The sequence below is a fragment of the Cricetulus griseus genome, chromosome 2 (assembly GCF_003668045.3).
Source record: "Cricetulus griseus strain 17A/GY chromosome 2, alternate assembly CriGri-PICRH-1.0, whole genome shotgun sequence".
Taxonomy (NCBI): domain Eukaryota; kingdom Metazoa; phylum Chordata; class Mammalia; order Rodentia; family Cricetidae; genus Cricetulus; species Cricetulus griseus.
Window position 1 is genome coordinate 399,723,466 of NC_048595.1, and position 70,892 is coordinate 399,794,357.

Sequence of the window (70,892 nt, forward strand, 5' to 3'; positions counted from 1 at the left end):
GTAGACCAGGCCAGCCTCGGTTTCAGAGACCTGCCTGCCTCTGCCTCTTGAGGACGGGGATTTAAAGGTGTGCACCACTACTATCTGTCTCCTTTCTCCTTGTCTATTCTTTTTCTCCCTCGGGTCTCATGTAGTTCAGGAAGGCTTTAAACTTACTCTGTAGTGTGTAGCTGAGGATGACCTTGAACTGATCCTCCTGCCTCCATCTCCAGAATTCTGGGCTTATAGTCATGTGCTACTTACTGCACCTAGTTCCCTTCCACTGTCTTTTGATCATCTAAAAGTTTCTGGGGTGGGGAAATCACACTCCTGGCTCCTAGTGAAATTAGGCCCAAGGGAGATAGACATTTCCTTCTTGCCTGGCTTTCTGGGTCTAGGATGGGTCTGGAGAGTAGGGTTGGAAGGACAGACTGCAACTTTGGTCAGTGGGGACAGTGGGTGGGGTTTATTGCACTTGCAACAGAGTTTAAATAAGTTGGGGTGGGTTCTGGAGCAGAGGGGAGGGGTGGGTTAGGGGGGCAGCATCAGTGCAGCTGGTGGGCAGAACCCAGGTCTGGCAAGTCTGGGGCTCCCCATTCTCTGGGGAATGAGTGAGCCTGTGTTTGGCCAGGCTGAGGTTCCAGATCTGTTGCTACTGTGGCCTGGTTAGGGTCCTGGGCAATTCCTGACTCATCCTAAGTCAGGGATGAAAAGAGCCCTAGGCCCAGTCTGCAGCTGACCCAAATGCCATCCTGGGTCTGTGAGCATAGGTTCTTTGAATCTGAGACTGGGCTCCAGATCAACCCCAGGCCCCAGACTAGGTCTGGCTCCATTTTCATTCTGACTCCCCTCGACGTGGGTCTGTGCCAGCATCGGCCTTTGTTTGGGAACTGTCCTGAGCTGGGCCTGCAGCACCATCCATCATTAGTGTTCTTTATTGACCTTCCAGGATGGGGGCTATTGGAGCTGCCAGGGCTCACTCCCCAAGTCTTGGGCTCTTAGCTGCAGGCTTCCTTTCGATCTCTGGAAAGGCCAAAGATGCATCTTTGCAGGCTGGAACCAGACAGGAAGTCCTGGTGGCATGCACGGCTCAGAGAACCATGACTGTATTCCCTAATTACGGCTCCGAGTTGCTTTCATAAAAGTCTCCAAAATGCTGAAGGCTGAAGAAAGGCTGGGGCTTCTGTCCCTGGACCTGAGGCCCCCATCCGTGAGAGGGCATGTGTAAACGAGGGTCCTTCACAGTGCATGGGGGGCGGGAAGGACCCCAGCTTCTTGTCCCCCAGCTCTGGCCCTTCAAGTATGTCTCTGGGCTAGGGAGAACAGCTTCTCCCCAGCCCTCAGCACCTTCAGGAAGTGCCTGGTCCCTCCCTGTTGGCAGGTAGGGGACTGGCTCTTCAGGATCAGGAGTCTGGGATCAGGAGGACTCAGGCATCTGAGGTGGCTGGAGGCTTGAGCTGAGCTTTTTCCATGGCTGTGCCGTATGGGAGGGAGCGTTTGAAGAAGCCAAGCTGAGGAGAAAAGAGACACAATGAGAGATCATATTCGCTCTACTAGGGGTCTAGGGGGACAACGACCCTCCTGCCTCTGGCTTCCCCATCCTGCCAAAGGGGCTTCCTCAATACACATTCAGATACTTTCCCAAGGGGTTCAATGAATGTGGGAGGTCTCAAATCAGGGGTTTATTATGGGGCAATCTTTTATCTGAGTTTTAAAAATGCCCCCAGTTAAGAAAAGAAAGGGTAAACAAGTTCAATTCAAGAGCCACATCTGATTGCCTGGCAGTAGCTGCCACCTGTAGGATATGATCATTTGTTGTTAACTGCCACAGGGTTTTTGAGGAAATGACAGCAGAAATGCCATCATGTATTTGCCATCTGTGGTTTTGCAATGTTGGCAAACTTATCCTGCAACAGGAGGCTTCTTTCTAAACTGGGGGCTGCAGACTGAAGGGAGGGGTCCAATAATGAAAGACAGGATGGGGGTGTGAGTAGCCAGAGCAGAGATGGGGGCCTGTGCTGGAAAACAAATATTGGAGTGGATTCTACTGTGTAAAAGGCAGAGCCTGGTAGGAGGGTAGCCAAGCCAGGGACAGGGTGTGACTGACCTTGTAGAGGACGTAGATGAGCAGTCCTAGGAGTAAGAGGCCAAAAAGGATGGCTAGGATGATGATCCACAATGGGACACCATTGCTGCCTTCTGCCTTGGTCCACTGCACGGCTGTGGCCACCTGGGGACAAGCCAAATGACACTGAGAACACATAAATTCTTCCTACCTTATTCTTGGCTACTATTGGCTGTTGGGTCTAGACCTAACTCTCATTTTTAGCTAACAGCATCCCGAACTTAAAGATGGAAGAGTCTGAAGTACACCTAAGTGTCTTTTGTTTTTGTTTTCTGAGAGTCAGGGTTTCTCTGTGTAGCCTTGGGTGTCCTGGAACTCTCTCTGTAGACCAGGTTGGCCTCGAACTCACAGAGACCCTCCTGCCTCTGCCTCCCGAGTGCTGGGATCACACACATCCACCGTGTTTCTTGTTTTTGTGCTTTCACATCTGCTGTTTTCTACACCCAGAATCTTCCTTTCTGGAACATTTAGCCTAGTTAGTTTCTGCAGGCCTCAGCTTGCTTATCCGCCACTCCTTCCAGGAAGTCTGTTCTGAGTCTGTAAGACTGGGTTCAGGTATTTCTATGACATATCTCAATAGACTGTCTGACACAATGTCACACTGATGTCACTGCCCTCTAGGCTGTGAATTCCAAAGCAGAGACACATGTTAATCTGCCTGGTCACTTTATTTCTGGACCTACAAAGTCAGGAAATATTTGCACAAAGTAAGACCAGCCTCTACTCATGTCCTCATCTAGCTTTGGACATTTTGGAGCCTGCCTTCTTTGACCCAGACAGACCTCTGACCTTGAACTCACCTGAAGTTTCTTTTGTGGCAGCTGCCGAGGCAGGATTTGGTAGGGCATCTTCAGGGCTTCATATACAGCCTCACACTGCAGGCTAAATGGCTGGTGTTCCCGCTGTGGGTGGAGAAAGGTGGTCAGGGCAGCCCCTCTTGGGGTCTAGAGGACACAGGACTTGCCCACAGTTTGTCTCAGGATGTGATCTCTCTCCCTATTATGGGCTCACTCACTCTTATTCTCTTGATATTCCTTATGAAAAATAATAAATGTAAAATTGAGTATTTACAACTGAATAATGCCCAATCAGAGGACTGACTACATGTTCAACATCTTTTTAAACAACACAGTCCAGGACTATGGTTGGTCCATATAATGTGTACAGTAAATGATGGCTTTTTCCTCTCCCCGCTTCTGCTTGCCTGTTCATCTTGTCTCCCACTATACTAAAAGGTTTGTTTTTTTTTTTTAAATTATAGTTATTTGTGTACATGTGTGTTCTCTCTGTGTGTAAGTGCACATGTGTGTTCTATGTGTGTATGTATGCAGGTACACACGCCAGTGCATGTGTTCCATGATACACATGTGGAGGTCAGAGGATAACTTTTACAAGTTAGTTTTTGCCTTCCACCTAGTTGAGGCCAGATCGATCTTGTTTCTACCACTGTGCTACACACCCCAGACTAGATGACCCACTTAACTCAGCTTTTTCCTTGGGTTCCAGGAATTGAACCCAAGAGGTCAGGATTGAACAACTAGTTTGTTCACCCATGGAGCCATCTTCCCAATCCTCTTTCCTTTTTTCTTATTTATTTATTATTTTATTATTTTTAAAATATATTTATTTATTATGTATACAGGGTTCTGTCTTCATGTATCCCTTCCCACCAGAAGAGGGCATCTGATCTCACTATAGACGGTTGTGAGCCACCATGTGGTTGCTGGGAATTGAACTCAGGTCCTCTGGAAGAGCAGCCAGTACTTTTAACCTCTGAGCCATCTCTCCGGCCCCTTATTTATTTATTTATTTATTTATTTGTTTGTTTGTTTTTCGAGACAGGGTTTCTCTGTGTAGCTTTGGAGCCTATCCTGGCACTTGCTCTGGAGACCACACTGGCCTCGAACTCATAGAGATCCCCCTGCCTCTGCCTCCCAAGTGCTGGGATTAAAGGCATGAGCCACCAACGCCCGGCCTCCTTATTTATTTATTTTTAAACATTCATGTGTGCTTGGGCATGCACATGCTATGGGTTGCCTACTGAAGTCAGTGGGGGTCAATTCTCTCTTTCTGAAAAGTGGGTCCTGGAGCTCAAACTCAGGTTGTTAGGCTTGAAGGCAGGCACCCTTACACTTTCACTGAGTGATCTCACAGGCCGTCTTCTCTTCTTCCCTTCCTATGTTTGGTGTGTGTGAGTACATATGTTGGTGGGTCAGAGGCTGAAGTCCATACATTGAGACAGGCGCTCTCTCTCTCTCTCTCTCTCTCTCTCTCGTGTGTGTGTGGTGCATGTGTGGGTAGGTCAGAAACTGATGTCAGATATCTCATACATTGAGACAGATTCTCTCTCTTTCCCTCATTGAACCTAGAACCCAAAGATAACCATTTCTCCTCAACTGTCTGGTCTGCTGACTGTGGGGAATTCCCTGTTTTTGCCTCCTATGTGCTGGGATTATATAGAGGTGGCTGCCACACCAGCTAGACATTCATTTATGTGAACGCCGAGGATTTGAACCCTGTCATCGTGCTTGCACGTAAGTGCTTTACCCTCGGAGTTATTTCCCCAGCCCCACCCACTCTAGTGTTTACACTAGAGTGTAGTGGGTATGCACACTGCCACTGAACTACATTTCCATTCTTTCTACCGACTCACCTCTCTCTCTCTCTCTCTCTCTCTCTCTCTCTCTTTTACAAGACAGTTTTTCTGAGTAGCCCTGACTGTCCTGGAACTTGCTTTGCAGAGCAGGCTGACTGAACTCAGAGATCCCCCTGCCTCTATCTCTTGCCTCGCCTCCCTAGTGCTGGGATTAAAACCACGTGTTGCCACATCCAGCCTAATTTTCTTTTTGCGTGTGCAGTTATTTATTTATTGTTTATTGTTTCTTTTTTTCTTTTTTTGAGACAGGATCTCACTGTGCAGCCCTGGCTGGCCTGGAACTCACTATGTAGATCGTTGTTGACTCGATCTCACAGAGATCCACCTGCCTCTGCCTCCTGAGTGCTGAAACTAAAGGTGAGTGAGTGCCATCATGCTCACCATGCTGGTCCATATACTCTTTTTCTACCAGGGCCAGAAAGGGAAACAGTTGCTCCTATTGTGGCCACCAGGTGGCGCCAAGGACACACAACTGGTCTAAAGCAGGGTGAGGGAGGGGAGCTGTAGTTTGTGTGTATGTTTGTACAGTTGTCAAAGCAAAGGTGGAAGGTCAGACAGCAGGGAAAGAGCAGGGTCAGTACAGCTAGGCCCAAAGGTTGGGGTTCCAACTGCATAAAGCTCGCTCACCTGCAGAAAGGTCTTGGCCCAGACTCGGAAATGCAGCTGCAGACTCCGGCTCTCTTGGCGGTGCAGTGGCCCAAACTCACAACGCAACATGAAACACTTGGCTTCAGGGCATTTCTGGAAAGAAAGAAGACATTTGAGCCGAGAATTCTGCTCTGGTGATCCTGAGAGCTCAAACAGGTGTCCATTACTTGGGACAAACTTCATTCGCTGCAATGACTTACCAGAACCTGTGGCCCTGAGGCCGTAGAACTCCTGCCTGGAGCCTCTCGTTTCTGCAGGTGGTGTGGGAAACTCTCCGGATCCAACTATAAGAGAAGCTCTTTAGAGACAGGGTTTCTCTGTGTAGCAGCCCTACCTGTCCTGGAACTAGCTCTGTAGACCAGGCTGGCCGAAATCTCACAGAGATCCGACTGCCTCTGCATCCCGAGTGCTGGGATTAGAGGTATGTGCCACCACTGCCTGGCTTGGAAGAGACATTCTTTTTAAATTAAAAATTTTTTAATTTAAATTAGAAAGAAGCTTCTTTTACATGTCAATCTTAGTTCCCTCTCCCTCTCCTCCTCCCCTGCCCCCAACAGACACCCTATCCCATCCCCTTTCTGCTCCCCAGGGAGGGTGAGGCCGTCCATGGGGGATCTTCAAAGTCTGTCATATCATTTGGAGCAAGGCCTAGACCCTCCCCAGTGTGTTCTTAGCTATCCCTCCTGCTAAGGAAAGGATAAGTCAGCACCTAAGTCAGCCTGAACCTGAGTTCCCGAGCAGGAGCTCTGCTTCTGTCTCTGTCCCTGTGTTCAGCCAATCTATCTGTTCTGAACTAAAATAGGAGATGTATAAAGAAATCATTAAGTCCTTCCTGCCTCAAGGCCTTTGTACTGGCTGTTTCCTTCATTGAGCACGTCCTCAGCCTTGTCCTAAAGCTTCAGTTGAATCGTTGCTTAATTTGTTCATTTAGCAGTGCTGGGATTGAACCTGGAGTCTTGGGCATGCTTGGCAAGTGTCCCACCTGGCTAATGGCTACCTCTTCTAGAGGTTTCCCATCATTAAGTCAACGCCATATCCCACACCATATGAGGGTCACTTGTCTGTTTCCCTTCTTTCCTTGAAGAGCTCTTACTATGAGGCCTCGGCTGTCCTAGAACTCACTACATAAACTGGCCTGGCCTTAAATTTGTGGTTATCCTCCTGCTCCAGCCTCCTCTAAGTGCTGGTGATTAAGATTAAAAGTGTGCTAGGATTACAGGCGTGACAGCCATGCCTGGGTAGCTTTGTACTTTCATTACTTTCTCTCTATCTTCTTTTTTCTCTCGGGGTCTTATGTACATAGCTGAGGGTGATCTTGAACTTCTGATCCTCCTGCCTCCCCTCCCAAGTACTGGGATATAGTTCTACACTACCATGCCAGGTTTCATCACTTTTCAATAGCCAATTATTTTTCTTTTTACTTGTTATTGTTTACCAGCCTTCATTAGACACAAACTCCAGGGGTGTGGGGACCTTTTGAGTTTTATTCGGTGTGGGGTTTTTCCTAGGTTTAACAGTGCTCTGTTTAGCCCTTACTTCATTAAGTGTTGTTTACAAACACACTATCAGAGGGCTGGAGGACAGGCCTGAAGAACCCTCATAGGAAGGACACGGTGGCAGAGATCTAGGAGCACACCAGGGGACAGTGAAAACAATTTCAGGCCAAAGGACAGAAATGCAGTGGATACGGATCTTTTTTTCTCCTTCCAGATCTTTCAGGTGCCTGTCTCCTCACCACTCCCAGTAGCTTCCAGACAGCCTTTTTCAGCCCCACAGCCTGCCCTCTACCTCATGCCTGGTCCTCACCTCCAGGCCCTGTGAGTTGGGGGTGTAGTTGGAGGTGCAGTTGCTGAGTCCCGTCACCCTGGTCACATAGAGAAGCTGCTGGCCTTCCAGAGCCTGAGGACAGCTGAGCTCCAGCACACCCTGGCTGATGGAGCTGGGGCCCTGGTTGATGAGCTGAAAGGGGATAATACAACTCTCTGAACCGAAGGCTGACTGGATAGGCAGGCCTGGGTCACCACCCACACACACTGCATCAGGGCTCCTGTCTGAGCATTGAAGGAACACCCGAGGGCAGCCATCACTTTTGAGACAAGGTCTTGCTCTGTACCCAGGCTGGCCTGGAACTTATTGTGTAGATCATGCTGGCCCAGAACTCACAGCAAATCCTTCTGATGCGGCCCTCCTTTGTAAGTCAATGGACTGGTGTGTTCCTCTTCTGGCCATCTCTCATAGACCCTCAGTACTCATCAGGCCACCCCTCTCCTTCTCCCCCACTGACCCAGGTCCTAGCTACTGTCACTTATACTGACTCCCCTCTTTTTTTCTCCCTCATGTGGCTTGACCCCTGGCTTGTCTCCCAACCCTCCTTACCTCATAGACATGGTGGACAGCAGGGCCCAAGTCTCCCTCCTTCTGAGGCTGGTCTTGGGGATACCAGTCACTGACTGGGAAGAGCACAGCTTCAGGCTTGGAGACACTGAAGAGGAGGAGGATGGTTTAGAGTAGGCAAGAGGAATCCAAGTGTCCTTCCCTAGAAGTCCAGTACCCGTCCCTCTAAAGGCCCCGTTCTGCTTGGGCACTGACCCATTAAGGGAGACCTGGGCTTGAGCCTCCACGGAGAGCGGGAAGGAGACCACGTTGCTTTGTGAGTTGTTCAGGTTCTTGCTGTGGGATGGAGACAAGAGTGGAGAAGTCTGACGAGAACTCCCAGGCACCAGGCTTTGCCACCCGCCCTACTCTCCCCTATGTCACTCTCGCTCAGTCCTAGCTTGGGTCCGGTCACTCCATACCTGAGGATCTGGAAGTCAAACTGGATGGTTTTCTTTGTGTCTTGAAGATGAGGAACAGTGAACCGAAGGCCACCCCAGATCTGCGAAACACGGAGGAGAAAGGGACTGTTTGATGTGGTATTCAGCTGGAGCAGCAGGACCCCGTCCTGTGCTCTCTTCCAGCCCTCCCTTTTCCACTCCTGACTTACACTGGTGCCTGCCTTCATGGGGTTGCCCAGGTCACACACCAGCTGCCGGCTTTGGTTCACAGCAAAGTAGTCACAGCTCAGGCTGGAGAAGTTCTGGGGACAGGCGGGCACAGGCCAGTCAGGCTTTGGCACCCTCTGGAGGGGGGTCACCACTGCAGTCCCACTTTAGAGTCCCTTCTCACCCCTGGGTGTCTGACAAGTCCTGAGTATTCAGCCTCCAGAGGGGCTGTGACCCGAAGCTCAGCCTCATAGGCGCCACCCTCACCCAAATTTTGGGCATGGAATGTCAGGTTTAATGAGTTCTTATCACCCAGGTACACATGTTTCTTCTCCCTAGAGGGAACACAGGGTAAGGACACTGAAGAACAAATCCACAAACCAAAGGCAATGGGGCATGGTAGAGCACAGTAGGACTAGCCCTGCTGACAGGGCCCTAGCTCTGGCAGGCATAAGCCAAGGTGCTGCATGCGAAGTACTGAGCTTCATCTGTCTAGAGCCAGAGACATGAATGCTTCCTGTAGACAAAGCTGAAACCCAGAGATGCTTCCAGACCTCATAGCTACAAGTCCCTGACTTGTCATGTGACAGCCCCACTCACCCATACACATCCAGCTGCAGGTCAGGCACACAGATGTTGTCCTCACCGCAGTCCAGCAAGATCTGGGCCTGGGGAGCAGGGCAGCTTTGAGAGAGGTCCTACCACCCCTTTCCCAGGGCCCTCCCTCGGGTGCCAGGGCTGTCCTCCTGAGTTCTCTCCTTACCTTGTCCTCTATCCGACTCTTGCTCTGGTAGTGTAGGACTGGCCGGAGGCCATGGCTGTCCATGGGAGCTTTGGGGTCCAAGGAGAAGTTGAGGGCAATGTGAATCGGTGAGAGTTTGTCTCGGAATTCTGACTCATTCTAGGACCAGGGGAGACAGTGCAAAAGATCAGGGACTCTGGGGCTCAGTGGCCCTGCTTCTTGGCCTCATTTCTCTTTTTATCTGCTCAGGACCCAAATCTGACAATCCCCCCACGCTCTGTGGGTCTAGGCACTCAAGTGTCTGGATCTTCTGACAGAGGGCTTCTTCTTTAGCCTCCCAAGAACCCAATGCCCTTCAGGGGGAGCCTCACAGAGACAGAGAGGCAGACAGACGGGGATACACACACACTGCCATTTGTTCTATGTGGCCATCTGCCCAGGCCAGGCCACCCCGACCCTCAAGCCATACCCTGAGGTAGATCTTCATCTCCCTGCAGTCCTCTCGAGCCCCATTCTGGATAAGCAGGGTCTGGGTAAGGGTGGCCTGCTTGGAAGCCAGGAACAGCGCCCGCCGAATCCCTCCCTTCTGCTTCTGCCAGTCCAGTTGAAGTTCTACCTCGAAGCCTGTGGCCAGGAAACATGGCATGAGCCTGTCTCTCCTACCTTCGGGACTCAGTCCTTCCATCCCACTCCATGGCCTGACACAGTCAAGCAGTCTCCCTCACCTATAGAGTTGGGGACATGTTTTCCGGAGGCATTGAGACAGAAGCTAAGGTTGATGCTGGAGAAAGACAGAGGAGAGAGTGCTGAGTATAACCGGAACTGGACTCCCACCTGCCTCAGAAAGACCCAGACCAGGTCACCCCTGCTTGTTCCTTCCTGAGGCAGACATGGCACCCCACCCACTGACAGGTACAGATCTCTGCAGGTTCCCGACTCAGCTCACCAGGACACAGGGTTTCCTTCCAGGCTGCAACTGCGCTCCTCTGGGTTGAACATGGAGGGGAAGATGGTGAGAGACGCGCTGGCAGAGATGATAGGCCGACCCCTGCAGAGAGTGGATGTGGGGTAAAGAGAACTAAGGCTTCTCTGAGGGCTGGGCACCCAGCCCAGAACAGCGGTTCCCTCTGCACTGATGTTCCCAGTCTTAGTTCTAAAGGGACATTTCTAGTTGCCCAGGCTGCCTCAGTCTCCCCGAGTTCATACCTGTACACCAGAGCCTTGTCCACACCAAAGGACCCAACGATTAGATCTGCAAAAAGCCAAGATAACAACCCTTTACATCAAGCCCCAAATCAGGATTCCTTCTTCCTAGGCTTTCTAGTTTCATGGCTCAAGGAGGCCTGAGCTAGGGGACTGTACCATCTGGTGGCAGATGCTGAGAATTGCACCCTGGAGTTTAACGTCTAAGATGAAGGGGCAATGGACACAACTTACCAGGGTATCCATTGCCGTCCAGATCTCGGCCTCCACGAAGGGCGGAGCCAAAAAAGTCTGGAGTACTGCCAGCTGCCCACAGGGGTTGCAAAATCTGTGAAGGCTTAGTGTTCAGCCCTCCTGGGCCACCAGGGAATATAAACACGACTCCCTGCTGAGTCTCCCCACCAAATGGAGCCCCAATGGCAACATCTGCAAGATATAACACAACATTTGTCATCAAGTTAGGAGGTCAGGGGTCGAAATCCCTACCACAAAACCTCTGGATACCATCCCCCTCTCCTCACATCTACCTGTCAATTCCTGTCCTAAATCTCTTTAAACCCCAATATGCTTGGGAAGTCTAGAGGACCTGGGTAGTTAGTTGGAAACCCTCTCCCTAAAGTTCCTGACCAACCAACCCCCCCTACCCCCATCCAAACCTCAGCCCCCTGGGCCATGATGCTTACCATTGTAGCCATCTTGGTCCAGGTCCCCCAGGGGGGTCAAGGAGCTTCCAAATCGGCCAAACTCATCTTGGCCAGTGAGAGTGAGGGTGGGTGTGGGCTCTATGCCAGCTGGGTGTTGCAGGTAGATGTAAACCCTGCCCACCTCCTGAGGTCTCCCATCAGCTGTCCGCTCCATGAGCAAGGGTGCCCCTACCAGCAGGTCATCTAGCCTGCAGAAAAGGGCAGACCCATGCATCTTGATAACCTTGTCCTGTCACAGTTTACTGCCCCTATACAAGGAACCCCAGGCATTCTGGATCCCCAGGCTCCCTTCTGTGAGGAAGACCTAAGCATTCTGCCCTCTCCTTGCCTTGACTGAGGAGAAGACAAGAATGAATGAGAATCCAGAGGGAGCACTCTGCCTGCCCTGTCCCATCCCCACTCTTCCTGCCCAGGTCTGGAAGATACCCCTTCCTATCACTCACCCATCTCCATTGGTATCAGTGGCAGCCACAGCATAGCCAAAGTAGGAGGCCATCTGTGGGGACAAAGGACAGCACTGGGTCAGAACGAGGTTCAGTCAGTAAACAGCATCGAGAGGACCTGTGAGAGGAAGCTCATGGCTCCGGAGAAAGTGGGAAGTTGGACACGATTGGTCCAGGGCGGCAGCTTAGTTGGCAAGAGGGCCAACCTACAGTAAGCGGGGATGTCCTCACCTGTTCTCCTGAGACATTGTAGAGGGAGTGGATGTCTGAGCCGTTAAGGATGGTGACCTGAAGATGAAGAGAAAGGCCTATTGGTCCTGGATGCCCCATGGTCGAAGATCTGGGACACAAGGGACAGGCATTCTTCAAGGGCACCTAAGCACTCCTCTGACTCCTTCCCAATTTGCCCTCCCCCAACCTTCAGGTTTTCTCTGTCCCCTTGCTGTTTTGCCTTTTCCCTTCACATTTCTTATGGATTTTCATCTTTACTCAGTAGATTCTAATGACTAAGCTATAAGATTGGTGGGACTACAAGATTTCTCACTACACCTGGAGAATGGTTTTGGTTTTGCCTCTCAGAGGTTAAAGAAGAGCTTGGCAAGCAACAGGTAAGCAATAGTTAATACTCACTACACACTGGGGTTTCAAACCCAACAGATTCAAAACTTGAGCTGTCCCTCATCCATCAGTGTCTGCAAGTCACTCACATCTCCCTCCCTCCTCTTAGCCATGGGCCTAGCAGACCTCTAAGTCTCCTGGATCCTCTTTCTGCCCCACTGTCCTGCTGAGACTTAGAGTGAGATTTCCTAGGACTGATGGACATCCAACCTCTGTGCCTTGGGTTTCCCCTACTGGCATTGATGCCAAAGAGCAGATGGAGGACTGTTACTCCAACCTGTACACCCTGGCGAGCCCCTTACAGCCATTGTCAGTCTCTGTCTCTTGGCTGTCCCTCCAAGGCTCTGGTGTCTGGCCCCACTGTCTGGGCTTGTTCAATCTTCCCTTATTCTCCTCACCCTCTTTTAGCTTGTGAGGCTACAAACTAGTTTCTGTTTCCTATTCTTTGTGTTCTCCATGCTTGTGCCTGTGCCTCCCTCTTGCTCCATTTGTGCAGTGCCCTCACAGAACCTTCTTTGATGCATCCTCTCTGGAAAGAGGTTACCGCTTTCCTGAAATGTGTTAGGCTACCTCAGTTGCTTTTCAGGAACTTCCAATTCAGAAAGAGTGTGGAATTGGGAATAGTGGATATTAAATATTTATCCAGCTACCTCTAAGCAATGTAATTGGTATCTTAGGACCATTGTTTATGAGCAAACTGTCAAGGCTGTTCTCTACCCCACAGGGCTACAGTGGGGAAGACCATCATGAATAGACAGTGCCCAGGAAGGACATTGAGAGGCCCAAGAACAGTGACTCCATTAAGACGAAAGCTGTGTGTCTCATCCCACATGCTTGTCTCATCTCTCACCTTGCCTTAATAAATGCTATTAACCAAACAGCCATGTGTGGCACTCATCTGCCCAGGCTCTTGTCATGGTCTAATGATAGCAGCTGGCTGTTGTACACCACCTAACAACTCACAAGGGCTTCCATCCCCTTATAAGTGCCTGGTGAGGTCAGAACTATTATTACCCCATTGTACATGGAAGAAGTGGCTTACAGAGGTTAAGCAGGGGACAGTGTAGCAATAAAAGAACAGATGAACTTATCCAGAATCAGTGCCAGAATTTGAACCCAAGTCTGACTTCACTTCCTTCCCTTAAATTAGACTTCTGAAATCCTGTCTAGTCCCCAGAGACTATGTTCTGATCTATTTTTTGGAGGCCCCACAAATTGCCATGCATGGCTCTGCACTTAGCCAGGGTGAGAGACAGGAGATGGTGGGCAGGGTCTTACATAGCCATAGGTGAGGTTCCCTTTGGGCACACCAGCAACAAAGTCTGCAAAGAGAAGAGAAACTGGTGGGCTGAGGGAAGGACAGGGTAGACTCAGAACACTGTTGGGGCTCTCACCAGCCCCCCTTTTGGCCTAGCCTGGAGACTCACCTTCTGTGTCATCACCACTGAATTCACCCACAGCCACAGAATATCCTGGGGAACAGAGTGGGTGGATGTTAGCATTGCCTCCTTTGGGACCCCCATTCCCTTCACAGCCAGCCTGTACACAAGCATGGCAGCAGAGGTGGTGGCACTGAGTGCGAGAGGCGGGGGAGGGCTGGGTGAGGAGAGAAGCCCCTGATTTCCCCTCCCATCCTCGCCCCACCTGCTTTGCCTACCCAAGTAGCTGTCATCATATATGGAGCTGGCTTGGCGGGTCTGCAGCTGCCCCTGTACCGGGTTGATGAGGTATTCTGGGTAATAGGACTCCGAGATCTGCTCCTGAGTAGCAGACAGGATCTGGCCTGGAAGGGGAGCAGGGTGATGGACCGGGGGAGGTATCAGGTGCTTTTAGGGGAACTGAGTAGGATTTTTAGAAGTTTGGATAAAGGAAAGGGACTATGTGGAGGGTGATGGAATAGAACGGGAGTCTGGAGGTAGATGTGAAACTGGGACGTTGAGTGGGTGGAGAAGGGAAGGATTAGTGAGCTCAGACCTAGAATGGGGGAAAGGATGTGGTGCCAGGGCCTGAAGAGGGCAGAGGAGGCCTTACCTTGCCAGAAGTAGCTCCCAGGTCCACCCAGGACCACGTGGCCAGTCTATGGGGAGGTGAGGGGAAGAGGGGATGAGTGCACCATTTGGTGCTGACCCTGGATCCTCACTCACTGCCCTCCCTCCCCAGGCACCTCTCACCTTGGTGAACTCAGCACTGAAGCCCCCTTGACAATAACCCTGCCCTGCTGCGGTGCTGAAATCTGTGAGGGAAGAAGACAATGGGATGAACTAGCTGCACACGGATGGGTGGACAAGAAGAGAAGCAGGAGCCAAAAAGGAGACCAGAGAAGAAGTCTCCTGAGCAGCCTTGAAAATGTACATTTTTATGCTTGGTAGCCATGAGGAGAAAGCCCTGAGCACCTGCGACCCTCTCATGGAGAAGGCACAGAGGTTCACGCCACTCTGGCTCCTACCTGAGCGGCATGGCGCATACTCTAGAATCCGGGTGAAGTTGTCTGTGGAGAGGTAGCAGGTGCCCACGGGGTCGCTCTGCGGCTCCTTTTCTGTGCGCCAGCTATACAGTGGAGCACATGCCTGGTAGGGGCGGGGTGGGGGGCGGGTTAGCCTAATAAGAACTCCCCATCCAGGCCTGGCTTTCTCCACCACTGCTCTACTCTTAGCCACCACACCACTGGTCCCACTGGTCCCTCACCAAGATGGAGGAGCCATGGGCTCGAACCGTTGCCCCGAACCACTGCAAGGACTTGTACTCCACAGGCTCCTCTCCCTTGGCACTGGACAGTGAGGACTCGAGGATCCGGGAGCCTTGGGGAAGTTGAAAGGGGGCTGTCATACTGGTTCTGAGAGAGATGACTGCCGGCCTTGACCCAGGATGCTCAGCATTTCTAGACCCTGAGTATGGAGCGAATGCTCTCGGAGTGCTGGCTGAATATCCTCAGCTCCCTCAGGTCCATCTGCCTGAGGGCTGAACTCCCCAGGGCAGTGCCTGAATCACACCATGACGCTGTACACTATCTCTTAGCTTAGGAACAGAACCGTCTTCAGACCTCCTCTGTCTTTTGTGTTATGGCCCTGGCCTCCCAGAGTTGTGGGTGATTCAGTGGAAATGAGAGCCACATGTTTCTGAATCATGCCCGCCCTCCTTGGGCTGGGCTGGGAACATGGAGTGAGTGCCATAGGGAGCCCATAGCTAGGAAATGGAGCACCAGGATGACTGCTGGGAGAGCATGTTCGCTCTGGCTGCACCCTTGCAGCAGGAATCCCAAGACCCAAGCTTGGGATCTGTAGGCCCACCCACCCACTTAATCTAGGACCCTCCCTGAACTCTTCCAGCCTACCTTTGCTGTCAAATTGAATGGTGGTGCACTGGGCCGGGCTGGTGTCCCAGGGACACACGTAGACAGCACCACCCTGCAGTACACCTGGCTGACTGGTGTTAGCCTTGGGCGCTCCCACCAGCACACTGACCCTGTGAAGGGGAAAGGAGACATGGATTAGGAGGGGTCCTATTTCCAGGTCAGTCTCGGGTGGCAGGATGCACCCAGACCATTAGGCCAAAAGTGGGGGTGGGGTAGATGTCCCTTGGGTTGTATTTATATCTCGGAAGATGCCACAGATGCCAGAGGCAAGGGCTGGAGTCAGGCATTCCCCATGTGCTGCTGTCACTAACTCAGTTCCTCCCCTCCTCCCACATTCTCCCACCTTCTCCTACTACCAGAGACAAGGAACCAGAGTCAGTTCCTGGAAAGGGAACAAGGGACAGAGGATCTGGACTCCAACCTCTCCATTTCTTCCATCAACCTGGCAAGGTTAGATGCCCAGCCCAACTGAGGCTGTGGCCCAGAGTTGGAGGGTGTGCTTGGCACACGCAAGGCCCTCAGCATCAGGGAGAAAAACAAAACAAAACAAATAAACAAACAAAAAACAGTACCAAATGCAATGTATAACCTTTGGTTGAAAGTGGATTAAACATATATATTACTAGGGACAATTTAGCCCTAGAACCCCAGATTCCTGTGGAGCCCAGGGTCCTCACCTATTGTGTACCCGCTTTTCCCGAGCCAAATTTTCTTCCTGGGCTGGAACTAGGCAACTGGCCACTTAGTCTCGGGGCAAGTTAGAGGAAAATGTGAGTGTCAGAAATCAGGCAGAAGGAGAGAGGAGCTGGAGCACTGTGAAAACAGGTTGTTTCTTGGGCCTGGATTGCCCACCCCGCTGCTGCCCAGGGTGGATCTCATCTTCCTAGCTGGGGCTCTGCCTCACTCGTCCTTCTTTACCACAAAGCAACCCCAGAGGATTGAACTCAAGTCCTGTTCTGTTGGATCCTCTTCCTGGACACACATGCCTGAGATGGGGTCCTCCACCAAGGGATGGCTCCTGGCATTCGTCCTCTACTAGCCTTGGTCCCTTGTCTCTGGGGTCTCCACACAGCTCTCCTCTACCAGCCCTGGTGCCCTGCCTCCAGGTCCTCCACACAGCCACAGTCCTGTTCTCTCTTGGCGCTTTCCTCAGGATCTCCTGCAAGGACTGCATCTGGCAGCTTGGGCAGCTTTCCCTGGCACCCCCAGCTCTGGGCCAGTGTCCCGGCCAGCCTTGGCCTCTGCTCTCCTCCCCTGCTGCCATGGGCATTGTTCCTCAACCTCTCTGCTTGTCTGTCCCCAGCACAACTTGCTCTCTTGATTTAGATTCCTGGGTCTCCTCCTTTTTTTAAAAGAAATATTTATTCATTTAATTTGTATGGATATTTTGCCTGAATGTCTGTGTGCCCTGTGAGTACTTGGCTACAGAGGAGGCCAGAAGAAGGCATTGGATCCCCTGGAACTGGAATTACTAGTAGTCATGAGCTGCCATGTGGATGCTGGGTATTGAACTCTGGTCCTCTGGAAGAGCAGCCAGTGCTCTTAACTGCCGAGCTGTATCTTTCTTCTTTTTTGATATCAGATCTTAGGTCTCTTAGATCTTACCCTTTCAGGTTTCAACAGTCCCAACATCTACCCCTTTTCTTGCAGTTTCATAGCCTTTATCACTAAGAATGTGGGCCCAAGAAGGGACTTAGCAGAGGCCACAAAGACAGGGGTGTCTTCCAATAGGCTCACATATCTGAGGGGGAGGGTCAGGGTCTAAGAGGAACAAGTGTTGGGAAGGCAGTCCCAATGGAGATGGAAGGAGGGTAAGGAGACAAGTGAGAATAAAGACAGCAGGGTCCAGAGGAGCAAGAGTGAGGACAGGACAGGGGGTGCCTCAAGTTATACAGTGGAGAGGGGAGGTGCCAGCTTCAGTTACCCTGGGGACAGGAAATGTTTACTGCCTGTGGCTTCCTGTCAGTTTCCAACCTCGAATTTCTCCATTTGTCTCACGCCCACTGGGTCTCACCTCTCTCTCACTCAAGCATTAAAGCCAATTAGAGGTTTGAGTGGCCATTCCAAAGGCCCAGGGACCTTCCTCAGGTGAGAATGCTCAGGCTGACCACATTGAGAAGCTGCAACTCCAGGGCTGGGGGAGGAGAGAAGGGTGTGGTCCTTCTATAGCTAGAGCTGCCTGCCACAGAGAATTTAGCCCCTGACTCTTGCTCCAAAAAATAGTGAGGGCCTGCAGTGGTGGTGGCCCACACACCTTTAATCCCAGCCCTCCAAAGGTAGAGGCAGGCGGATCTGGATCTCCGAGTTCCAGGCTAGCCTTGTCTACAGAGTGAGTTCCAGGATGGCCAGAGCTGCACAGGGAAACCCGGTCTCATAAAACCAAACCAAAACAACAACACAAACACTGAGGGCACAGCACAGGAACCAGACAGCTGCACAAGTTGCTAGAGCTCTGGTTCTTGACCTAGCTCAGCATGGGCCTGGCTTTCCTCTCTTTCTCTGGCTTCTATCAAGGTCCCCAGATTTCTCCCATACTGCCTGCATTTGTGGAGGAATTGAGAAGGGAGTGTATAGTTCAGCAGCCCTTATAAAGGTTGTGAAACCTATAAGCTCACGGGACAGGGGAATATCTGTTCTCTCTGCGAAGGTTTGGGGATCCCAGAATGCAGACAGGGCACATGGATCCAGATCAGCCCACATGGCCCATGCATGGCATCTATCTAAGGCTTTAGTGGTGTGTCCATCTCAGCAGTCCTCATTCTAGCATCCAACAGGCCAGCTGAGGTGCCTGTGCCAAGGCTGCATGTAAGCTTATTTACCCCTACTCTCCTCCTATCTGATGCTTCCTAAATTCTGTAGCAGTAGAATCCTCATAGCAATCCAAGAGGGTACCATGGGAGGGTCCTTGGGCTATTTTCAATATTACAGAAAGCCTAACGGAAGTCATGCATTTACCTGATAAGGCACACCAGACTAATTAAAATTTCAAGTGCATTTGCTTTTGGCTGGCGTCACACCAACTTGTGTGGGGAACCTGGTTATCTCAGGCTGGTCAGAAACTCTGATGGGCAGCTATAGATACTCTTAGTCCATAAAAGACAAAAAGACCATGAATTATCTCCCAGTAAATGCAGCTTGGCAGATTGACTCTATTACAGAGTCCAAGGGAAGAAATGCTTGCCTCAGAGTTGGAGGGTCTAGCTAGTCTTTTGAGACAGATGGCCATGTCTAGAAGCCACTATACAGAAGGAACCCTCCACTGGTTTTAGGACGATGCCCTATGGGTGCTGCATGCAGTAAAGGAAGACCACCTCAGTCCTGGCATTCCCCAAACTGCTGACATAGCCTCACAACCTTATTTGACAGATGGGAAAACTCAGTCCAAGAGAAAGCACAGTCATACAGGGTTGCTCAGAATCTTTCCCAGGTTGTGAACAGAAACCTGGGATCCGGGCTCCTGGGCTAGTGTTCTGCCCTGCCCCACTGCCAAACATCCCCTCCTCTCTTCTTCACTATCTCCCTAGCCAGGCTTTTGATTAACCAAGCCCCTGTTCAATATTCAGTTACTGTTTGACTCCCGTGGCTTGACAAGGTCAGGGTAGAGAGCAACAGGTGGGTCAGGGCCCAGCTCCCACAATCTTACCTCACCCCTAGCCAGGCCAGAGGTGGACACTTGCTTCTAGAACTCCATATACATTCCAAAGGCTTATACCTGGTTGGCTGGGTAAGAGCTGCCTCCAGCCGACTGGCTCACTTTTAACTATCCTAGGCTAAGTCACTTTCCCTCTCCTACCCCTAACTTCTCTCTCTCAATGATGAGTTGTTTTTGAATGGTCCCTAAACTAACTTCTAGTTCTAAATTTTTATGACTTCTAAAGCAAGACTATTTTCTCTGCTAAACACAGGATTTTTTTATTGGTAATAATCCAAGGAGAAATTGACATGAAAGCATAAGAGGCATGTAAGGTACTATTATTACTATCCCAGTTATTAGCAAGTACTACAAGCATGTGAGGGCTGAGGGTGAGCAGGGCCAGCAGGTGGACTGCTTGCCAAGCATGCACAGGGGCCCTGGGTTCAATCTCCATAAACTGGGTGTGATGGAAGGTGTGGCAGAGCCAGCCTGTAATCCCAGCACTCTGGAGAGGTAGGAGCAGAAGTTCAAGGTTATCCTTGGCTATACAGTTTGGGAATGAATGAATGAATGAATGCAAGTTGGAAATGGAGGAAAACAAAATAGGAATGAGGTTGGTGCCAGGAAAAAAAAAATCGGAACCAGGACTCTCCCCGTAAAACTCATGCTTTACATGTGGTGCCTGCATGTGGGCAGGCACCTTTTAGACACTGCCTCATTCAGTCCTAAGAATAAGTTAGACATCATGATCAAGGGAAGGCTAGACTCCAAAGGCTCAAGTCCCAGCTCTTTGGTGAGTGGTGAACACTCACTCACACCCAGGACTGCCTGGCTTCACCCCTTGCTGTTTGTGCTCATCGTTTTCTTCATTGTTCAAAGGGAGAAGTGATGCAGGAGAAACTAGGAACATTGAGACCACAGTCACAGGGCTGGGTTTTCTCACATGAAGGAGAGGGAATCCAAGTCCAGCACACAGGTGCTTGGGATCCGGAATGCTCTAAGAGGGTTGCACACAGCAAAGGGAGGGGGAGTAGAAAGTGAGCTGGACACCAGGGTTCCATGGGAGCATAGATGAAGGGGTGGAATGAAGAGGCTGGGTCCTCTTTTAGAAGAAGCCCCAAGGACTGAAGGATCAGGCCAGGGGCCAGATACACACCTAGGGGACAAAGAGTGCAAAGTCCAACAGATATGTCAGTTTTAAAAGAGAACTGATGGTTTTGTGTGGGGTAGAGTGGGCATAAGGAAGAGTAAAAAACCAGACAACTGACACCCTGATGAGGGAAAACATCCTATATCCCCTTCATCCCTTCTGCTCCATTAGGGTTGTGGTAAGAAGTTTGGGGGACCTTGGGGGAGGCAAGGCCTGGCAGAGACTCCAGGACAGGGTGATGCAATGAGGTTTGGGCAAGAGGCCAGAGTGTGGGGTGGGGACCTTGAAAAGCCCAAATTCAACGGCTGGGGCCTAGTTATCTTTTTTTCCATCCCTAAGTCCCCCAGACGAAGTAGAAAATTGTCCCTTCCCCAATTGAATTAGCTAGAGTTAGCCCCCTCCCCCACCCCCTATTTAAACAGACAGCTAAAATCAGCTCACCTCTGACAAAGGTCCTATCAAGCCCTGAGATCTGGGGGTGGGGTGGGGTGGGGTGAGTGCTGCGGTGGGCACCGGGAGGCTCAGAGTTTGGAGGTAGAGGAGAAACAACTACTGTTGTCATAGAAGGGGTTCAGGAATCTGGCATCTGGGGTTCCCTGTGCCAGCAGCTGCGACTGTCACCTTCCTCTTAATTCCTAACGTCCTCCCTTTATTTAAACAAACACTTTTGTTCCAATGTGGCCTCTAACTCTGATTTCCAAGCCTGTGGGCACCCATTTTGCAGGCTCTAGCAGCCTGGGTCTGCTTATTACCCGGAAATAAGGATTCTCCATAGAGATTTTCAGGAACCTTCGTTCTGATGCTCTCGGGCCCAGAGAGCCTATGTCTCCCCAGCTTCCGACCCTAGTCCCAGAAGTCTGAGTCTCTGTTCAACTACAGCCGACAAGCTACAGGAAATCAGCTTTTCTCTTCCTCCCAAGAGCTGGAGCTAGAAGGAAACCGCCCACCCCCCTTCAGGCGCGCGCATACACACCCCTCCCGACACATCCGTGCACCGCCCTGGGCTGATCCCGCCCTTAGACCCAGCACCCCCAGTGCCAGGGTCCAGGGATTCTCCCCAAGTTTTTGGATCTCTTTCCCTGAAGAGATTGGGGGGTGAGAAGCGACGCAGGAGACTGAGGAGAAAGGGGAGGGAGCCTCCGTCCTCCCGGGTCTTTCCCCAGTCTGAGTTGATGGGGGAGGGGAGGATGAGACTGGCCCCCACATAACCTCCCGACCCTCTCAGCCTGTCTTCCCTCTTACTGCACGCGCTTACCCAGCTTCAACCCTCTCAATGGCCCCACGGAGGATCTCCAAATTCCTCCAATGCTCCCTAAGGACGGGCCTCCGCGCCCCTCTCGACTGCCACCCGCCACAGGTCCCCAGCAGCCCACAAATCGCCAGAGACCCTGAGCTTTCTGTGCTCTCTCCTCCCGGTTGGCCCGAGACCCTGCCTGCACTTCTCCAGCTTCTAGAATCCCGTCCTCTTCTCATGCCACAAGTCTCGACACCGCTCTCACACTCCACGTCGGCCACGGTGCCTCCCTGCTCCAGCGCGGGCCCCCAATTCTAGCTTGGGCCCCCAACTCTAGTACTAGTCCTTTCAAACTCCGCCCTCAAACTCCGGTCTTGGTCGCCTCCAGACCCCGGCGCGCCCCCAAGCTCCAGGTGGCTCCCTGCCCCCTTCCCGCCGCCAATCTCGCCACTCACCCGTCCCTTCCCGGCCGGTAAAACTCCACGGAGAAGCCGAAGAGGGAGCCGGGGGGTCCCGAGAGCACCGCCGGGGCCTCGGCGTCTAGGTTGAAGCCCCCAACCTGGAGTGGTGGCGGCCACAGTAGCAGCAGCAGCGGCAGCAGCGGCGGCAGGCGCGAGGGCCCCCAGCGCAGCGGCACCGCGTGGAGAGGAGTCTGTGGCGACCGTGGCGTCCGGCTCCCCATAGCGCCCGCTCTTCCCTGTCCTGGGGCCACCGACCCGGAGCCGCTTCCTAAACCTCCCAGAGGCGAATGACTCAACGCGGGGAGGAGTTTGCCAAACTCCCGGCTGGGCCCTCCCCCCGGCCGCCGGGCCGGCTGGCGGGGGGACATTCCTGGGTCCCCGGGACGCCGAGGCCGCGCCCCGCACCCCGAAGGGGCGTGGGGGGCCGCACCTCTGAACCCCTGGCTCCGGCCCCAGCTGGAGGCTGGTGGTCTGGCCTGGCTCAGACTGGGCGGGCTCGGGTTCTTCGCCCTCCTCTCTGCTTCCCCCCTTCCTCCCCCCTCCTTTCCAGATGTACAACGTAAACGCTCGGAAAAGTAGTTGGAAAAAGGGAGCAGAGAATTTCCTAATGAGGAAAGGAATCACCTCTGGGGGGCGGAGGGAGCCTGAACGGTGTGTGGGGGTCTTCCTCACTTATTCAGGAAAGAAGCTTTGGGGTCGAGAGACAAGGGACTCCTCTGGCGTCCAGCCAACAGGGATTCCCCCTTGCCTTCCGGGGCCACCGGGTGCCTGGGTTCGGGCCAGCTGGATTGGGGACTCTGCAGCCCAGGCACTGAGTGCTTCCAGGCAGCCTGCTGGAGCAACTTCACTGGCTGCAGAAGTTCCGCGGTTGCCCCTCCCCAAACTGATAGAGTGGAAAGCACAGGAGTTTGGGGTCTCTGACACAGATGCATTCTATCTCGGTTCTCTCGCTTCCCTCTAACGTAGGGTTTGGGAGTCTCTTCTATGGCCCTTTCTTGGATTTGGCAGTTGACCAAATGGCCAGCGCCTCAACTCAGTGCCTTCATCAAATTGCCCGATTTTCTGGAGAAATCCCAGAAAGATATGTGATGGGTGGCAGATGTGATGGTGGTGGTGTGAGTCTTCAAAGGGAACCAACCTTCAGCTTTTTTTGGCCGTCTTGGTCACCTCCATGGCCAGTGTAAGCAGAGGAAAGGGTTTTAGTAAGTGGATGTACCTTTCTTGCTCCTAGCTCAGGCGGTGTGTGATGAGATCACCTTTCAGGATTCTAGTCTTTATCTTAGTCTGGGGGATGGGGAGAGAGGCCTAGAGTCTCCCCTAATCCCCTTCTCTTTCTACACTCTTCTCTGCCTTTTTTTCTCCAGGACTTCTCCCCTTCTAGAATAATGACTCCAAAGTTAATTCCTACCCCCCTCTGCCCTTCTCTTTTGCCCCACTGTGACCTGTGGGGTTTCCGAATAAACGTCCCAGAGTCAATTTTTTTCTTCCTGCTGTGTGTTTTCTCTGTTACCCTGCTTCCTTTCCCCAGTCACCCATCCAGGTGTTTAAAATCCCACCTCCAGAGCCAGTTGCAGCCCCAGGGAGAGGCCAGCTGAGCAGACCACAGCCATGTGGCTCCATTCCACTTTCACATCTAAAGGTCCTGACCCTCTGTCAGGTTAGGAACCCAAGGAATCTGTGGGTCAGAATCTGAGGCAAGCAGTGCCCAAAGGTAACCTCTGGTGAGACCAGCCAAGGAGAGAAGGATGGAGCCTCACTGTTTATAGGGATCCACATGAAAGCTTGGGCCCCACATGTATGAATCTAGCTCTCTCCTTTCTCAGCCCAGACTCTCTCTAGATTTTTCCCAGGATTTAGGAGCTGGGGGAAGGAGGGGGGTGTACAGCCAGGGAGGTGTGTGACTCAGATTCTCCCAGGAGTTTTGGTGGGGGACAGGGGACATAGTGTCCTGCCCTAGTCCTCCTCCTCAATCCCCCAACATTGGCCAATTTAAACAGGCCCCCTCCCTGTCCATTCCTTGCTCCTGTTTACACAGGAGCCCCTTAGTCATTCTCTGGCTAGCTTTTCCACTCTCCCCAATATCCCTCCTCTCTTGGCTCTCCCTGCCCTTATAAGTCCTCGCCCAGTGGCCCCAACATCTCCAGTCTTTTCACTTGTCTTGCTTGCCTTTGCCTAGCCTCCCTTTCCTCTGCTTCTTGTTGAATCTGAACTGGGATTTCTTCCTGTTTGGAGGTGTTTCAGCATAACACTCCAGGCCATAGTCAGAGGATCCCTAGAGGCTATCCATCCAATCTTCTTCAGAAGAGAAAATTGCTGCAGAGTGATGACTTGTTCAAGGTCACATGGCTAACCAGGGAGAGTCTAGGACCTGAGTGCTGGTCTTTTGTTTGTTTGTTTTTTACAATTATTTTTTGTGTGTGTGAGGTCATGCACAGACAATGACGCACATGAGTGGGTCAGAGGACGACTTTCAGGAGTTGGCTTTCTTATTCCACCATATGGATCCCTGGGATCAAACTCAAGTTTGGGGTAGCAAGTGCCAGCCCAGCTTAGCTTGACTTGGGTGCTTTGACTCCAAACCCATGATTCTCCTCCGAGCCCACTGCATGTGTCCTCGGTCTCCTCTCAACCCTTTCTCTATGTTCTGATGCTTACCTATCTGGTCAGTCTGTCTGTGGGCCTCTGTATATCTCTGGTTTCCCTCTCAGATCTGACATCTCTGGTAGCCTCTGTCCTGTGGTTCAGAGGTAATGATTTGCTGTGATGGCTATTATTAATCATAGTGTGCTCCATGATGGAGGCACAGAGGGTGAAGGACAAGACCAGGACAATCACATGAGCTCCTGCTGTCAACAGCTTGCCTGTAACTTTAGAAGTAGAAGAGTGAATTTCCACAGGGGAATGCAGATGCAGATACAAAGCATAAAATCAGGAGTCATGCCAAGCTCTGATAGCCAGGTTAGGGTGTGAAACAGTAATGGCTTATCTAACACATGCTATGCTGGGTTCCAGGCTGAGCTTTAAGCTGTTTCTCCATTTATTCTTCCCAAAGGCCTAGCACTGAAGGTATGCTTGTCCTAATTTTACATTAGGAAACTCAGAGGAGTGACTAGCAACATCACAAAAAGAAAAAGGCAGAGGAGCACCCAAAGCATCCCAGTGTATTTTCAGGCTTGCTCTTCCCGGTGTTAGCCCTTCTCAAAGCTGTGCTTCTACAGGGGAGCAGGGATCCTAATCTGGATCTGCTGTCCTTGGGGGTGGAGTGAGAGGAGGATTGTATATACAACCCATTAATCCTCTAAAACTGGAGGGAAAGGTTTGTATGTCTGAGTGTGACTTCTCTGGGGGTAAGACTCAGAAGCTTCCTCAGACTCTCAGATGAGAGCATTGAGGCTGGGCATACTGAATTTAAGAAGAAGGCTTGCACCATATGGGGCCTGTAGAAAGTTTGGCTGGATAAAGGGGTCTGAGGGCCTTATGAAATAAAACCTCTCTGTAGTTGGGCTTGCTGGCACACGCTTGTTGTAATCCCAGCACTTGGAAAATTGAGGCAGGAGGGAGGATTGTGAGTTCCAGGCCTGTGTAGACTACATAGTGAAATTTTGTCTTGAAAAATCCATAACCTACCCAGGTGGTGGTGGCACACAACTTTAATCCCAGCACCAGGGAGGCAGAAGCAGGGGGATCTCTGAGTTTGAGGCCAGCCTGGTCTACAGAGCGAGTTCAGGACAACCAGGGCGATACAGCGAAACCCTGTTTCAATAAACCAAACCAGACCGAACGAAACAAAACAAAACAACAGATAAAACAAAACTAAAAACAAGACAAACAAAACCACCACCACCACAGCAAAACAAAAGCAAATCCAACAACAACAGAACAAAACCCCCATAATCAGCCCTCACTGCCCCCCCAAAACAAACCCCTCCTTTCTCTCAAATCTCTCCTAGCTGGTGTGGTTGAAACACAAATGGGTCAAGGCGCGCTAGGGCAGCCTGATTTCCCAACTCCTGAAGCCTGGAAAGATGGGCTCGACCAGAGACCCCAGGCTGCTGGCTTCTGGCCAGGGCAGTCTTTCTTTTACTCGAGGGATTTCTCAGACTTAAATGTTCTCAAAAAAGATGGCACAACTCAGAGGAAAAGGAGAGATTTGACCTCAGAACCCAATCTCCCTGCCCTGAGCTGGAGTGATAGGCAGGCGTGGAACCTCACTGGGAGGAAGTAAAGGCATCAGTGAAGAGGATGAAGCTGCAGGGGAGGAGGTTCTGCAGAGTGGGAGTCCAGTCACAGAACAAGTCTGCTAAAGTTGGGACATCGCTGTCTGTAAGAGAGGGAAGTGGGAAAGTACAAGAGTAAGCCCTCTGAACTCAAAGGCTGTCACTGCCCTGACTCAGGTCTCTGTTTAGGGGAACTGATGGCTCCATCATCTGTGAGTCACTACTTATCACTCCCACCCGTCTGCCCAGGGAGAAACCCCTCCTCATGTCCCAGAGGTAAAAATAAAGCCAGATTGCACTCTCCTCCCCACCCCCACTTTGCTCAGAATGTAAGAGGAGGTGGATGCAATGGGGTCACTAGGGTGACAAGAGCAGTCCTGGGTGCTTAGGTCCTTTGGGGGCTGTGGAACTCTGAACCTAGTGACTGACATGGTGGCTAGATAGTTCTGCGACACCAAACTGCAGTGTTTTGGACTGGGCAGGGAAGGGAGATGGGGTCTAGGTGACAGGCATTGATGGGGAAGGATAGGGCTGAAGGGGACACTGTGATAAAAAGGACAAGTTCAGGTACAAGTTGCCCATTGGAAGGGAGGACCATCTCTTCCAACTTTCTTCAGTTTTTCTTTCTTTTCTTTCTCAGCCTTTTGGGAGTCCCCAGAGCTGTACAGCAAAATTTAATAACACAGATAGAAAGTTAAAAGAAAAATGAGATTCTCAGGGGTGTCCTAAACATTGACCTCCTTTGATTTGCTCTCTTACCTCACCCCCATTTTTTCTCACTGTTCCCCCTTTACTCATCATCCCTACCTCTGGAGAGGAAAGGGGTGCCTGATACTTCTTAGCTGGAGGCCTGGAAGCTGAAAGGAGAGACTCCATCCGGGGTGGGAGCTATAAGTGGGAGTGTCAGCTTCCTGGGATGGCCTTCCCAGATGTGAGCACATCTGGAGCCCATCAGGGAGGGACCTGGAGCATCAGGATTCCCAGTGCACATCTGATTGAGGCTACAAGGGTGTGTGGATGAGCCAGGAGTTTCCTCCTACTTCCACAAGTCTGCCTGCCATTTCTAGCTCTCCGTGGAAGGTTTGCCAGCCAAGACAGGAAGTTGAAACATTGTCAGGGCCCTGTCAGGGAGGATGGGAAGAAAGCCAGGGATTGTGCCCCAAACCCAGACATTTCAGGAGCTACAGCTCTTTATGGCTCTACAGAGATGACAGTATCTCTGACCTGGTAGGAGTGAGTGAGTGTGAGTCAGGGTGAGTGTGTGTGTGTGAATGTGTGAATGTGTGTGTGTGTCATGGTGTACACTTTGTCCTTAACACATGGCATGATGCTGGAGATGGGGTCCAGGATAACGACCTGCTTGCTTTTCAGGAACAAGTCCTCCTCAGGAAATCACTAGAGCTTTGGCTCTACTCAGCCTAAATACACACTCCTTTGGCTGCAGATTCCTCTTTGTCTATCACCACTTCACAATGAGCACATTTGTTTTCTAGGGATCATGTGCAAGGCTAAGAATAGGTAGACCTCCTTACCCTTCAGTGAGTGCTACCTATCTCAGTGCTGAATCATGGGGTTTACAATGACCTCACAAGGGTTCCAGCTGTCTGCTACAGCAAGCATTGCATAAGGCTAACAGAGAAAGTCTCTGAGGCTGGGGGCTGGGATTCATGAGGCCAGTGATGGAGCACTCCTAGAGCAAGTGAGCTAGTGAGGTAGGGTGTGTGTGTGTGTGTGTGTGTGTGTGTGTGTGTGTGTGTGTGTGTGTGATTCTTTCAGTTGACAGTGGTGGTAGCATACACCTTTAATCCCAGTACATGGGAGGCAGAGGTCTGCCTGGTCTAAAGAGTGAGTTACAGTACAGCCAGGGCTATACAGAGAAACCCTGTCTCAAAACAACAACAACAAAAAAATGAAAAAAAAAATAAAAATAATTGTTTATTTTCTGTGTGTATGTGCATGAGTGTGCATGTGAAATACAGAGGCAGATATTGGGCATTTCCTTCAATTGCTTTCAATCTAGTTTAGAGACAGAATTTGGCTAGGCTAGCTGGCTAGTAAACCCCAGAGATCCTTCTGTCTCTGATTTCCCAGTGCTGCGGTCTGTGCTGTCAAGCCTAGCTTATTACATGATTGATTGGGATCTGAACTTGGGTCTTCATGCTTGCCTGACAAGCACTTTACCCCTTCTTCAACTCCTTATTTATTACTTCATAATGTAGGGAATTGAACCCAGGACCTTGCATATGCTAAGCAATTACCCTACCACTGAGTGATGTGTCCAGCCTCAAGAGTCCCTGTTTTATAAAAACAATAAATAGGGGCTAGAAAGATGGCCCAGCAGTTAACAGCACTTGGTGCTCTCCCAGAAGATCTGGGTTGAGTTCTCAGCACCCACATGGTGGCTCACAACCCTCTAGTTTCAGGGTTTCCAACGCTTTTTTTTCTGGCCTCTAAGGGCACCAGGCATACATATTGTGCACATACATTTAGGGAAAACACTTATATGCATAAGGTAGTTATTATTTTTTTCTCAAGAAAGGGTTTCTTTGTGTTGCCTTGGCTGTCCTGGAACTCACTATGTTGACCGGGCTGGTCTCAGACTCAGAGCTCTGCCTGCCTCTGCCTCCCAAATGCTGGGAGTAGATGTGTGTCTCACCAGATCCAGTTGCAGACTTGTGTTCTTTTAAAACACACACATAAAGAAAAATAAAATTTCATGAATAACATTGAATTTTTAAATCATGTTCAGTATTTTGAAGTATATTGGGAAATGGTTAAATCTAGTTAAGAAGAGCATTGCTTCACATGGTTACTTGGTGGTAAAGGTAGTTGCCAAAGGGCAACAAACTGGTTACCTGTTGTCACTTTGATGGGCATGGTGGCATATGATTTTAATCCTAGCAATTACAAAGCAGAGGCAGGAGGATCTCTATGAATAGGCTAGCCAGGGCTATGTAGTAAGACTCTATCTCAAAAAACCAAAAGCAAAATAAAACAAAGATCTGAGTATCAGCTTGTTGTATACTAGATCCTAAAATTGATACTAAGTTGATATTAACTATAATTGTGTGTCCTTGGGCTAGCATCTATTTCTGTCTCCTAACTATCTCAGCCTCTGGTAATCGTCATTCTCCTTTCTATTATTAGATTGACTTGTTTACAATCCACATATGAATGACATCACATGACATTAGTTTTTCAGTACCTGACTTACTTTACTCAACATGAAGTCCTCTAGGATAGGATTGCCTATGCTAGACCAAACCGCAACTTTTCATTCTTTTTTATGGCTGAAGCATACTCCACTGGGCAAATATGAGCCACATTTTCTCTACTCACCCATTGATAAACACTGGTTGATTCATTGTTGACTATTGTAAACAATATTACAACTTAAGAATGCAGATGTCCTTTCAATATATACATTTCCATTCCTTCAGTTATCCCCAGATAGGGGAAATGCTAGATGGTTGTATGGCATTGTCTCATATACACACCTTTAATCCCAGCACTCGGGAGGCAGAGGCAGACAGATCTCTGTGAGTTTGAGGCCAGCCTGGTCTACACAGTGAGTTCTAGGACAGTCAGTGCTGTCCTAGAACTGTCACATAGAGAAACCCTGTCTCAAAAACAAAAGCAAACAAATGAAAAACAAAACAAAAACAAAAGAAACAACAACAACAGAACACAAACCAAACAACCCCCTCCAAATCCACCACCATCATCAAAACTTATATAGCAAAGAGCCAGCGCACATCCCTCCCCACAGCACCTCAGCCTCTGCAAGAGGAGATGCTTCCTGACCCTTTGGCTGAGATCCCTTTCGACAGCTGTCCCCCAGCTCACAGGCTGCGTGCCAGAGGCCTTCCTATTCCAGGTTCAGATCAACACTTAGCTAGTGTGTTCCACATTACCTAATTCTGGAGACAGAGGACAGGGCGAGGGTCTCTAAGTCTCCAAGATAGAGCGGAGGTGTGCGATAGAGATTGACCTTGGAGGGGAAAACTGGGGGAGTCAGATGGAGAGCTGTGTCTCTAGGAAACCAGGCTTTCATTTAGGGCACTTCCTTCCAGCCCAGGCTGTCATGGCTGGCCATACCTCTACAACTGGAGATCTCTACTCTACTCCCCAACCCCAAACCAATAGTTTACAGAAGTTGTAGGAAGCAAGGGTAAGAAGGAAGGGCAGAATAGGAGGTGCAGGGAAGGAAAACCACAAGGAGGGGAAGGGGGGAAGGGAGAAAGGAAGTTGTTATCAGGTGGGGAGTCTTTGGAAAACTGGAAAACCATCAGAGAGAAAGAGCTGGAGATGGGGAAGTGATGCAGCTACAGGCAAGAGCCTGTCATCAACCAAACAGAAGAAAAAGAGGGTCTCATATCTTCTGCAATTCACTTTGCTCACTTTGGGCATCTGAGCCACCTAAATGGTGTTATTTTCAGCTTCAAACCTGTGTGGTTCCACCCTGTGAACCCCAAAGTCTGCAAGGGACAGCAGTGGGGCTTTTGATCTAACTCTGACTGAACATACAAAGCTCTGTGAACTGGAGGAAGGAGGGGAGCTGAGCTGGGTTGGAGACTTTTTTTTGTTGTTGTTTTTCAGACAGGGTCTCCATTTAGAGCCCTGGCTGGCCTGGAACTCAAAGAGAACTGCATCCACCTGCCTCCCGAGTGCTAGGATTAAAGATGGGCACCACCAACCACCTCTTGAGAGTAGAGGTCGGAGAGAAAAGGAAGAATGACTAGGAAGAGAGAAACAGAAGTGGTGTAACAGAAAATTAGGTGAAACAGAAGTGAGAAGGGAGATGGTAGGAGAGAGAAGGAAGAAGAAAGGAGAAGAGAAGAAAGGGGAATAAAAGGGAGGAGAGAGAGAAGGAACATGGAGATAGGCTGGTGTGGCGTCCTCAAGTGTGGGAAGTAGATAAGCCTTGGAAGCTGCTTGATGGAAAAAATTCAAATTCTCTCCAGCAGTTGGTGAGGAGCTCTCCAATGGTCACTGAGAGGCAGCTGCAGTTCTGAGGAGGCAGGAAGTAGGTCACCTGGTTTACTTTACCCCCCCAATCCCCTACTCTCCACGTAGGGCCTGATTTTCTATGTCATTTGTCATTTTTTAGTTCCTTCAGCTGATCTTTTCTTCCTTGGGGCTTCTGTCCGTCCCCCTCCCTCTCGGGCACAGATTTCTGACCACTCTTCTCCCCACTTAACACATGCAGGTCAGTTTCTCTCTCTGGTCTTTTTAGGTCCAGCTCCTCTGGCCTGTTCATCTTCTGTGGCAGGCAGGGGTGAAGCAGACTAGAGGGTATAGCCTGCTCTCTGCCCCTCCCTCTCCAAGCCAAGGTTGAGACAGTGATGCAACTGTCCCTTTGGCCCCTTTCCTGCTCCTGGATCCCAGGGGTGGTGTATGGGGGTGGGAGGAGGGGTAGATCTGAGGTGGAAAGTCTGACGCTGAGTCCAAGCCCCCAGCCCCACTCAGATTGGCTGAGCTCATCTCTTCAAGCAACCACAGCTGGACATTTTCCATATGATCACCTCAGGGAGCAGGGCAGGGCTCCAGAAACCCAGGCAGCTGACAGAGTTTCACAGGAAGCAGGCTGCAGGCCAGAGCACCCTACGTGCCTCCAGTCTTCCTTTTTTGCTGCATTCTGCAGGCTGTAGTCTCGGGGGAGGAGTAAGAAAAGGGCTCTAAGCCTGGAGGAGAGCCAAAGCTGGACCAGCTTGTGGGTCCCAGACAGACAGGTTTCTTTCTCCCTTCACATCAATGCTCACTGTTTGTACTGGCCCGCTTGGGTGAGGTGCCTGTGTGGCATGAGCGTGTATATGAGCTGGTAACATGCACAGCCTTTGAACTGTATATGCTTGTGTCAGTGTTTACTAGGACAGGTTATCTGTGTCCTGAGTGGGCAAAGCCAAAGTTGGGGGTGATGTGTGGGTATGAGCCCCTCTTCTTTTTTTCTGGGGGTGGTATGGGAGATGAAGTAGCAGATTTGAGATGAGGACTACTTGTTCTCACAATTCCTGTTTCCCCGCCAGTCGCCCTTCCCTCATTTAGCCATCAGCTCTTTTTTTTTTTTTTTTTTTTTTTTTTTTTTGGTTTTTTGAGACAGGGTTTCTCTGTGTAACTTTGGAGCCTGTCCTGAAACTTTCTCGGTAGACCAGGCTGGCCTCAAACTCACAGAGATCCTCCTGCCTCTGACTCCTGAATACTGGGATTAGAGGCACTTTTGATTTTTCTAGACAGCATTTCTTTGTGTAGCCCCGCCTGTCCTGGAACTCACTCTATAGATCAGGCTAACCTGAATTCAGAGATTCATCTGCCTCTGCCTCCCAAGTGCTGGGGTTAAAGGTGTGTGCCACCACTGGTTGCTACATTAGAGAGACGTTTAGGAATGGGTCTCTTTGGTGGCGACACAGGTTTGGGTGGAGGCAATTCTCCAGCTGTGGGTGTAGGAACTGCTGGGAGAATAGCTGGGCTCCTGTCATGAATGCTGGATGCTTGTTATTTATTTATGTTTGGTTTTGGCTTTTTGAGATTGGGTTTAGCTATGTAGCCTTGGTTGGCTTGGAAGTTACCATGAAGCCCCCAGGCTCACCTCAAACATGGAGTAATCCTCCTAGTTTTGCCTCCCAAATGCTAGGACGACAGGTGTGAACCTCCAGGCCTAGCTAAACCTGTCTTGCTGGGGGCACTGAGATGTCTGCATAGGGCAAAGGGGGCTGGAGGCAGCATGGGCAGGAAGCACTTGGCTGTTTGTTCCCTCTCTTTCCTGCCTCCTTTGTGGTGGCAGACTGGCTTCCTTCCTTGCTTCAGCACCTTGGCTCCCAGCTCATTTCCGCTCTTATACTCCCTGTGTGGCTCTCAACCTTGTACAGCAGAGTTTTTCCATGCATGGTCTTTTGGGCAAGGGGACCCCTGGGTGGGTGAGTCAGGGACTGGGGAATGCTAGTGAGATGCCTCTGTATCCTTCCCTCACCCCATTCAAAGCCAGTAGCCCTGAACTGAGGGAGGGGCTCCTTTGACAGGGATGGGGAACACTGACTTCGACGTGTGGTTCACCTGGTATTGCTTCTCCTTTAGCTTGGAATGTGGAGAGCAGGCCTGAAGAGATACCCCAGCCCAGCCCAACCTTGTCTAGCTTCTCTCTTTGTGTCCCTACTTGGCTGTCTTTGCTTCAATCTGCCCCTGCCCAACCTCCCACCTCCATCCACTGCCCTACAAGTCAAGGAATGTAACTTTTCTCTCACTCTCTCATTGATTAGTCATGGGCACCCCATCCCCGTGGGAACCGTTGTGTGCCACCATGTGGTTGCTGGGAATTGAACTCAGGTCCTCTGGAAGAGCAGCCTGTGCTCTTAACCTCCGAGCCATCTCTCCAGCTCCCATATAGCTACTTTTTGTTTTTGTTTTTGTTTTTGTTTTTTGTTTTACGAGACAAGGGTTCTTGGTGTAGCCCTGGCTATCCTGGAACTAGCTCTGTAGATCAGGCTGGCCGTGAACTCACAGAGATCTGCTTGCCTCCTGAGTGCTGGAATCAAAGGCAACCACCACCACCACCCAGCCAGGTCTAGCTACTTTAATAGCTATGGTTTGGTTAGCAGGGTAGGGTTGGGGTCAGGGACTGTCTGGGGAAGGGTTCAAAGCAAATGAGCATCTAGGTCCTTCTCTGGTACTAGCTTTGAGACTAGGACCTGGAGCCTGCTCTTTGGATTTGGCTTGGTGCCAAGGCCTGGCCTCTGTCTCTCAGAATCAGACAGGACCTTTCCCAATAAGGAGCCTCCCAACTCTAGGTCCACTCCCTGCTTCCCCCCTTTCCAGTCCCTCCAATAGTTCTTCTGCCCTAAAATAGCCAGGTTTTCCCCTCTCTTCTTTTTTGCCTCCCCCCCATGCCCAGGTTTGGGGCCCAGAGGGATAGAAAGGAGCTGAAGAAGGGTGAGATTGCACAGGGACCATATGGGCAGGTTTGGAGAGGGGGTAATAAGAGCCCATAAAGATACAGAATCTGGCCACATGGCCCAGGTCTGCATGGGGTGGGGCTGGGGACACAGCTTCCTGGAACTCTAAAGTAATAATAGCTCGTGCTCTTTGGCATACTGTGTGCATTCAAATAGCTTTCTGTGAATTAACTTAGTTGGTACTGTTCCTGTATGAGGGATGTCTTCTTGTCTATCCCACAAGGGGAAGAAACTGAGGCATACAGAGGATAATTAACGTGCTTAAAGGGAGTAGAAAAGCTGATTCAAATTTAATCAGTCTGGGAGAAACCACATCTCAGCTTTCAGCTTGGCTTTGGGGTGTGTGGGCCTCCCCAGGAGGAATGCTCTTATGGCTTGTGGGGTGGTGATACTCACAGACTCGGTTACTCTAGTATGCCTAGCATTGCATCTACTCCTTGGGTATCTGAAGAGACACAGATTCTGATTAAACATTCCCAAAGAGAACCATTGAGCATTTTAAGAAAAAGTTCATTATTTATTTTGTGTATGGGTCTGTTTGTGGGTGCCTGAGGGTGGCAGAGGAGGTTGTCAGATCCTCTGGAGTTGGAGTTACAGGCTATTGTGAGCCACCTCTGTGGATGCTGGGAATTGAGCCTTCTGGAAGAGTCTTCTGTTGAGCCAGTGAGCTCCAGACCCCCAGTGATCATAAAACAACAACAACAACAAAAATCAACCAATCAAACAAACAAAAATAAAAACAACAACCTTGATGGGCAGCGGTGGAGGCAGTATTATTTCTGTGAGTTTGAATGCAGTCTAGTCTATAGAATGAATTCCAGGACAGTTAGAGCTACATAGAGAAATCCTGTCTGTAAGCAAACACACACACACAAAAACACCCCCCCCCAAAAGCCCCTAAATTCCCCTCATCTATTTTTTTTTCAAGACAGAGTTTCTCCGTGGCTTGGAGGCTGTCTTGGAACTAGTTCTTGTAGACCAGGCTGGTCTTGAACTCAGAGAGATCTGCTTGTCTCTGTCTCCTGAGTGCTGGGATTAAAGGTGTGTGCCACCAACGCCCGGCAGTTCCCCTCATCCAATTGTTTATTTTTAAAAACAAAGTATTTTTATTCTAAAATAAAAATATAATCATTTATTTAATGATATATATATCATAAAATATAATCAAAAAAATTTCTTTCCCCTTAGGCAAGGCCTCACTCTGTAGCCCTGGCTGGCTGAAATTCACTATTGTAGACTAGACTGGCTTCAAACTCAGAGCTTGGCACATCTTTGCTTCAGATTAAAGGCACTCCACTCAAACTTGTTAAAACAGCAACAAATATGTAGCCTGATATTGTAGTGCATGTCTGTAATTCCAGAATTCAGGAGTCTGAGGCAAGGGGTTGGTGAGTTCCAGGTTGCCCAGTTAGGGAGACCCTGACTCAAAACAGCAAAGCCGGGGCAGGGGAGTTGGCTCTGAGGGTAAAGCACTTAGTGTGCAAGTATGGGATTGGAATGATTGCCCACTGTACAAGTGTGAGGACAGGATGAGATTCCCCACTACCCGCATCAAAGCTATAGCCACAGGTGTGCATGGCAGCCTCCGTCTCATGCCAGCCTTCAGGAGACAAAGCCAGTTAACCCCTGGAGAGAGCTCCCAGTTCAATGAGAGACCTTGCTTCAGTACATAAGGAAGAAAGCAATTGAAGAAGACACCAGAAGCCAACCTCAGGCCTCCACATGCATGTGCACTTGCATGTGAACACTCACACACACACACACAGGCCACGTATGTACAAAGCCAACATCACCAAATTAAACCAACAAAACAATAACTTATTGCTGAGCGATGTGCAAATGGCACACATCAGCACTGAAGCAAGTAAGCGTGACAGGAGGGGGTGTCAGGAGAGGAATGCAAGGCCAGGAATCGGTTAGGAGGCACCTGGGAGAGAGGAGGAAGAAAAATTGTGAGTGGAGGATTTTCTGGGACCCCCTGACCAGCCCTTGCTTATGTTCCAGGTAGTTAAAAATACTGATTTATTTTGCCCACAGAGAGGAAGAAAGGAAGAAGGGGAATGGGGATTCTAGCCATGAGAATAGACAGGAACCACTGGGATGAATCCAGACACTCAGAAGTTCCAACTTGTGCAAGATTCTCCTTCTTTGGCTCTGAAGTTTGTCTTTCCTAAATGAGAGTGATGAAGCTAGCTGAGCATTAGGGGTTCCATCTTACTCCAATACATTTAGATTCTTATACAGAAACCCAGGGGAAAACCAGGGCTGAAGTCCTTGTGAGGGGCCAGGAACAAACAAATACTTGGTAACCAGGATGAGCTCAGGGCTCTGTAGGGGGTGGTGAGGAAAGCCAGGCAGCCAGGCCAGACTCCAGAAGTGAATGGAGGGTGGCTCACTCATTCATCTGACTGTGGGCCTTCAAAAACTAAAACCTAGAATGTAAGTATCCTATTCAAGGAGACTGAAATGAGACACAGCTCTGAACATCTGGGAAGGGCAAATTCCCAGGTCCCTCTGTAATGGAGGTATTATGGAGATGGGAGAAGCTAAAGTTATTAAATACCATTTAAGAAATTAAGCAGTATACATATATTACCTAATTTAACATCAAGACAATCCTATGCAGCAGCAGTTGATATGTCCCAAATTAATATGATGGTCTCTTTCTTTCTTTCTTTCTTTCTTTCTTTCTTTCTTCCTTTTCTTTTTTGAGATAGGTCGCATGTAGCCTTGGCTGGCCTGGAACTCACAGAGATCCAGCTGCCTCTACCTCCTGAGTGCTGGCTGGCATTAAGGGTGTGACACCATGCCCATCACTTGGTTTTTAAGGCTTATAGTTCAGGCTTGCTTCAAATTCCCTTTGTAGCTGATGACGACCTTAAATGCTTGATCTTTCTGCCCCTACCTCCCAAATGCTGGGACACAGCCATGTTACACCATGCCCGGCTCTCCCTCTCCTCTCTCCCTCTCTCCAAAGCAGTCTCATTCTATAGCACAGGCTAGCCTGAAACTCCGAGTGTAACCCAGATTGGCACTTAAACTAATGGGCAATCTTCCTGCCTCAGCATGTGTGCTGACTTTAGAGGTTCCAGACACCAAGCCTGGTTTGATTTTCTCATTTAATGGTCTCAACAGCTAAAGTTAACAAGGGCATTTGATTGATGAGTCATCTTTAAAAGCAGGAAAAGCTGGCATGGTGGCATAAGCCTTTGGTACCAGCACTGGGGAGGCAGATCTCTATGAGTTTGAGGTCAGTTTGGTGTTCACCAAGAGTCCCAGGACAGCCAAGGCTGCATCATGATAAGACCCTTTCCAAAAAAAAAAAAAAAAAAAAAAAAAAAAGAAAAGAAAAGAAAAAAGAAGAAGGAGGATGAGGAGGAGGAGGAAAAAAAGTGCAGGAAAAGATGGTTAGGTTCCAGTAGGATTTCTAACTGGTGAAAGAACATCTCCAGAGTTAAGGGACTTTTGCATCCAGTAGAATCCATTCTGGACTATAGGGCTGGTGGGGTGGCATGGGTTTGGTTTTCAGTCCTTGAGGATGAGAGGATGCCAACACCATGTTACCAAGAAGGAGAATATGACACTTTGATAGCACTCCTTCCCACTTTTTTCCTGGCATTTTGAGATAGGATCTCACAGTGTCACTCTGGCTGGCCACAAACTCAAGATTCTGCTCTGGCTAGCCAGTGCATTACAGGTGTGCACCACTGTATCAGGCCCTATGAGACGTCTTTAAAGATGGAAACAGTGAGTTATCATGTTGGGGATGCTTTAAGTTTGCAAGGAGACCAGAAGAAGTTGGATTCTGAGACAGCAAATTCCCTATTGTTTTCACCGGCTACTGGTTCAATAGCAGGAGAAAAGGAAATTAGACGTTAGAGGGACTTCCCTACTGTTTGGGGCTGATAGGAGCCTTTGCCTCCTGTGGTGATTTGTAAAGACAATGCATTCTTCCTTGTCTGTAATGGGCAGGAGCTGGAGGCATGAAAGGTCACCGCTTGCTAGGATGGTGGATGAGGTGGTTTATTTGATGACCTATGACCAGCTAGAAGAGCCTGAGGTTTTTGAGGGAGAGGAAATTTGCCAAAAGGGCATTTGGAGGAGGGTGTTTTTGGGCTCCAGCCTGGGGTGAAGTCAGAGACATAAATCACACCTCCCAACTGCCCATTTCCGCTTTGAGTGTAGTTCCCAGCCAACAGTTCAGTCTGTTTGCCAGAGGAGTGTGTGGATGGAGGTGGGGCGCTGGGGCTGGAAGCAGTGACTGGGAATGGGAACCAGCAGGGAAACAGGCTCCTATTGGGTCAGGGTTGGACTGGACAGGCCGGGTGTGTGGGGATCACAGTGAACGTGGGTTTTTGAAAGCTTTGCGTGTTGGTATGCGCCTATAATTCCGGCCCTTGGGAGGTGGAGGCTGAAGGATGGTGACTGCAAGTTCAACACCAGCTTAGTCTAGACAGGGAGACCCTGTTCCTCCCAAAATACCATTTACCCCAAAACTCCAACAACACAAGAGTGAACTAGAAATTCCTCATCCCAGACAAGACTCTCAGCCACACCCAGTCTGCTGAATTCTCCCTTAGGTACAAACCCCCTGGGGCATGCTTAGAAGACTGATACCTTAAGAGAAACACTCCGTGCCACCCAACTGTTGCTCACTTCAGTCAGGAAAGTCCACATGTTCCGTATGAGTAGAACCAGAAGTGAGTGGGGACTGAGAGAGAGGAGGATCTTAGAATACTGAGTTTGGGTAACATCCTTCTCCTGTGACCCTACCCTGTGTCATGGCTGGATGATCTTTCTTCTCATTGGAAAACCTCAATGGTCTGTTGTCCTCCAGTGGGCATGGCCCCCTCACCACGGCATTGGGCAGGCAGAATAGGAGGTACTAGATTGTGTATTTTGGGAGGGGTAGATGTTTGAGGGCAGGAAGTCCAGAAAGCAACTCAGACAATGGCTTTTTCCGCTGGCGTGGGTCCAGGCTGCTGGGTTTCGTCTGACCCCATAGCACCTCCTGATTTGCTTTGGTTAGCATCCCACTTATTGCTCACTAGTGGGGGAGAGGCCCATTTCCATGTAATTTAGATAGCCTGGCATCCTCTTCCACACGGAGGTGGTCATGCTTCCCTATATGGTATGTAACCGGCACTTTGATATTATAGCAAATGTGCTTTTATTTATTTATTTAGTTAGTTTTTTCGAGACAAGTTTTTTTCTGTGGCTTTGGAGCCTGTCCTGGAACTAGCTCTTGTAGACCAGGCTGGTCTCTAACTCACAGAGATCTGCCTGCCTCTGTCTCCTGAGTGCTGTGATTAAAGGTGTGCGCCACCACTGCCCGGCTTTGTGCTGTTACTTATATTTAGTCTATTTGTTCCTTAAACTGTTCTCTTGTATTCTAGGAGACCAGAAGCTTTGGTACAGCCCCCAGTCTAGCATTAGGACAATGTGCCGCTTGATATGCAAGGTGACAATATGATTAGATGGGAGAATTGAGAGCTTGGAATGTTGGAATGTTTCTAGAAAAGGAGAGTGAGCTGAGGTTAAGGAAGGAGGATCATGAGTTTCAGGCCAGCCTTGGCTATATAGTGAGACCTCATCACAACAACAAAGAGAAAGAATGGGCTGGGTGGTGGTGGCACAAGCCTTTAGTCCCAGCACTCAGGACAGACAACTACTTTCCAGCTCACCATATGGGTAGAGGACTCAGCATTGTCTCACCCACATGCCCAATTTATTGTTAGCCTTGCTCTTGTGATTCCAGGGTCTGGAATGTGCAGTCATCTTTATTGTTGTCCAGGCCACTGAAGGCCTGCACAAGTTCCTCAGTTCATCTTAACTTTCTGCAGTTCCCGTCTTTTCAAGTCCTGCCCTTGTTGTCTGGATTACCCAATCTAGCACTTAATTACCCAGGGTATTTATAGAGTTCCTGTGAAATTTAGACTGAATTCATCTGAATGTATATTTGAAAGAAGTAACCATAAATATTTTATGAAAAAAGATTACTTAGAATTATTTTTAAAAAGATTTATTTTTATGTATATAAGTGTTTTGCCTGCCTATATTTATGTACACTACATAAATGCCTGGGACCTGGACTAGGAGAGGGCACTGGATCCCCTGGAACAGGAATTACAGATGGTTGTGATTGTAAGCTACCATATGGGGACAAACATGGGTCTTCTGCAAGGGCAGCAAGTACTTTTTTTTTTTAAGATTTATTTAGTTATTTTATGTATATGAATGTTTTATCTGAATGTATACTTTGTCAGAAGAGGGCATTGGATCCCACTATAGATGGTTGGGAGCCACTATGTGTTTGTTGGGAATTGAACTCAGGACCTCTGGAAGAGCAGGTAGTACTCTTAACCTCTGAGCCATCTCTCTAGCCCCACACCAGCCCCACCCAGCAGCAAGTGCTCTTAACCAATGAACCATTGCTGTACCCTTCACCCCCCATAGAGTTTTGTTTTGTTTGGAGACAGGGTCTGTGTAGCCCTGGCTGTTCTGGAACTCACCCAGATCTGCTTGACTCTGTTTCGAAGTGAAAAAACCAAAGACATTCTCCACCATGTCCAGCCATACATAGAATTCTTTCTTTTTTTCTTTTCTTTTCTTTTTTTTTTTGTGACAGGGTTTCTCTGTGTAGCTCTGGCTATCCTTGATCTCACAGAGATCTGCCTGCCTCTGGCCCCAAGTGCTGGGATTAAAGGCATGTGCCACCACTCCCCAGTTCATAGAATTCTTAATGTTGACATTTGTTGTTAATGTGCTTTTATTATGCAGAGAAAATATTTGTTATATTAGAAATAGGATGAATTTGAATGCTGACTCTGCAATTTGAAAGACAGTCCACAGCTATCTATTGGTGATATATGCCTAGAGTCCTAGCATTCAAGAGGCTGAGGCAGGACTGAGAGTTCCATATCAGCCTGAGCTATATAGTCTTGTCTAAAAAAAAAAAAAAAAAAAAAAAAAAAAAAAAAACAGTGTCAAGCTGGGTGGCACTCTGGAGGCAGAAACAGGTGGGTCTCTGAGTTCTAGGCCAGCCTGGTCTACAGAGCAAGTTTGCAGGACAACTAGGGCTACACAGAGAAATCCTGTCTTGAACTACCAAAACAAACACTGTCAAGTTATATAATCTTTTGTGTTCTCAATATATTCATCTATAAAACAAGAGACATACTTTTTTCTAAGACTTGTTGGGAGAATTAAAGCTCAATGACAATGATGAGAGACTGAAATCCATTGAAAGCATTGAAAGTCTGAGTTGCTCTTTCTGAATCTGACAAAATGTGTTTCTTTTTTGTGCCCCCCCCCCCCAGACAGGGTTTCTCTGTGGCTTTGGAGGCTGTCCTGGAACTAGCTCTTGTAGACCAGGCTGGTCTCGAACTCACAGAGATCCCCCTGCCTCTGCCTCCCCAGTGCTGTGATTAAAGGCATGCACCACCACTGCCCAGCTCACAAACTGTGTTTCATAGCCTAGTTCTCAGTACAGACATCACTGACCATTACCCAGCACTCCACAGCCCAAATCTTAACACTTGTCTCCTCCACTACACCAGGTTCTGGAAGGTAAAGGTTATTTTTACTTCCATTTTCCCATGACCTACTACATTGTTTGATTAGTAAAATATTATTTGAACACATTGTCTTTAAAGTCTGGGATTATAGCTCAGTTGTTTAATGAGGATGTATGAAGTCCCAGGTTTGATTTCCAACTCCCAACTCATACGGAAATGTAATGGTGGCACATGCCTCTCTAATCCCAGCACTCGGGAGGCAGAGGCAGGGAGATCAGGTCACTTAAGCTATATACTGAGTTTAGGGCCAGTTTGGGCTACATGAGACCTCTTTAACAAACAGGCCTGGTGGTGGTGGCTGGAGATTTGGCTTAGTGGTTAATAGCATTTGTTCTTGCAGAGAACCTGGGTTCAATTCTCAGCACTCACATGGCAGCTCACAAGCCCCAGGAGATCTAGTGCCCTCTTCAGACCTCTGGGGGCAATAGACACATGTGTGGTGCACATATGTATGTACACACAGGCAAAACACTTATGCACATTAAATAATAAGTACCTTTTTTATTTTTTGAGACAGGATTTCTCTGTGTAGCCCTGGCTGTTCTGGAACTCACTCTGTAGACCAGGTTGGCCTCACACTCACAGAGATCCGCCTGCCTCTGCCTCCTGAGTGCTGGGACTAAAGGTGTGCACCACCACCGCCCAGGCCACCTATATATCTTGACTGCAACTTTTTGGAAGAGACTAAGTCGGAACCATCCAGCTACTCTGCTCTTGAATTATTTGAGTCAGAATCTTAGGTATGTATCATGATAGAACCTTGCCTGTTTTGACTGTGACTTTGATCTTCCTGTTTAAATTTCCCTGAGTGCTGGGATTACAAGCACATGACACCAAGCCCAGTAATTTGGTAACAGAGGATCTAAGCCAGGGCTTCATGCATTGTAGGTAAACATTACATTCCAGCTGCTTTTAAATTCTTGGCCACTGATACTGAGAGAGAATATTCATTGTTTTACATAAATAGAGTTGGGTATAACATTATACACCAATAACTAGTGTAGATTATACATTCATTGAAAATTTAAGGATCATGCTTTAAACTTATTTTGCCTCAAATTATTGCATTAACTGCCCGTCCCATGAAAAGATGAGAACATACTAAAACAGCTGGGAGAAATGACAGGAAAAATTGACATTCCCTTTGACAATGAAATAAAGCAACTGGATGAAAAAGACATTAGTCATTCTGACCGAATTTTCTTCCTCGAGGCTGAAGATTTCCCAGGGTGTCGAGAACAGATGAGTATTGTTATTTGTCATTACTGGCGTCTCCCCGAACTCCGTTCTCAGCACTTAACATGGGTTAGCTTCTTAAGCCTGGGCACAGAGGGAAAACTCTACCAAGCAGAAACTTTCTAATGTCTCATGGAAGCTCACCTGAGCAAGGGAAGTAGAGCTCTCCTGGAGGAGAAGTAAAGGAAGTGTAACCTTTTTTCAAAGGTGGCATCCCAGGTCCTTTCACAGGTCCATCCCAAGTGGACACTGTCAGCCAATGTAATTGGGAATGGGTGGAGACTGGCAGAGGAGGACAGCTCTAGGGGGTAAATGGGGCAGAGGTCTGACTTAATAGACACAGTAGAGGCTACCCAGACAAGCATCCAGAGTCTCTGTTTGCAACAGTAGCTTTATTCTTTTTCTTAAAATTTGGAACGCTTCATAAATTTGTGTGTCATCCTTGCACAGGGGCCATGCTAATCTTCTCTGTCATTTCAGATTTTCATATGTGTGCTGCTGAAGTGATCACTACTCTTTCTTTTATAAGACTGACTCAAGCCCTTGACCGTCTCAACATAAAGAAGATAGACAGCAGATCTGACTTCTGATCTTCACTTCTCTTTAATAGTTGTTCAGTGATGGGAATAGAAATTATGGGAGTAGGGCATTGGGAGGTCAGAACTTTTATTTCCCCACTCTTATGGTATCCAGTTCCCTTAGCTTAGACACAGCTTCTGTTGTGGTTCTGCCAGTGGTAAACTAGACACCTTCAACACTCACTTCTTATTTGCAGAGCAGGTGCTAGAGGGAGAGATACACCATCTACCCCAAAGGCCTAGAAAAAAGGTAACAACTAATATGGGATAGACTTCAGGCATTTTGCTAGAGTGGTGGTGCAGGCTGGTACTTGGGAAGTGGAGGCAGAAGGATCCAGAGTTTATTAGCATCTCCAACTTCCAGGTTTTTGCCCCCCCCCCCCAACAGAGAAGAGTGGCTTTGCCACTGTTCTCAGGTAGAGCACTGCTCCCTTTCCTGGTCTTTGTTCCCCAGCTGCTAGCAAATAGAAACTGAGTAATTTCTCCACAACCAAGAGAGAGCTCCTGCTTCATTCAGTTTGTGGTGGGAAAGCTGACAGACACAATCTGTGGAATCCCCTCCACCTTGGCAAGCTGATTGTATCCAACTGGTAGCAATGGCCTTGTGCCCACAGGCAAGCAAAGAGCATATGTATTAATTTGAGGCCTGCTGTCCATGAATGCCAGGTGGCTGAGTGTAGACCTATACTGCACCTGCGGGTCCTGGTTTGAAACTCTTAGATTTGTATATGTGTGAGTTTCAGAAGGGCAGTTTTTATACAGACTTAAAGGATTTGGTACTGAAGATATAGATGACTTTTTTTTTTTTGAGTTGTTGGTCAATGGGGGTCCTTTAACCCCACCCAAACATTATAGGCTAAGAGCCACTGCTCTTGCTAATGTCTCAGTCAGTGTTCTATTGCTGTGAAGAGACACCATAACCACAGCAACTCATAAAAGAAAGCATTTAGTGGGGACTTACTTATGGTTTCAGAAATTTAGTTTATTATCAGCACGGCAGGAAGCATGGTGGCATGCAGGCAGACATGGTGCTGAAGGAGGAGCTGAGACTTCCATATCTGGATCTATACACAGTAGGGAGAAAGAGCCACTGGGCCTGACTTGGGCTTTTGAAACCTCAAAGTCCACCCCCAGTGACACAGTTTCTCCAACCAGGCCACACCTCCAACTCCTTTTAAATATTACCACTCCGTAGGCATTTGAATATATGAGCCTATGGGGGCCTTTCTTCTTCAAACTATCAAGGTTACCCTCCAGAACTTGATGATAAGATCCCATCGCTGAAGATATCACATATTTGAGTCATAGGTCATAGAGAATTCAAGCTGGCTTTCACCTGGAACCTCTCTACCCCCGCTGGCTAGCTTTCACAGTCCTAGAAGGAACTACGTACACTACTAGTTGAGAAAAATAATCAAGTCTTACCCAGCAGTGACCCCTGTAAGCTACATTAATGACTGGTTTGGCATTTATGTCCACTGGTACACTAGTGGTGCAAATGCTGTGGGAGTGACCAATCACATTTTGGATTTAAAACCAGGTCCATAAGATGGAACTAGTACCATTAACTGGGCCAAAAAATAAATCCATGGTTAGCTAAGTGATAGGTCCTGGGGAGAACCTAATTAAATAGACATAGTAATAACCCCCCACCTCAAGCTCTTATTTTCATATCAACAAAGTAGTTCATTTCCCATTCCTTACCAGAGAAGCTTCTTTTTATAGCAGATGGTGACTAATACAGAGACCACAGCTGGTCAGTGTGCAAAGGGTAAGACTGTTGAGTGCTAAATGGAACAGTCAGGTTACAATCCCTCTCCCCAAAGCTCAGGAATCATTGTAAGTGACAGGGCAGAAAGATTTTAGGAGCCAGAGGTAGTGGATGTCTGCAGTGAAACCATATTTGCTGGACATGACAAGGCCTTTCTACACGTGAACTCATAGATGCTGTGACTACTTGCATAATGCCTGTACAAGATCAAGCCAATCAAAATCCCAATACAGATGGTAAAGAATTTCTATTCCTGAGGAGCTACTACCATTGGTGGCTGTTGGGGAAAGGAGAGTCAGCATCCTTTAGGAATATGAATCTTTAGATGCTATCCACCTTCCAGTAGATTATCCTATACTCATATACACACAGGCATCACTAACAAGATTCAGCAGCTTAAACAAAAAGCCGGCATGGTGGTGCACACCTTTAATCTCAGTGCTTGGAGTCAGAGGCAGGCAGATCTCTGTGAGTTTGAGGTCTGCTCTACACAGAGAGTTCCAGACCAGCCAGGACTACATAGTGAGACTCTATCAAAAGCAGTGACAAAAACCAAAACCAACCAACCAAACAAACAAACAAAAGATTGAGAGAGCTCTTGAGTGGGCCTGCACTTGAAACTGGTCAGGAGAAGTGATGGGAGGATAGGGTAAGAATTGGAGGGGAAGGAAAGAGTGTGGACTCGATCAAAATGCATTATATGCTTGTATACTATTCTTACTGGGGGCTGTGAGACAGCTAAGCAGATAAAGGCACCTGCTGCCAAGCCTAATAACCTGAGTTTGAATCCTAGGACCCACGTGGTGGAAGGGGAGAACTGAATCCTACAAGTTGTCATCTGACTTCCTCATGTGCACCATAGCATGTGTGTATCCCATGTACACAAAGTGAAAAACAAAGGACACTTTAGCTGTGGCATAAAAGATACTGACATTTCCAGATTGTCAGGAGTGAGAATACCCCACTGCCAACCTAGAATCTATGGACAGCCCTGGGTCTGTGAGTCTGTGGTTAGGAAAGCTTTTTTTTTTTTTTTTTTTTTTTTTTTTTTTTTTTTTTTTAGATAGGTTTTCTCTATGTAGCCCTGGCTGTTCTGGAACTCGATTAGGCTGATCTTTAATTCACAGAGATCCACTTGTTTCTGCCTCCTGAGTGCTGGGCTTAAAGGCATGCACCACCACTGCCTGACAGGATTTCACATATCCCAGGATAGCCTCTAACTTATTTAGCCAAGGATGACCTTGATTCTACTTTAAGTGCTGGGATTACAGGCCTGTGCTATCATGTTTAGTTTATGGGGTGTTGGGAATTGAACTCAGGGATTTGTGTATGCTAAGTAAGCACTCTACCAACTAAGCTATGCCTCTAGCCCAAGAGGACAACATTTCTAAGGGAAATGAGGTTTGGGTGCTAGAATGAACACGTTACAAAGCAAAAAGAGTACCCTTGTTTATGTTTTCACAGGCTACTTCTCCATGGTGATTTCCAGAGCAGCCTCGGGCCACGTTGGATTTGATCGCCACCTGCTGGACACCAAGGAGTTCCAAAGCTATGTCTCAGCTTTCTCAGAATTTCACCCTTATTACAGGGTTAAATTCTTCCTTTTAGAATCTGTTCAGGTGAGTTTTTTTCCTCTTCGGAGCCAGACCTGTCTTTTCAGGGAGACTAGGCACCCCCACTTTCCAGGCTGCCTTTTCCCCATCCAAATATTTCCTTTTTTTCTCCTGAGGCTGGATAAAGAGCTTCACAGTTCCTTGATTTAGGTGCCTCAGGGTGGCTGAACTCTGCTCTGTTTTGGGAAAACAAACTCAAAACAACACAGAGTACTCTTGATACTAACTGCCTGTCTCTGTGTGTTATTCACACACCAACTAAGCAAAAGAATTTCAGGGGGCACTGGCTAGCTAGCCTAATCCAAATTAATTTGAATGCTATCAGGAAATAGCATCAGACCCAAGACTGTCCCCTGCCTTTAGAAGCCAGCGGCTATCCTTTGGCTGTTCTGTTTCTGACAAACTGGCTATAAAGTGAGGTCCCCACAACCCCCATTTCTGAGTTGATTAATGTGCTTGAGTGGCTCCCCAAATTCTGGGAAACACACTAGCTTATCATAAGGAATATTAAAGGATACAAAAAGACACTCAGGATGAGTAAGGCATAGTTGAAGGGTTACAGAGTTCCCATGCCGCAGGAATCTGTCATATACTTTTCTCCAGACCTGTTATCTTCCAGAGATCTGATCAGCTGATCTACCAAAGCTCTCCAAGCCCCATCCATTGGGATCTTCCGAAGACTTAACATTGTCTCCAACCCCAAGGAGACCAGATGAGGACACCCAGCAAGGCATGTCTGCTTCTGCAGTCTTCTTGGCCTCTATACAGCATTCCTCCTTCCAGGTATGGACAAACCTCTTTGGAATGAGGTAAAGGGCAGGCCAGAGAATTTCTTCACGGCCAGTTCCAGGACAGAAAGGTAGGGAAAGATTACAGTTCCTATGACCTGATTTGGGGGAAAGTAATTCTAATTGTTTACAGCCTTTTCTGGGGAGGGTAGATATGAGCCAGGAGCTACAAATAAAATCCAAAAAAGTATCTATCATACAATCACACCCTACTGCCAACAGGAAGCAGCTGCGTAGATGAGGTGGACCACAGGATACTTGGGCAGGAAGAAGCTACTGCCTTTGCTTGGTGTTCTGTCCCTTCTATCTGATTGAAATATAGGGAACTGGTCCTTGCTCATTTAGCACAGACAACTCCACTAGAACCCATTAAAGTCACTTAGTGTCCTGGAAACGGTGGACTAGCTATTGCATGAAGATCTTCGGCTGCATCTTCAGAAGGGAAAGTAATTTGTGAGTTGTGACAGTTCTAAAATAAATCCTTCATTGGTGAAATGGGGACAGCATTAATCTAATCCCCCAAATTGGCCAGGCTGTACAATATCCATGCAGTTCACAAGGCTGGGAAAACAGATGTAGAAATCTCTCCATTTCCCAGCCAACTCTGCAATCTAGCTTGGTCAAAAAGCAGTTCTTGTTTTCTGAATGCCTCCTTAACATACACCTCTCAAATATTTTTCAAATTTTTGCTTTAAAAGGAAGAAATCAAGGAAGATTTAAGAAAATGTTGTGGCTGGGGCTAGAGAGGTGGCTCAGAGGTTAAGAGCATGGTTTAATCTTCCAGAGGTCTTGAGTTCAATTCCCAGCAACCGCATGGTGGCTCACAACCATCTGTAATGAGATCTGATGCCCTCTTCTGGGATACAGGCATAGCATACAAGTAGGCCGAACACTGTATACATAATAAATTAAAAAAAGAAAATGTTGTGGCTAATCTCATGCTATATTCACTTCATGTCATTTCTGCAATATCTTTAGTTTACCCAGCAGTTTCTTTAGTGCTTTATTTTTTATGTGCATCAGTGTTTTGCCTGCATGTATTATCTGTGTGAGGGTGTTGAATCCCCTGAAACCTGGAATTACACACGTTTGTGAGCTGCCATGTGGGTGCTGGGAACTGAACCTAGGTGTTTTGGAAGAGCAGCCAACGCTCTTAACTGCTGAGCCATCTCTCCAGCTACCCTCTAAGTACTTTTAATTAAAATTTGAAATTGTGTGTATGTGTGCAGGGAATATGTGCACGTGAGAGCAGGTGCCCAGAGAGGCCCTCTGGGTGTTGGATGCCCCTGGAGTTGATTGAGAGCTACCTGACATGGGTGTTAAGAATTGAACTTGGGTTGGGTGATGGTAGAGGTAGCAGTGGCTCAAGCATTTGATCCCAGCATTCAGGCGGCGGAGGCAGCCAGACCTCTATGAGTTCCAGGTCAGCCTGCTCTGCAGAGTGAGTTTCAGGACAGCCAGAAAAACCCTGTCTTGAAAAACAAACAAAAAATTGAACTCTGGTCTGTGGGAAGAGTAGTATATACTCTTAACCACAGAGCCATCTTTCTAGCCAGGGCGCTTACTCTTAAGGACTTTGGCGCATTTGTCTTACTTAAAACTTTAAAGGATCTGGGCTGGACACATTGCTGAGTTGCTAGAGTGCCTCAGCATGCATAAAGCCCTGGGTTCAATTCCTAACACCACATAACCAGGCATAGTGACTTACTTCTGTAATATCAACACCGTCTAGGTAGAAACAGGGGGACTAGGAATTGGTCTTCAGGCAGCTGAGTTCCAGGCTGGGCCTGGGATGCCTCAAAATAAATCCCAGACCCTTGAAAAGAATCTGAGGACATAACATTGTGATTTTATCTTTAATCACTACTACACTATACATTTTATTTGTGATAAGTTTGTGAATTTTTTATAAAAATTAAAAAAGAATTATGTGTTTGAGCAAGGCCAGCCTGGTCTACAAAGAAACACAGAGAAACCCTGCCTCTAAAACCAAAAAAAAAAAAAAAAAAAAAATGTATCTGGGTGTTTTTGCCTGCACTTACATCTGTGCACTTTTTTTTTCTTTTGGTATTTGAGACAGGATTTCTCATGCCAGGAGGCAGTGGTGCATGCCTTGAGACAGGATTTCTCCATGTAGCCCTGGTTGTCCCAGAACTCACTGTGAAGACTAGGTTGGCCTCGAACTCAGAGATCCATCTGCCTCTGCCCCTTGAGTGCTGGAACTAAAAACCATGCCTAGCTGTGTACCACTTTAACGTTTGGTGCTCAAAGAGACCAGAAGAGGGTGTTGGAATCAGCCTCGGTCCTCGGTCCTCGGTAGATTGGCTGGTGCTCTTAACTTCTGAGTCACCCTCTAGCTTTCTATGTGTGAACTTCATGTGCTCTGGCGTTTGGGGAGATCAGAAGACTTCCCTGAACCTGGAGTTGTAAGCAGTGCTGAGCTCAGGTCTCCCATCTCTTCAGACCAGCTCTGTGGGCTGTTTAAGGACCCAGGTCTTTACAAACTAAAGCTGCAATTATGTCCTTATGAGTTCCTAAAAAGACTTCCTTGTGATTTTAGAAACTCTTTTGCCTATGTCATGAGGTGTACGGTGAGAAACTGATTACTGTGTGCTGCTTCCACATATTCTGATTCAGGGTCTGGACATAAGCCCAGGAATCTGCATTTAACAATAAGCATCTACAGCAATTGTGATGGTGATAGACAGCTGGCATATGCTTCCAGAACACTGACTTTGACTATAAAAGGCCCGAGGGAGGGCTGTAACTAAAACAAATCTCCATGATTTTGGAGTCATAGCTCTCACACTGGGGTTGGTCTTGTCCAAGAACTAAGCCCTCAGTCAACTGTAGAGAGGAGAGGCACTGTGCTGTGTGTTAAGACACTCAGGAGAGTGTGGTATGTGTTAATTTGTCTCCTAACCTGAAACATTTCTGTGCAAAGGTTTGGCTGAAGGCAGTATGAACTGACACATTAGCTCTGGTAATTTTGTAGTTTTCATTGTAGAAGGTGTGTACAAAGCAGGAAGTAGAATAAAGGGGGAAGTGCCCAGGGACTCCACTGGAGTTGATATCAAGCTTTGCAGACAAGCAGCAAGCATTTTACCAGAGGAGAAAGGGAAGGGGCTACACACAGCTTCAGATACCAGTGTTTTCTGGGCATCTCATTTTGAGGGAAACAACAAAAATGCATAGTACTGGCAAACCAACCCTTGGCTACTATCTGGAAAGTTTTCTGAAATGCAGTTCATTTCACAGAAGAGAATGAAGGATGAGTCATGACAGAAAAAATTAGGCCAAAAGCATGGCATGCACCTCAAATAGCCCAGAGGAGGTTGCAGGGCCCTTAGCAGAAAGCAAGAACCATTTAATCCCCAGCCTAGCTAACATAGCCTAGAGGACAATTTCAGTGCACTTTAATAGCAGTTCTGCCTTTTGGGACAAGCCTTACAGTTCTTAGAAATCATTGATGGTTCTTTGAAGAATTCCACCTCCCAACTCCTGGGAATAGATTAACAAGAACCCCAAGTTGGGAGATTAGGGAGCACAGAGGCCGCTCTGATTAGAAGTCTGACTTGACATGGTAAGAAGTTATTTCTACCCCTGCCTTCCTCACCGCATTTGATGCTCTCAGAGAACGATTTAAGGATAGGAAAATTCTATATAGAGATCAAAATTCCAAAATGGTTGCATAATTTTTTCATTTTTTTATTTCATATAATCTTATTTTAAAACCACTTTTTTTCTAGGTAAATAAATTTTAGGGTTGGGCAAACCTTGGAGGCCATATACTTCCATTCTGTCTCTTCATAAAGATGACTGAGGCACAGAAAGTTTATTTGGCATTTTCAGGGTTATAGGAATGTTCTTGTTTGATACAGGGTCTATTATGGAGCTCTGGCTGTCCTGGAACTCACTCTGTAGATCTGCCTGCCTCTACCTGTAGAGTGCTGGTTAAAGGCATGGACCATCACTTACCATGATAGGGCTGTTCTTCAGTCTGTATTACTAGTTCTGTCACTGTTGGCATCACCACACTTTCTTAAGTAGTTCCAACTGCTCATTTTATGCTTGCTCACTCATCAAGTATTATAGCAACACATTTTCTCGTTTATTGGTATGTTTGAGGGGTGGGAGTGATGTAGGGGAGAATATGCTAGCAGACAGTATTTATCTCTCTGGGCTTTGAGGAGAGAGAGAAGGGAAGGGAGGAAGAGTAGGGAGGTGGAAAAGAGAACCATGGAGAGAGATGAGAGAGAGGGACACAAACTTGTACTTGTTATTATTTTTTCAAGACAGGGTTATTGTGTATATAGCCTTCGCTGTCCTGGTACTTGCTCTGTAGACCAGGCTGTCTTGGAACTCAAGAGATTCTTTGCCTCTGCCAGCTGAGTGCTGGGATTAAAGGTGTGCACCACCACTGCTTGGCTTATTTTCTGAATTTTTACAAAATTATTTGCCATAGCTGGGTTGCAGTGGCACATGGTGTAATTTAAAAAAGCAGCGCACAAGAGAAAGATGCCATGCAACAGAGCTTGGGTGGAAGCTCTGTTGGGTGGAAGTTACTGGGGGAAAGTGAATGGGAAAGGGGGGGAGGTGAGAGGGGAGGCCAGTATTTGGGGACAGGAGCAGCAGAAGAGAAGAGATAGCCAGAGAGGAAGAGAGAGAGAGGGGGGAGGAGGAGGGAGAGGAAGAGGGAGAGAGGGAGGGAGGGAGGGAGGTGGTGGGCAGGGCCCTTTTTAAAAGGGAACATAGTGAATGTGCACAGGTAGTGCTCTTAGTGGCTGCAGCTGAGGGCATATCCTGTTGGAACCCCAAGGGCAGGGGGCATATCCTGTTGGAACCCCAAGGGCAGGCTAGTACAGATGCCTGATCCCAGCATTCGGGAGGCAGAGGCAGGTGGATCTCTATGAGTTTGAGACTAGCCTGGTCAACAGAGTAAGTTCCAGGATGGCCAGGGTTACATAGAGAAACCTGTCTCAAAAAGCAACAAAATTATTTATTCTAGTTGGGTGGTAGTAATGGTGCATGTTTTAAATGCTAGCACTCAGAAATCAAAGATAGGCAGATCTCTGAGTTCAAGGCCAGTCTGGTCTATAGAGTGAGTTCCACGACAGTCAGTGATATACAGAAAAACCCTATCTTGAAAAACAAAACAAAGGACACTGGATTCCTGGGACTGGAATTACAGTCATTAGCCATCATGTGGATACTGGATGATGAACCTACATCCTTTAGAAGAGCAGTCATTGCTTTTAATTGCCGAGTCATTGATCCAGCCCCAGATGTCTTATTTATTTATTTTTTTTAGGTATCTGAGACAGGGTTTATGCAGCTCTGGCTGTCCTGGATCCTGGTTCTGCCTCTGGAGTGCTGGAATTAAAGGCATGCACTACCACATTTGACATCCCAGATTTCTAATCTTACAAAAGAAAACACCGACAACCCCACACATAAGAGCAAATTTGAGTGCTAAATACATTGAACATCAAGCTTCCTTTTACCCTATCAGGTGACCAGCTCTCAGATGTCTGTATCAGTCAGTAACTATTTTAAAAAAATGATCTCAAGTATACTGTGGGGTTGTAGCTATGCTACCATATCCTCAGGTTTAATAATATTCAGGAACCATCAGAGGCTGCAGGCCCTTAATGGTTTAGTCTGGTGGTGTCTTGAGAGTAATTCTTAAAAGGCCAAACACACAGCTTGCTCCTCTGATGGCTTAGTCAAATACCCAATTCACTGTAAGTTTCCCCTTTGTGCTTAAAATGTCAAGTGTGGTTAGTTTCCTTCTAAACTCTGACTGAAGGGGCTGGGGGGCATTTAGAAGTGAATTACAGCCAGGCTTTGAGGCCAGCCTGGTCTACAAAGTTCTGTTACACAGAGAAATCTTGTCTTAAAACAAACAAACAAATGAATGGAATGAATTACAATACAACTCAATTAATGTTACTAAAGAAAGTATAAGCCAGATGTGGTGGTACAGACCTCTAATCCCAGAACTCAGAAGCAGAGACAGATGGAACTCTGAGTTCCAGGACAGCCAGAGAACAGAGAAGAATGCAGAGTTTGTAGAGTTTGGAAGTTAATGATAGATTGGAATTTGAATGAGATCACAACAGGAAGAAACATTAGGAACAGGTATATTTTAGAAAACAAGACCTGTAGATGGTATGTATGGTCATTAGATTTATTTTTATTATTTTACATATATGAGTGATATGACTGTGCACCATATTTGTGCCTGGCTCCCTAGGAGGTGGTTAGTCTCCATGTGGGTGCTGGGAATCAAACTCAGATCCTTTACAACAACAAGTGCTCTTAAACCACTGAGCCAACTCTCCAGCTCCTGACACTTTAGGGACAGTGACCAAGTTAGACTACGACCAGAGTGGGGCAATTGTAAAATGCACTGGCTTTTGGAGCTGTAGACATGATTACAATTTTGTTTCTTCTGTATAGGAACCAAGCAGCTCTGATTAAATCTTGTGAATTCTGTGATACTCAGTTTCCTTATCTACCAAGTGGGAGTCCTGGGATCAAAGGCTTGCAAAACACCACTGCCCAGCACGCTCTCTTTCTTTCTTTCTTAAGGCAGAGCTAGCCTGAAGTTTAAAGGAAATCTTTCTGTAACAGCCTGAATGCTGGGATTCTAAGTGTGAGCTAACATATCCACGCCTCCTTCAGGACAAAAGAATACTTTTATGCACTGGGCCCTGGTGGCACACACCTTTAATCCCAGTACATGGGAGGAAGAGGCAGGTGGATCTCTGTGAGTTGAGGTCAGCCTGGTCTACATCCAGGACAGGCTCCAAAAAGCTACACAGAGAAACCCTGTCTCAAATGCTTTCATGAATGACACGGACATGGCTCCTCCCATAAGAAGGACCATCATAAGAAACTGAGGGAGTAGGAAGAGACTGGACACAAATATAAATGGCACTTTAAAGAAGGGCCATGGGCTGGAGAGATGGCTCAGTAATTAAGAGTACCCTTTGAGCCCCTTTAGGGTGGTGCATACCTTTAAATCCAGCACTTGGGAGGCAGATGCAGGCAGAGCTCTGAGTTTACAGCTAGCCTGGTCTACAGAGGGAGTTCTAGGACAGCCAGGGTTACAAAGAAACCCTGTCTTGAAAAACCAAACCATCTGTAACTCCAGGTCCAGAGGATGGATGCCGTCTTAGGGATGCCAAGAGTACCAGGCCTGCATATGGTGTACAGACATACATGAAGGCAAACATTCATGTATGAAGTAAACACAAATAAATCTTAAAAAAAAAAGCTGGCAAAATGGCTCAGCTTGTAACCAGAGTTAGATCCCTAGAACCCATATAGCAGAAGGAAAAGACTCTAGCCAAGTTCCCCTTTGACTCCATGTCACCCTCTCTCACACACAATAAATATATGTAATAAAACTTGGAAAGCTAAGTGTAGACAACTCTTCCAGTAAAGCTCTCCTGTAAGGAAAGTGTGCAACTGCTTGAGAGGGAGGTGGTAGGTTCTATGTATTGTTTTGCTCAGCACACATACTCCCTCTTCTAGTGTAAAGAGGCTGAAAAACCAGAGACAATGCTTGTCCTATTTCTTTGTAGCCAGTTAGTTACTTTTTTTTATGTTGCTAGGGATTAAATTCAGCTCCCCACACATTCTAGCTAGTGCTCTACCCCGAGCTACATCTTCAGCTCTTAGCTGGACTCCTTTAAACATCTGAATTACATTCTGCCCTTCAGAAGCCAACAGTGGTTCAGATAAGGTGTGCATTTGGGGATGCTGACACTGGCTGCAATGTATTTGGCAGCATCCTAAATTCAGGGAAGTAATACCAAGCTCCATTAATAATCTTTAGAAATAATTTGTAGACATCTAGAGTTTGTTTCTTCAGTCTTCTGTGCCCTGTATCACTTCCTTAAGTGCTTTACTGGTTACACTGGCTAGAATGGATTGTTCTCTGCAATCAAAGTCTGTTTGAAAATGAAATGAGGTTTATCTTTTCTTTTTCTTTTTTTTTTAAGACAGGGTCTCTATGTAGCTCTAGCTGGTCTGGAATTCTCTATTAGATCAGGCTGGCCTCAAACTCACAGAGACCTGCCTGTCTCTGCCTTCCAACTGCTGGGATTAATGACGTGCACCACCACCCAGCTGTCTGTTTTTTTGAGACAGGGTTTCTCTTGCAGCCTGTCTTGAAGCTGGTTCAGTAGACCAGGCTGGTCTCGAACTCAGAGATCCGCTTGTCTCTGACTCCCGAGAGCTGGGATAAATGGTGTGCATCACCACTGCCCAGATTTTTAAAAGATTTATTATGTATACAGTGTTCTGCCTGCATGTATGCCTTCATGCCAGCAGAGGGCACCAGATCTCATTACAGATGGTTGTGAGCTACTGTGTGGTTGCTGGGAATTGAACTCAGGGCAGCCAGGGCTCTTAACTGAGCCATTTCTCCAGTGCCAGGCTGTTTTATTTTTTTAAAGAGTAGATTAATCTATCATTTTTGTAGCTAAGTTAAGAGAGAGCAGAGAGCCGGGCGTTGGTGGCGCATGCCTCAATCCCAGCACTTGGGAGGCAGAGGCAGGTGGATCTCTGAGTTCGAGGCCAGCGTGGTCTCCAGAGCGAGTGCCAGGATAGGCTCCAAAGCTACACAGAGAAACTCTGTCTCGAAAAACCAAAGAGAGAGAGAGAGAGAGAGAGAGAGAGAGAGAGAGAGAGAGAGAGAGAGAGAAGAGAATACTTATGGAAGTATTCGAGGTCTCAAGAAGCTGAGCTTGCTTTCAACAAAGGCCCCTGATCAGTCTCATCTCCTACCATTTGTACTCTGGTGAAAAAGGCTGGAGCATAACTAAAAGCATATTGTGACATGAAGGCTGGTGATTTCTAAGGTGAGGTCATAAAACAATTAGAGCTTCCGTCTTATAAACTCTGGGGGAAATCAGGTGGAATGTTGTGAGGACACTGAAAACAGGCTGTGCAGAGTCCTATATGGGGAGGAAGTGTACACTTCTGCCAACAGCTAACCCTGACTTGCCAGACACTAAGCCCTTACCCTTTGCATCAAATTCTTATCTAAATCAGAAAACTGTTGCTCTGGATGAATGGACCAAAACCACAAGAAGCTTCCTACTCAAGATGGCTCAGCTAAGCTGATTCTGAATTCCCAACCCATAGAAATTGTGAGAACAGTGTTTAATATTGTTTTAATTCTCTGTATTCTGAGGGAATTTGTTATATATCAATAGGTAACTAATGCAATGGGGTAGAGTGCAAAGTACACAGATGAAGTTAGCCTTGAGGAAAGCAGAGGACATGCTGTGTGAATTAAGAGTAAAGGCAGTTTGATGACTAGTATTCTCTCAGCATAGTCATCTGCTGAGAGTGGGGAGGACACAAAACTGAGAATAGCATGAGGAGCATGTTTACTTTTTAAAAGTAGTCTTAATATGTAGTCCAGGTCTCAAATTCCCATTGATCTTCTTGCCCCTATCTCTTGAATGCTAACATTATAAACATGCATCACAAACCCTGGCTGAGAATAATAATAAAAGGGTTGCCACAGGTCAGGCAGGGGTAGTGGCACACATTTTTTTTTTCCTTTCCTGAGACAGGGTCTTACTTATAGCTCTTGGCTGTCCAGGAATTCACTATGTAGGTCAGGCTGGCCTTAAACTCAGAGATCCACCTGCCTCTGCCTCCCCAGTGCTGGGATTAAAGGTGTGTGCCCTTCCCCGGGGGAGGGGAGCACTCACTTGGTTTTTTAAGACAGGGTTTTTCTGAGTAACAGCCCTGGCTGTCCTGGAATCCACCCTGTAGACCAGGCTGGCCTTTAACTTACAAGATCCTTCTGCCTCTGCCTCCTGAGTGCTGGGTTTAAAGGCGCACACCATTACCGGCCAGCCTTATTTTTAGCATTTTAAAAACATCTTCTGTAGTACTTACTACATACCCACAAAGCATAATAAATACTGAAAAGGTCTGGGACACAGCTCAGTAGTAGAGTGTTAGACTCAAGCCCTGGTCCTGAGAAAACAACAAAACCTTGAGAAACTACCCCTGAATTTATCAAACAGATAGCAATAACCATCTGTTGTTGCTCTTAATCCTATCATGCTGGCTCCTCAAGAAAGAACCACTATCCAAACCTGTTTATCATTCTCTTTGCTTTTAAAAACATCATGTTTCACATGCATAAGGGCCTATTTCCATCAAAGTTACAAGCCAGGTGGAACCAAAGCAATGCTTATTTTTCAGAAGCCTTACAAACCTAAAACAGGGCTGGAGAGATGGCTCAGAGGTTAAGAGCACTGACTGCTCTTCCAGAGGTCCTGAGTTCAATTCCCAGCAACCACATGATGGCTCACAACCATCTGTTATGAGATCTGGTGCCCTCTTCTGGTGTGCAGATATACACGGAAGCAGAATGTTGTATACATAATAAATAAAATCTTAAAAAAAAAAACCTAAAACAACTCTTGTCACAAAAAATTTCCAGTCAATAAAAGGGTATCTCAATGGAGCATCTAATCTCAAGATCAAACTTTCTATTCTTTTCATTTTACACTGCTATTATGAAGTTCGGTAGACAAATGACACAAATTGTCCAAGAACAGCCTCCAATCCATGTCTGAGGAGAAAAAAAAAGAACCAGAATAGATGAACTAGAAAGGCATACTTTTTTTCTAGATTTATTTATTTATTATGTATATAGTGTTCTCTGGGAACCACAATGTGGTTGCTGGGAATTGAACTCAGGATCTCTGGGAGAGCAGCCAGTGCTCTTAGCCTCTGAGCCACCTCTCCAGCCCCCTAGCATACTTTAAGTGACTATTTTATAAGACACAAGAGTCTCATCTGACTCACCTGTGGTGTTGAATATCTTTAATCCTGAAGTGGGGGTGGGGGCTGTTGGATGAGGTTGGCAGGGGTAGGCAGATCTCTGTTAATTCCAGGCTAGTCTGGTCTACATAGCAAGTTCTAGGACAGCTATTTACTATGTAGCCAAGGATGACCTTGAACTTCTAACTCTCCCGCTAGCTCTGACAAATGTATATCCTTGGCAAAGACCAAAATTTCAGAACTTTTTCACTTGTGCTAAAACATGTTAGAAACAGAGTGGAGAAGTACCGAGATTGCATGCACAACTGTGAGGCTTAGGGACTGAAGCCACTTTTACTGCATGCTACACACTTATAACTAAGCTATGTCTCCAGCCCTATTTTTATTTTAAAAGAATTTATTACATAGCAAGATCCAGGGCAACTAGGGCCACATAGTTCCTGTCTCACCTTCATTCTCCCCACCCCCCAATTAAAAAAATATTGTATCACATCCAAAATGCTAAGACTGCAGATATATGGACCACACTCAGTTTTAAACACCCTTCAAATAAGGTAAACACAAATCTGCTGACCAGTCTTGTGTTCTTCAGGGTTGGGGTTGAAGGCACTGTTCTTCCGATGTAAGAGTTAGAGCAGGCAAAATTGCCATGTAAAAGGAAAACATTCTGTTCATACACAGATTTGTCAGATCTCAGTTTGGGGCTGGGTGTGGTTATCTACAGCAGTAAGGCCAGTACTCGGGAGCTAAACACAAAAGGTTCAAAAAAAGTCAGAGGCCAGCTTGGGATATGTAGAGATTGTCAGGCTGGTCTGGGCTTCTTTTACCGCTAACGCAGCTTTTATGCTAGGCATCCATCTTGGTACCCGACGCCAAACCCAGGAAGATAAGTTCCCAGTAACCCTGACTCAATGACCCCCAACCCAAAAATCCATGACTATCTACTTGTTGTGATATGAGTAACTGCTTTTTTTTTCCTTCTGTAACTTGCTTATGAAGCTATCCAAAGATTGTTTTGAGTTGCCTTAGTTACTTAATTTGGCAGAAAGAACAGTTCTTACTTTCTTGCATAGATACTGTGGTTTTCTCCTTTAAAAGTCCTTATCCACACCCCTCCTTCAGCAATCTCAAGTATGGCTCAGAGATACTTCATCCTGCTAGCAGTTAATCAATAAATCTTTTAATCATAATTGGGTTGAGTCTATGATCTTTTCCATAACAGTGCATACTAAGGAACTATTTAAAATCTGAGCCAAAACAAATAGCATACAGGATCTGTTGGTGGACATTTCTGCTGTAATTCTGGGAGAGACTGATGCACAAGATGGAGAATTTGAGGCTTACACAGAAGACTCTAACTCTTTAAAGAAACAAAAAATCAGCTAATCAACTCTTCCCCCATTAACAAGTAAGCAAAGAAACATACAGGCAGTACATAGGGCTGGGGTGTCCTCAGGGAAGAATGCTTACCTAGCATGAACAAAGCCTTGAGTTTGATCTTTAGTGCCCCCTATACAGTTTATGCATTGCCACAATCACAATTTATGTTAAGAATGGTAAAAGTAGCCAAGTGGTGGTGTTGCGCACCTTTAATCCCAGAGCTAGGGAGGCAGAGGCAGGATTATCTCTGTTGAGTTCAAGGCCAGCCTGGTCTACAGAGTGAGTTTCAGGACAACAAGGGCTACACAGAGAAACCCAGTCTTGAAAAAACAACAACAACAAAAAACAAAACAAAAAGAATTGTAGAAGTAGCTGGGTATGGTGACACACATTTATTTATTTATTTTTATTTTATGTACATTGGTGTTTTGCCTGCATGTATGTCTGTGTGAGGGTGTCAGATCTTGGAGTTATAGACCATTGTTAGCTGCCATGTGGATGCTGGGAAGTGGAGCCAGTTCCTTTGGAAGAGCTGTCACAGTGCTCTTAACCACTGAGCCATCTCTCCAGTCAGCCCCATGACACACATTTATAATTCTAGCACTTGAGAGGTGGAGGCAGGAGGAAAACCAAAAGATGAAGGTCATCTCTGGCTACCACTGAATTTGAGGCCAGCCTTAGATACATGAGACCCTGCCTCTAAAACAAAAAAAAAATGTAAAAGTAAAATGCTCTCCCTTCAGCTTTTATCTGTTATGAAACTTAGTATGAATTATACGGAAGACAGCTAAAGGATTTGAGAATGCCAGTGTAGTAGATACTGAAGCTACTGCCTCTTAAGTGAAAGGGTACTGCAGGGAATTATTTCAAGTTAAATTGAAATATTTTCCCTCTTCAGCTCAGGTGCTGCTACTAGGAGAGCTAAGCATCACTTATCATCTACACTTGTTTATTCCTGGAGAGAACATTTGCAAATCACAGTGGCACTTTGAGAACCCTTGAGAAAAAGTCAGTCTTTGAAAAAGCAGATCTCTGACTGGAGCAGAGCATGAAAGCCCCTGCATAAGATCAGAGTGCAGAACCAGAGTCTAGCTCTTTAGTAAGGACTGTTAAAATACTTCTACTTTAACTTTCAGAAATAATTTTAAACAGATACTGATTTTTAAAAAATACTTTATTAAAAAAGTTTTATGTGTATGGGTACTTTGCCTGCATGTTTGTAGACTATGTGTTTAAGTGCCTAAGGCTTAGATCTCCTGAGACTGGATTTATAGATGACCATTGCCATGTGGGTGCTGGGACTTGAACCCAGGTTCTCTGCAAGACCAGCTGGTACTCTTAACCACTGATTCATCTCTGCAGGTCCACTTTTAATTTTTAATCATTACATTTGTTTTTAATGGAAAATGAGACAAAATCTGTAACTACCTCCTTCTCGTTCTTCACATTATCCTCTGACAAGGATGTTCTGAGGCAAGAAGTCAAAGAGATGCCGCCCCAGTATCTAACAAGGAGGAAAGAGAAGAACTGCTTCTTTGGATTAGTTTCTGGGGATTCCCCAAACATTTCCAGTAAATGAAACCAGATGAGCGAGTCTTAGTTCCCCCCAAATTATAAGCAGTCTGTTAAGGCTTGTGATCCAGACAGGTCGGTAGTTTTAATTATTAGTTTGCTAAAGAAAATAACATCAGAAGCTACACCTGTGAAATCCTACCAATCATGACTGTGCAAACATGAGCTGAATAAGTAGGACACCAATGAATGTGTCAAACTATACAGGGGGAAGCCTCAACCCTACACAAAGAACTATAGGCAACTAAATAAAGCTGGAATAGCAGAGCTTTCCTCAGTGAAGAACACATCAATTGGTTGTCTAGTGCCAAACAGCCCTGAAAACATACATACAAGTAACATTATATGGACCCAACAGGTTATGTATATACATATACATACATGCATGCAAAAACAACTGATGGGGAAAAAAAGGCCATGAATTTGAAGGCGAGTTGGGAAGCATATATGGGAAGGAGGTTTGAAGTAGGAAAGGGAAGGGAAAGATGTTGTAATTAAGATACAATATACAATCTCAAAAATAAACAACAAAAGGATAAAATGTAGACTATCCTTACCAAAAAACAAAACAATAAGCTTGTCTATTTTGTGAGCTACCTAAGTTAACATATGCAAGCATTTTTCTATATCAAGTACTATGCACATTTCAGAAGACCAGGTGTTTTATGAATAAATTCTAAGGGGTGGAGATGTTCCAAAATAGCAAACTATGGGGCTGAAGAGCGAGCACTTGCTGCTCTTTCAAGGACCTGAGTCCACTGGACCCCGGCACTTATATTGGGTGGCTTATAACTACCTGCAACTTCAGTTTCAGGGGATCCAATGCCCTTTTCTGGCCTCCTTAGGTTCCTGCACACATGTGGCATACACAAATATAGACATATACAGATCAATAAAAATCTAAAACAAACAAACAACCCCCCTCCCCCAAAAACAACCCAAAAGCAAACTAGGATTTTCTTTTGTTTTTGAGATAAGGTCTCATGTATCATGTAATACATGAACTGAGATATTATATCAAAAAACCCAAATCAAACCACAACAGTATACAGGGGCTGATGGTGGTATGTATTTCTGCTGTATTTTTCTTTTCTTTTTGTTTTTGGTTTTGGTTTTTTGGAGACAGGGTTTCTCTGTGTAGCCTTGGCTGTTCTGGAAGTCACTCTGTAGACCAGGCTGGCCTCAAACTCAAGAGATTCACCTGCCTCTGCCTCTTGAGTGCTGGGATTAAAGGCATGTGTGCCACCGCTGACCCACTATGCACAAGGTTTTAAAACAAGCTAAACCAATCCTGAAAACAACCAAAGCTGGTCTGAAAAGGCCAGGGATGCAGCTCAGTGGCATAGTTTGTATGAACATGTGAAGTCCTGGGGAACAAAAGAAAAGAAAACAAACAAACAAACAAACAGACAGACAGACAAACCAGAGCTCCTACAAAAACTGCTCTGGAGCCAGACATGGTGGCTTATGTTTGTAATACAAGCCTAGGGAGGCTAAGACAGGACAACTGTTATGCGTTCCAGACCAGCATTGGCTATAGAAGCAGTCTTTTTGTTTGTTTTGAGACAGGGTTTCTTTTTGTGTAGCTGTGGCTGTCCTGGAACTAGCTCTGTAGATCAGGCTGAGACAGTCTTAAAAAAAAGAAACAAGGGGGTGCTCCTTGACACAACACTTGCCTAGCATGCATGCAGCCCGGTGTTTGACCTCCCCCCCCCACTAGCACCTCAAACCATAGCAACACAGTGAGTTTGAAACTAGCCTGGGTAGGCTAGTTGAGCTCCTGTCAAAACAACAAATACAACCACCACCACCACCAAAAAAAAAAAAAAAAAAAAAAAAAAAAAAAAAAAAAGAAGAAAACAAAAACCTCCCAGAAATAAATGAGTTTAACACTTCCTTTTAAGGGCCTACAAGGAACTAGGACAGCCAGAACTTTGGGCAATTTAGAAATCTAAATTGCTAGGGTCCCTCATACATTTACACTCCCAACCTGAATCAAATTTGACAGGTGAAGGGCCTATGCCTTCTCCAATTATCCATTTGTGCCTCCATTTGTTTCTACAGAAGCCACAGTTAGCTTGATAGTACATTTTCTAGCTAGAACACAGGGAGATCAAAACCAAAACCAAAACCTACCCCATGCTGGAAATATTCAAGCAGCAAGATTTTTAAATGAGAACGGGGAATTTTTGCTGTACATAAACTATTGTCATTTTCAAAGACACTGGGTGAACAGATACATTATTCAGAAAAAGCCCAGTTTTTTAAATGCTTAAAAGAATTTAGTCCACATATTCCAGAGAACACAAATGCAGAGTTATTTTTTCTAACCCAAGTTTTCTGTCTATGTTAGCTGATCCTGTATGATAGCTTCACATCATACTTTTCATTAACTAGGATGGGAAGTGATTTTTTATTTGGGGCAGTAGGTATTTAAGCTATCAAGCTGTCTACTTCAGTAATATGTAGAAAATTCTGGCATCAAATAATTGAGGAGTCTAAGTCTCAGCAGTTAAAAAAAAGTACTTGCCAGTCTGAAAGTCACAGACAGTTTACTGTTCTATAATTAGATAAAGAGAAAAAAGAAGAACCCTTGGGTAGCAGGAATAAGCAAGAGTCTTCCACAGTCTGGCATCTGCAAGGAAAGGAGAAAAAAGTTTTTACTTCCTTCAATGACAGAAGTACACTGACAACTACATTTGACAACAGTCCACACAGACATTTACCATTGTTAGTTACAAGACACCGAGTACCTGCTGATCCTCTCCGCTTTAGTACCTCTGTGTACATGGAAACTTGCTATTTGAATTAAAAACATTCTTCACAGTCATCAATATGCATTCCTTGTGTCTATAGTTTCACAAATGAGACTGAATTTCTAGGCAAGTGACTTCTTTGAACAATTCTGAATGAATTCTAACTTACATTGGTATTTTTCCTCTCAAATACTCTATTATTTATTAATTTAGTAGTATTGATGTATGAGTGTGTACAGAAGCTTAAAAATTACATTCATTCAGGGCTGGAGAGATCACTTGGCAGTTAAAAGCATTTGTTGCTCTTGTAGAGGACCCAGGTACAATTCCCAACACTCACAAGGTGGTTCACAACCATCTGTAACTCCACTTCTGGGGAATGTGATACCCTCTTCTGACCTTCACTGGTGCGAAGCACGCATGTGGTGGACATATATACATGCAGGCAAAACATTCACAAAATAAAAATAAGTAAATCTAATAAAACTTTAACAATTACATTTATTTAGTGTATGTGTGTTTGCACAGCCATTAGAGGACAACTTTTGGGAAACGGTTCTTTTCTTCTATCACATGGACCCCAGGGTAGAGCTCAGTCCCTTAAGCTTGGAAGCAAGGACCTTTCTGAACTGGCCTCTCTCCACCTCTCCTTTTTTGAGAAGAGTTTCAAGAACACTAGATTGTCCTTAAACTAAATAGCCAAGGCCAATCTTGAAGTTCTAGATCCTCTTGTCTTCACTTCCCAAGTGCTGGGATTACAGGTTTGTGCTATTATGCCCAGCTTTTCATACTTGGTCCTTAAGGGAAATCATGTATACTTCTTTATGCCCTTCCACTGAATGCTTGAAAATTTGCAACAGGTTTCATAAATAAATTTTTTTCATTAAGGGGATTAAGAAAAAGCTGTATGTATTTGTGCAAACCTGTAATCCCAGTACCCATGGAGGCTGAATGAGGCAGGAGAAGCCTGAGTTTGTGGTCAACTTTGGCCTAAATAATCTACATGCTGTCTTAAACAAAAAAGGGAGTTACACAGAAAAAGAAATTCATCACTGAGAGTATGTAATAGTACTATAACAGTGAAGTTAAAAAGTCAAGTACTAGAAGGTACCACATGCCTTCAATCCCAGTACCTAAGAGACAGAGGAAGGTGGGTCTTTCTGAGTAGGAGGCCAGCTTGATCTAGTTCCAGGACAGCTAGGGTTACTTAATAAAGAGACCTTGTCTGAAATGGGGAGGTGTGAGTGGAAAGGAATACCTTGTCTTAATCTTATGAGAAACTTCTTCTAACTTTTCATTATAGAGCTGCTTTTCTTATTTACTAGATAGCTATATACTATATGATTATTAGACACCTTGTGAAACATATTAAAAGAGCAATTCAAAGTTTGTGGTGATAATCTCCTTTTACAAATAAAGCTTGCCTAACGATCAGAGGGCAGAGCTAGCCACTAGCTAACCATAGAAGTCTGGAGGTCTGTACAGACAGACAGGAGTGAGGTAGCCGGGCAGAGAGAGGAATGTAGGTGGGAGGAGACAGGCACTCAGTCTCTCTCATTCTAAGGATTTTGTAGAGGTAAGAGCTCTAATGGCTGGTTGCTTCTCTGATCTTTCAGCTTTCACCTTCCAATATCTGACTCCAGGTTTTTAAGACCAATTAGAACTTGTGTCAAACTTCACCATTTATCCAGGTCTGTTCAATGTATTCTTTCTGATACACCTCAGTCCTGATACACCTCATTTTCTGGTTTCCAGATACATTTAATAATTTAAAGTTAGAACCTACCAAGCTGGGCAGTGGTGGCACACACCTTTAATCCTAGCACTCAGGAGGCAAAGCAGACAGATCTTTGAGACTGAAGTTAGTCTGATCTGCAGAGCAAATTCCAGGACAGCCAGGGCTAATCAGAAAAATAGTGTGTGTGTGTGTGTGTGTGTGTGGTGTGGTGTGGTGTGGTGGTGGTGGTGGTGGTGGTTATTTTTCTTTTATGTGTATTGGTGTTTTGCCTACATGTATGTATGTGTGAGGGTGTCAGATCCTGGAGTTAAGAGAGTTGTGAGCTCCCATGTTGGTGCTGGGAACTGAACCTGGGTCCTCTGGAAGAGCAGTCAGTACTCTTAACTGATGGGGGTGTTCTTCTGTATATATGCTTCTCTTACTGGTTGATGACTAAAACACCGATTGGTGAGTAGCCAGGTGGAAAGTATAGGTGGGATTCCCAGAAGAGGAGAATTCTGGGGAGAGGAAGGAGAAAGAAGGGTATAGAGAGGTGCCATGTAGCTGAGGAAGGAGTAACAGGTCTGGAATTCTCCGGTAAGATAAAGCCACATGGAAATAGATGAATAGAAATGGGTTAATAGAAGAGAGAGCTAGCCAATAAGAATCCTGAGCCACCAGCCAAACAGTTTATAATTAATATAAGTCTTTGTGTGTTTATTTGGGGGTAAACAGCTATGGGACCTGGTGGGAAAGAAACTCTGTCTACAGCTGGGCCATCTTTTCAGCCATGAAATTGATAAATCTTATTGCTAATAACTAAAGTGTGTTTCCTTTTATTATTATTATTATTAAACACTTCTAAAAACTTTTTTTTTCCGAGATAGGGTCTCACCATGTAGCTCTGGCTGTCCTGGAATTCACATTGTAGCTCAGGCTGGCCTTGAACCCACAGAGATCTGCCTCTCAAGTGCTGGGATTAAAGATGTGCAATCACCACACCTGGAGTTTATTTATTACTACTATTACTTCTTACTATTATTATGGAGACAGGGTCTCTATGTAGCCCTGACTGTCCTAGAAGCTTGCTGTGTAAATCAGGCTGGCTTTGAACTCAGAGATCCTCTTGTTTCTGATTGCTATGTGACATCATGCCTAGCTGGGTGTTTCCATTTAGCTTTTATAACTTACCAGAGGAAAACATTATGTCTGGTACAAAATAAACCCTACTACAGATTCATCTGCTTCAGTTTAGACAGGGACTGGACAGCAACAGACCAGTCCCTCATTCACTTGATAAATATTTACTGACGGACTGCTATCTGCAAGACGGCTGAAACAGAATCCTGTTCCAGATTTCTTTTTTTTTTTTCAGATTTTTTTATTTGAATTAGAAACAAGATTGTTTTACATGACAATCCCAGTTCCCTTCTCCCTCCCGTCCTCCTCTACCACCCCCCCCCAACTAAAACCCTACCTATCACATATCCTTTCTGCTCCCCCTGGATGGTGAGGCCTTCCATAGGGTGTCATCAGAGTCTATTGTATCCTTTGGGATAGGGCCTAGGCCCACCCCTGTGTGTCTTGGCTCAGGGAGAATCCCTCTGTGTGGAATGGGCTCCCAAAGTCCACACCTATTCTAGGGATAAGTACTGATAACTACTACAGGAGGTCTGTAGATTTGCAGGGTTTCCACAATGAAATCCATGTTCCTGGGGTCTGGATCAGTCCCATGCTGGTATCCCAGCTATCAGTCTGGGGAGCAAGAGTTCCCTGATGTTCAGGTCAGTTGTTTCTGTTGGTTTCACCAGCCTGGTCTGGACCCCTTTGCTCTTCACTCGTCCTTCTCTGCATCTGGATTCCAGCTCCGTTCAGTAGTAAGTTGTGGGTGTTGGGCTTCTACTTCTACCAGCTGCTGGATGAGGGCTATTGGGTGGCATATAAGTCAGTCATCAATCTCATTATCAGGGGAGGGCATTTAAGGCAGCCTCTCCTCTGTTGCTTAGATTGTTAGCTGGTGTCATCTTTGTAGATCTCCAGACATTTCCCCAGTGCCTGATTTCTCTGTAAACCTAAAATGTCTCCCTCTATTATGGTATCTCCATTCTTGTTATCTTCTATTCTTCCCCTGACTCAACCTTTCTGCTCCCTCATGTCCTCTGCATCCCTCCTCTTCTTCCCTTCTCATTCTCCTAGCTCCCTCCCCCCTCTTTCCATGCTCTCAATTTGCTCAGGGGATCTTGTCCCTTTCCCCTTCTCCAGGGACCATGTACGTCTCTCTTAGGGTCCTCCTTGTTTACTAGCTTCTCTGGCAGTGTGGATTGTAGGCTGGTAATCCTTTACTCTATGTCTAAAATACACATATGAGTGAGTACATATCATGTTTGTCTTTTTGTGGTTGGGTTACCTCGCTCAGAATGGTTTCTTGTAGTTCCATCCATTTGCCTGCAAATTTCAAGATTCCATTGTTTTTTTTCTGCTGAGTAGTACTCCATTGTGTAAATGTACCACGTTTTCTCTATCCATGCTTTGGTTGAGGGGCATCTAGGCTGCTTCCAGTTTCTGGCTATTAAAAATAGTGCTGCTATGAATATCATTGAAAAGATGTCCTTGTTGTATGAATGTGCTTCTTTTGGGTATATGCGTAATAGTGGAATTGCTGGATCTCATTCCCATTTTCTTGAGGAGTCACCATACTGATTTCCAAAGTGGCTGTTTAAGTTGGCACTCTCACCAGCAGTGGAGAAGTGCTCCTCTTTCTCCACATCCTCTCCAGCATAAACTGTCATTGGTGTTTTTGATTTTGGCCATTCTGACAGGAGTAAGATGGTATATCAGAGTTGTTTTGATTTGCATTTCCCTGATGGCTAAGGATGTTGAACACTTATGTGTCTTTTAGATTTCTCTATTGAGAATTGTCCATTTAGTTTTGTACCCCACTTTTTAATTGGATTGTTTGGTGGTTTTTTTTTGGTTTTGGTTTTTTTTTTTCCGAGACAGGGTTTCTTTGTGTAGCTTTGGAGCCTATCCTGGCACTCACTCTGGAGACCAGGCTGGCCTCAAACTCACAGACATCTGCATGCCTCTGCCTCCCAAGTGCTGGGATTAAAGGCATGCACCACCAAAGCCTGGCTTGTTTGGTGTTTTGGAGACTAGCTTCTTGAGTTCTTTGTATATTTTGGAGATCAGCCCTCTGTCAGATGTGGGGTTGGTGAATATCTTTTCCCAGTCTGTGAGCTGCCATTTTGTCTTGTGGACTGTGTCCTTTGCCTTACAGAGGCTTCTCAGTTTCAGGAGGTCCCATTTATCAATTGTTGAACTCAGTGTCTGTGCTACTGGTGTAATGTTCAGGAAGTGGTCTCCTGTACCAATTAATTCAAGGGTATTTTCCACTTTGTCTTCTAATAGGGTTAGTGTGGCTGGGTTTATGTTGAGGTCTTTGATCCATTTTGACTTAAGTTTTGTGCGTGGTGATAGGATTGGGTCTATCTGTAGTCTTCTACATGTCAGCATCCAGTTATGCCAGCACCATTTGTTGAAGATGTTCTCTTTGTTCCAACATATACATTTGGATTGTTTGTCAAAAATCAGGTGTTCGTAGGTATGTGGGTTAGTATCAGGGTTTTCAACTCTATTCCATTGGTCTACCTGTCTGTTTTTGTGCCAATACCAAGTTGTTTTCAGGACTATAGCTCTGTAATAGAGCTTGAAGTCAGGGTGGTGATGCCTCCAGAAGTTCGTTTATTGTACAGGGTTGTTTTGGCTATCCTGGGTCTTTTGTTTCTCCATAAAAAGTTGAGAATTGTTCTTTCAAGGTCTGTGAAGAATTGCGTTGGGATTTTGGTGGGGATTGCATTGAATCTGTAGATTGCTTTTGGCAAGATTGCCATTTTTACTATGTTGATCCTACCTATCCAAGAGCATGAGAGATCTTTTCATTTTCTGGTATCTTCTTTAATTTCTTTCTTTAGACTCAAAATTCTTATGGTACAGGTCTTTCACATTTTTGGTTAGTGTTACCCCAAAACTATTTTATGTTGTTTGTGGCAATTGTAAAGGGTGATGTTTCTCTGATTTCTTTCTCCACCAATGTGTCATCGGTATATAGTAGGGCTACAGATTTTTTTGAGTTAATCTTGTATCCGGCCACTTTGCTGAAGGTGTTTATCAGCTAGCTGTAGGAGTTCCCTGGTAGAGTCTTTAGGGTCACTTATGTAGACTATCATATCATCTGCAAATAGTGAAAGTTTGACTTCTTCCTTTCTGATTTGTATTCCCTTGATCTCCTTTTGTTGTCTTATTGCTCTAGCTAGAACTTCAAGCACAATATTGAAGAGGTATAGAGAGAGCCTTGTCTTGTCCCTGATTTTAGAGGAATTGCATTGAGTTTCTCTCCATTTAATTTGATGTTGGCTGTCGGCTTGCTATAATGCTTTTATTATGTTGAGGTATATTTCTGTTATCCCTGATTTCTCCAAGACCTTTATCATGAAGGAGTGTTGGATTTTATCAAAGGCTTTTTTGGCATCTAGTGAGATGATCATGTGGTTTTTTCCCTCAGTCTGTTTATATGGTGGATTACATTGATGGATTTTTGTATGTTGAACCATCCTTGCATCCTTGGGATGAAGTTACTTGATCGTGGTGGATGATTTCTCTGATGTGTTCTTGGATTCGATTTGCCAATATTTTATTGAGAATTTTTGCATCACTGTTCATGAGGGATATTGGTCTGTAGTTCTCTTTCTTAGTTGTGTCTTTGTGTGGCTTGGGTATCAAGGTTATTGAAGCCTCATAAAGAGAGTTTGGCAATGACCCTTCTGCTTCTATTGTGTCTGTTCCAGCTTTCTAAAGTCCCTCTGCCACCAGCAGAAGGGCTGGGCAACCTCAGGCAGGATAGCTAAGCTTAGCACTATCGGCAAGACAGCTGAAACGGAATCCTGTTCCAGCTTTCTAAAGTCCCTCTGCCACCAGCAGAAGGGCTGGG

At 46.7% G+C, this 70,892-nt stretch overlaps 1 protein-coding gene and 1 non-coding gene across 2 annotated transcripts; both read right to left on the reverse strand.

Annotated features, from left to right (window-relative positions):
• Positions 1 to 422: 422 nt before the first annotated feature.
• On the reverse strand, positions 423 to 22,220 carry Itga5 (integrin subunit alpha 5). The gene is made up of 30 exons (XM_027396781.2): positions 21,925 to 22,220; positions 15,431 to 15,561; positions 14,785 to 14,897; positions 14,546 to 14,666; positions 14,271 to 14,332; positions 14,131 to 14,176; positions 13,757 to 13,882; positions 13,527 to 13,571; positions 13,378 to 13,421; positions 11,713 to 11,769; positions 11,482 to 11,534; positions 11,018 to 11,226; positions 10,569 to 10,760; positions 10,338 to 10,383; positions 10,078 to 10,179; positions 9,857 to 9,912; positions 9,601 to 9,755; positions 9,153 to 9,290; positions 8,990 to 9,057; positions 8,574 to 8,724; positions 8,392 to 8,484; positions 8,204 to 8,283; positions 7,998 to 8,078; positions 7,785 to 7,890; positions 7,215 to 7,367; positions 5,609 to 5,692; positions 5,388 to 5,501; positions 2,905 to 3,006; positions 2,087 to 2,209; positions 423 to 1,490 (listed from the first exon to the last, which is right to left on the reverse strand). Exons 1-30 carry the CDS (start codon positions 22,149 to 22,151, stop codon positions 1,407 to 1,409), a joined length of 3,162 nt encoding a protein of 1,053 aa, XP_027252582.1. The 5' UTR covers positions 22,152 to 22,220; the 3' UTR covers positions 423 to 1,406.
• A 21,091-nt stretch (positions 22,221 to 43,311) lies between these two features.
• LOC113833650 lies at positions 43,312 to 43,417 on the reverse strand. The gene has a single exon (XR_003481765.1). It is a non-coding gene; the product is annotated as a U6 spliceosomal RNA (small nuclear RNA).
• Between the last annotated feature and the right edge of the window lie 27,475 nt (positions 43,418 to 70,892).

Coding starts and splice junctions, on each gene's coding strand:
- Itga5 (XM_027396781.2), bottom strand. CDS start 22,151: ATGGGGAGCCGGACGCCACGGTCGCCACAGACTCCTCTCCACGCGGTG. Junction 10,761..11,017: donor GGACCAAGATGGCTACAATG/GTAAGCATCATG, acceptor TATATCTTGCAG/ATGTTGCCATTGGGGCTCCA. Junction 8,725..8,989: donor CTGCAGCTGGATGTGTATGG/GTGAGTGGGGCT, acceptor TGTTCCCTCTAG/GGAGAAGAAACATGTGTACC.